We start from the raw sequence: 72,089 nt of genomic DNA on the forward strand, positions 1-72,089 counted from the left end.
GGCCTTATCCCTTTCTTTTAAAATCTGAGATAGCTAAATATCTTTTAAATAAGCAAGTTTTTTTAGCATCCATTCGCGTATCGGGAATTCAAGACATTGTGTCCTAACTTACTGGATATGATTCTTTTTCTCGATTCGCGTGAAATATGCCTCTTTTCCCAAAAAATTTTAACATTTTAATACAAGGATCGTATTTTTTAAAATTCTTCAAAGTTCTCAATTTTCGACATCAAGACATTAACTAATCAACTAGGTACCAATTTTTGGGCGTTACGAGGGTGCTAATCCTTCCTCGTACGTAACCGAATCTCGAACCCGTTTTCTGAATTTTGTGGACCAAAATCGTTGTTTTAATAAAATCAAATTGTTTATTAAAAATAACCACTTTTCAAGGTGATCCGATCACACCTTATCAAAAAGGATTGGTAGCGACTGCCGTTTTCGTTTTCGTTTTCAAAATCCAAGTCAACCCCATTTTGTCAAAAAAAATGGTGTCAACAGCTTGGAGACTCCACTGGGGACAAACACGAGAGTCAAGCCACGAGTTGATTACTTTTTGTCTTTTTATCGAAAACTTGGTTAAAATACATGATCCTTTTATTGCATTTTTATTCTTCTTTATTACGATCTTCATCATTGTGATTTATAATCGTTGTGTTAGCTTAAATTCAGATATATTTCTGCGCATTGCATTGCATGACTACTCGGTCATACCCTTCTAAGTGGGAGTGAGAAACTACGTCTTCGTGAGGTTGTCACCTCCGCATGGGATAGTGAATAGCTTTCCGGATACATCCGTACCTATGTCTTCGCGAGATTTTCATCTCTGCATGGCCATAGGGAAATGTATTCCCCTGAACTGAACTCAGTCCGTATGAGCCTATAATGGGTGAGGATTGAGGAATCTGCTGGTTCAGGTACCCTTACTTTAGAACCGAACCGCATATAATGAGCCTTAAGAACCTACCCTAGGTAGAACCACACCGAATGCCTAGAGGTCACCCAAAAACTTGGTTTAAATTTACGATCATTTTGTTGTATTTTTTCTATTTTGTTACGATTATCATTCCTTCGATTTGTAATTGCTCTATTGGTTTGAATTTTGATGTATTTCTGCATATTGCATTACATAACCGCTCAATTCTACCCTCTTAAGTGGGAGTGAGAAGTTATTTCCTTCGTGAGGTCTTCACCTCCGTGCAAGATAGCAGATCGCTTTCGGGATACATCCGTACCTATATCTTTGTGAGATTTTCATCTCCGTGTAGCCATAGGGAAATGTATTCCCCTGAACTGAACTCAATCCGTATGAACCTATAATGGGTGAGGAATCTGCCAGTTCGGGTACCCTTGCTTTAGAGCTGAACTGCATATAGTGAGCCGTAATTGCCCACTTTAGGAATAATTACACCAAACCCCAGTGATCTCCTGAGTAAGTGCTCTTGTTGTTTCTTTCTTGCTTACTTTTGCTTTATACTAACCCGTTTTGTTTTGTTTTGTTTTGTTTATAATTTCTTTGCATTTTCATCTTAGAAAAGAGCTGTTGATTCAAATTTGATTGCTAAATAGAAAATCTTGTCATGGAAAATGGGTTTATTGATAAAGTGGAAAATAATACGACTGTCTGAATATGTTCTGAGAAAACACAACAAGAGAAGGGTGATAGTTTAATGGAGGACTACACGACTTTGCTTCGTTGCTCGAGGATTCAAGTTGACAAAGATTATTCGAGAGTCATCAACATCCCGACCTTTTAAAAAGAAGCTAATGAGCATCACGAGGATGAATGAGCAATGAGCTGCAGCCCCGATCAAGAAGGAGCTAGTAGAGGCATCCATTAAAAGATTCGCGTGATTCATTTTAACATCCGGATGAAGAAAAAGATCGTTGTCTTCGCTTGGAATATGAGGGCAAAGCTACATATGTAATCCGTTTTGTGTAAAGAAATTTGTTTTCTAGAAAGGTTGTTCTAATGGAATTGAATTCAGAATCATTGTCTCTCTTTCTTTTTGCATTCATTCAATGCATTTGCATTACATTGCATCATATGTATTAGATTTTCACAAAAGGACCTTAATTAGGTAAAATTATTTCAGTTAACCTGGGAACCGAAAAAAGTCTATCGACGTAGCATCGTTACGGTACCCGAACAAAAAAACATGGACCAAAGATTGGAAAAACTTGAAAAACTCTAAAGGGGGAGGCAAGACCAACTACAACTGCAAAGACAAGAGCAGTTAGCTAAGGTCCAACAAGATAGAATTCTATGAAGTGGTCAAAAAAAACATTCACATCAATGCCGTATACGAAGAAACAACTGAAGAAGGGACCTTATTAGATATTCGCCCTTATAAACCTGGGAGTGTTCTAAATAATGGGACTGCAGAAGAGACCCTGTAGTATTTAGAGCTTACTCAAAGTAATATTCAGAACACACTTGTTGCTTTTCAGCCTAGAGGCAATAAGAACTCCTTTGTGAAATAGGCTCATGTCTGAACGTCATTATTTTAATGAAATATATCTTTGCGATCATTTTTGAGCCAATATCCTTTCATTCTTTATGAATAATTATTTTTATTCTTTCATTCTTTTTCTTCCAAATCAATCTTTCATTCATAATCATACTGTATAAATAATTATTTTTAAATTCATACATTCTTTGTATATTCTTTTGTACCTAGAATAGGTCCTTGGATATCAACGACATGAGTGACGTTGCTACAGACTCAAAATCTCTTTTTGAGCGAAACATGTGTTTAAAGGGATCTCATGACAGTGAAGGTGACATAGATTGTAGCCTATTTCTAGACTTGTTGAGGATGGTAGAACAAGATCCTACCTTACAAAGAATCAATGGAGTCCATGGCTTTTCTCTATGTGGGGCATGAAGGTCATTTGGTCGATCTCGCCAAAAGAGTTTGGCGGTCATCGATTTATCTTCATGGGTAGAAGCCGCTTCATGTGCCAATGTCACAAAGTTGACATTCAGTAAATTCTTGAAAAATACATATGTCGGTATGGAATGCCAAAAAGGATCATATCCAATAATGCACTAAATTTGAACAACAACAACACAATATCAAAAGTTTGCAGTCTGTTCAAGATTAATGCCATATCACCCAAAACAAAGATGTCACAAAAAAAAACTTTGCCGGGGTAACGCCTTTCTAGCTTATCGAGGTTTCATCCATTGAGGTCGAGATTTTATTTTCTCTAAGTTTTTGAATCCAATCCCGATTGAAGAGGAATGTTCAAAGCTATCCATCATGGTCAAATGTGCCAAAAACAAATGATGCGAGCTCACAAAAAGAAGAAGAAGAAGAAGAAGAGTTCGCCCTAGAGGATTTTACGAGAGGGACCTTGTATTGAAGAAGATCCTTCCCATGCAAAAAAAAACTTCATAAGAAAGTACATGTCAAACTGGGAAGGACCTTATGTAGAAGGCCTTATCTGGAAAAGCGTTAATTTTGATCAGAAGGGATAACAAGGACATGCCTAATCCTATGAGTTTGGATTCAATAAAAAAATATTTCAAAAATGAAGAAGAAAAGAAAAGAAAAAGAAGAAGAAAAGAAAAGAAAAGAAAAGAAAAAGAAAATAAGAAAAAAAGAAGAAAAAAAAAGAGAGGGTAAGGCGAAAACCCGCAAAGGGCGCCTTGAGACCAAAGGGGATTTGAGTTGAAAACCCGAAAAGGGCGGCTCAAATTTTGGATCAAAATGAGGCATGCGGTGATCAGAGCAACTCAAATTTTGATCAGATTAGGGCATGTGGTGATCTTGCTCTACCTGAACCAACAGGAAAGGGTAGGAGACATCTTGGGGCATCGACAGAGTACTGCAGATCTCCTAAACACATGTCAAACTCAGAATGGTCTTCAAAAACTTTGTACAGAGAAGTTCAAGCTGCGATATCTGGGGCACCTAGTCTTCATACTATTTATATTGAATTGGTTATTCTTGGAATACTTCATTTTTTTTCAAAATACGTATTCTCAATCCTTTCCTCTTTCATTTCCTTAGTAATTATTCATTTCGAGCCATTCTCCCAAATCAATTCTATATTTATCCATTGTTATGATCTTTTGCAAGCATGTTGCATTAGAATAATTATTAATGGACTAATAATACTTTCACAAGGGAAGTTTTGCGTATTACTATAGAAGTTTCTAAATAATACAGTAACCTGAAACAGGACTATTGTTTAGAACACACCAAGTTTAAAGGTTGAAATATCTAATAAGGAAAAGTCTAAATTAAGACCATCCTTTTGGATTTTTTCATCAAAACATTGATTGAACAAAATTACAAGATGCTAGAGCTTCAATGAACAAACAAACGATGTTCACCAAGCAATAAGAAGAGGTTTCCTGGGAGAAGAAAATTTTTCATTGGTGTATGAGCATTTGGTATGACACCTTAGGAATGGGGTAAAAGACCAAAGAGCTTCACATTCTGTATCCTTGATTAGCGATAGGAGAGGATTGAGAAAAAACTATATTTTTCTACTCTTGGGTTACAGTGGAAGAATGATGGTACAAATTTTGCGTCCCAGTGGATTGAACTTTGACGTTTACAGTGGGGGCAATCTGACTAAGTGCTTTTTCAAAAAAGCCAGCCGAGCAAGAAGGTGTTATAGCACGTCAGTGATAAAACCTTAATAAACTTTGAGTAATGATAATCTAAGTGATAAAGAAGGATCATTCTCGAAAAAATGACATTCTCCATTCATTCAAATGTCATTCATACACGTCTAGTTAGGAGCATTTGATTCCTTCTGATCATGTCATCCTAATCACTAGGCATAATTAGGTTCATAAAATAGATTATACAGGTCATGTTCCCCAGAGAACAGATCAGTGAAGATAGCAGCCTTGCCTTCCTGTACTGATAGCGGAGTAGACTGAAGATAGCAGATCTTGCCTTCCTATACTGACGGCGAAGTAGATCGAAGACACCAGCCTTGCCTTCCTGTACTGTCAGTGGAGAAGACTGAAGATAGCAGATCTTGCCTTCCTGTACTGACAGCGAAGCAGATCAAAAACACCAGCTTTGCCTTCCTGTACTGACAGCGGAGCAGACTGAATATAGCAGATCTTGCCTTCCTGTACTGACAGCGAAGCAGATCTAAGACACCAGCCTTGCCTTCCTATACTGACAGCGGAGCAAACTGAATATAGCAGATCTTACCTTCCTATACTGACAGCGAAGCAGATCGAAGACACCAGCCTTGCCTTCCTGTACTGACAGCGGAGCAGACTGAAGATAACAGATCTTACCTTCCTGTACTGACAGCGAAGCAGATTGAAGACACCAGCCTTGCCTTTTTATACTGACAGCGGAGCAGACTGAAGATAGCAGATCTTGCTTTTTTATGTACTGCCAGCGAAGCAGATCAAAAACACCATAGTTTGTAACAAAGCAGATTAAAGATAGCAAATCTTATTTCCCTGAAGTTGCAGTGAAACAGATTAAAACTATAAAAAAACAGATCTCATCTCTCTGAAGTTGCAGTAGAGCAGATCATATAAAACTTTATCTCTCTAAAGTTGCAGTAGAGCAGGTTGAAGTAGCAAACCTTATCCCCATGAAGTTGACGTGGGGCAAGTTGAAGATACAAATTCTATCTCCCTGAAGTTGCAGTGGAGCAGATTAAAACTATAAATCCTATACCTCTGAAGTTGCAGTAGGTCTAAATCTACCACAACAAGTCTTATCTCCCTGATGTTGCAGTGGAGCAGATTAAAACCACGAATCTCATCCCCCCTAAGGTTGCAGCATAGTGGATTGAAGCTACAAGTCATGTCTCTCTGAAGTGCAGTGAAGTGGATCGAAGCAACAAGACCCAGTGGACTGGAATGAAGCTACTTGGAGAATAGAAGCACCAAAAGAAGTCAAGACTCGGCGAGACCAGGCAAATTTGGTCTTTCTTGGTCTTTGCTCTATTCTCCTTACACGACCACAAGTAAAGAGGGGCAGCTGTACAAGCCAAAATTTGCTCGGGGCCCAAAACCCAAACACCAAAACCCAATTAACCCAATTACAGTTCAGACCCAAAAATAACTAAACCCAAACAGACGTAATTACAATACCTAGTGGCCCAAAATATTCAAACATTTTAGAAACCCTAAAAAACCCTAGCCCTAGTCTGCTGTCGACGCACCTAGTTGGCCTTCTGCCATCACCTACTCCATCGCTCCCATGCCACTTGCGCCACTTACACCTGCAAAATCAGAGAAAGAAGTGACAACAAAGATTAAAAATATGTAAAAAAAATCGGCTATATAAGCCGTTCGAATCATTGTAAAAAGGGGGGATCCCTTTTCTTTTCTTTTTTGGAGAAATAAAAAAGGAGATTCAAGCAAAAAAAAAAGTATGAGATTAGAAAGAAAACCCCCAGAGCAAGGTTTTTTTAAAAACCCTCTTTTTAGTGTTTTTATTTAAATTTTTTTACTGTGTTTCTTTTAAAAAATATCTATATATATACCAGTATATAGCAACAAAAAACTAAAAAATAAAAATAAAAAATACCTTTTGAATTTTTTGGCTACCGTGCAGGGTGGCCGGCGCGGCGGCGATCGGCGGTGACGGCAGACGGCCGGTGTCCATGGCCAGAATCTGGGCTACACCCAGAGAGAAAAAAACAAGAAAGGGTTTTTTTTATTTCATATGGTTTAAATGATTTTTTTTTGGTTAATCTATAACTTATATAACTAACATAAAACGACGCCGTTTCAAGGCATCCTAAAATGCCCTAAAATGACGTTATTTCGAGGCCGACCTGAGAACAGACCCGCTCCAGGCCAGGATCCGCGTGTTTCTATTTGGAAGGGCTAATTTCGCTTTCATCCATTCTGCTTTTTGTTGGTTTTACAATCAAGTATGTTTAGTTTTTAATTTTACCCCATAAATTTCTCGCATTTTCAATTTGATCCCTATTGAAGCTGTCCGTTTTGGAGGTCTGGATAAATTTCCTTTTTGGTTCCCCTCCTTTCGCGCGAGTCACGATTTAATCCGTTTCTTTTTTTTTTCATTTTTGATTTTGCCCCTGAGATTTTGTTTATTTTCAATTTAATCCTGTTTTTGTTATTTTAGCTATTTTATTATTAAATTAATTATTTTAATTTTATTACTACTATTATATTATATCATTAATCTTATTATTATTTACTCATTTATGCCTTTTTAATTTCAAATTTTGTTTTATATATATATGCATATATACATTCATATATACATTTTTATAATATATATACACATATGTACGTACATATTTTTTTTAATTTTTATAAATATATATGTATACACATACTTATATATTTTTATATTTTATAACTTATATACATATCTATATATCTACACACATTTTTTAATTTTTATGTATATAAATACATATTTATATGTTTTTATTATATCCTATAATTCATATATATATATATGTACATATACACATACATATTTTTAATTTATATCTATATACATACATATCTCTTTACATTTTTAGTTGTATTCATTTTCTTTATTGTTATTTACATGTTCATTATTATTTTGAAAGAATGTTTTAATTCTATTCGCTTATTTACTTGCAATTATATGATTGATTTGTCTTTTATATTTATTTATTTCATTTTTGTGATTGTTCATATTTTTCATACTCATATTATCGAATTCATTATTTTTTTGTTATGAGTATTAACGTCGTGTTTTATTCCTACTATTTCGTGATTTCATTTGATGCATAAATTATGATTTTTGAATAAATGACATTTCGTATGTTTAGATTCGAGAAGGTCGTACCCTAACTTACTGGGTTTCGATTTTCACGATGAATTTAAATACACGAGTCTTTTTTCAAACCTAAGCTTTAAACGATCTCGGAAATCAAGAAAAGATCAAGTCCTAACTTACTGGGCCTGATCCCTTTCTTTTAAAATCTGAAATAGCTAAATATCTTTTAATTAAGCAAGTTTTTTTAGCATCCATTCGCGTATCGGGAATTCGAGACATTGTTTCCTAACTTACTGGATATGATTCTTTTTTTCGATTAACGTGAAATATGCCTCTTTTCCCAAAAAATTCAACATTTTAATACAAGGATCGTATTTTTTTAAAATTCTTCAAAGTTCTCAATTTTCCACATCAAGACATTAGCTAATCAACTAGGTACCAATTTTGGGCGTTACGAGGGTGCTAATCCTTCCCCGTACATAACCGACTCCCGAACCCAGTTTCTAAATTTTGTGGACCAAAATCGTTGTTTTAATAATCAAATCGTTTATTAAAAATAACCACTTTTCAAGGTGATCCGATCACACCTTATCAAAAAGGATTGGTGGCGACTCCCGTTTTCATTTTCGTTTTCAAAATCCAAGTCAACCCCGTTTTGTCAAAAAAATGGTGTCAACAAATTATATCACACAAGGCACATACCGTAGCCACAAGCATTCCACTCCTTGGGAAGCAACAATTAAACTATGTTAGTATAAAATACATGCTTCAAACACCATGTTCTCAATCACCATATGAATTCTCATCAACATACCATAAACCACACAACAATTTAACATAAAAATCAAGCATTAAAGTAATTATAACATCACCAAAATAAATGTCCAAATAAATGTCCAATGTTTATTATAGTTGAATTAAATCTATTCCCAATAAATGCCACAATGCCCCCTATTGTTTCTAAAGAAGAATCTTTAAGCTACTACCGAGCCTTAATCTTGGATCGGCCTTGCTCTCACTCTTCAACTCCTCAAGCTGGAAAAGTATCTACACAAAGGTGTGAGGGTGTGAGCTTAAAAATCTCAGTGAATGATCGTAAAAACAATAAGTAAATCACACCCAGTTCATGTATAAATCTAGGCAAATTAAGCATTAAAATTTCAGTCACAATATCACATATTATAATTATAATAACATATGCTATTCCATGAATAAAATTCCAATTTAATATGGTATATGAAATCACAATTTAACGTATAAATATACACTTATATTGGCATAATACATCCATGGAAATATTTACATGTGTGATCAGACATTGGATAAACGGATCTCCAAACTCCAACATATCAGAACATGTCTGGATTAAATGGGCTGAAGCCATACGCTCCCTTATATCGCCTCACAATCCCTTTGAGTGGAGACATAAGCTCAACACTCCTTTATTGACTCCAAAAATCAGAACTTCTTGAGCCATATGCTCACAAATAACACATATAATGATAGGTACTCACAAATCCCATGGCATGCCAACTACATCCAATGGATCCACCATGTAATGTTGCCAATATAATCATAGATACAAGACATAAAATTCGATGTTTAAGCACTTAATTTAAGATGTAAAAATGCCATTAAAAGTATGTAGCTTAACAATTTCAACATCAATATAATTAGGCACAACAAATACCTTTGTCCATGAGTCTTAAACCAATCATAACACCAACATCAAGTGCTCAAAAATTCAGTAACTCATGCTCCAATTAACAATCCATTCAATACAAATTAATCATGCCAAAAGCTTAACACATAATTTTCCAAAAGCCAATTGCAATAATGCTCTTGTAAAATAAAATTAATTTTTGCAAATCCAACCAAATAAGATGCGATTAAGACATTAAAAACACTATTTAAAACTTCAATTTAACACATAACCAGGAAAATTTACCAATAGCCTTTAAAATCACTCACCTCCACATTTTGTTTTTCATACAAAAGTGTGTTCAAGTAGGTAAGTTTGAGCCTCAAATTCAGTTAGCATCATCCTCATCCCAATATGAAGCTTTAACAGAGACAAAATATTCATTATAAACTAACATTAACATCAAGAAAGTCGAAATTTCATAAACTATACGAATCTAAATCGTTTCTTTAATCTACCTTACCGAAATTGCACAGTTAAGCCGAAACATAAAATTCATCAACTAAACAACCTTCTCAACACCACAATTCACTTCTAAACTTCATTCCTAGTCCATTAACATAAAACCTAAGTGTTAATTTCATCTATTAAATCGTTTTAAAATTTTCCGGAAAATCAACTCATCTTCTTGATTAAAAACGAATTTATCAAAATTGATCACCAAACAAGTTTGATCTCTTGTTTTATGATTAAAAACCTTTTAATAAACATATTTTGAACTTAGATATCCATTAAAACAAGGTTTCCAACTCAAAATCATGGATTCACCATTGTTGAGTTCCATGTTCAAGAAAGAAATCAAAACTTAAATATCCATTTTAATCAATTTAAATAGCAAATAATGATTGAAAATAACTTAAAAATGAATTTAGAGTTGAGAATTACCTTCAATTGATCTTAAATAATCAATTTAGAAGATTGAATCATGTTCCTTCAAGAAATTTTGGATGACTTTTGCTCAACTTTGGAAAACTTTTAGAGAGATTTTGGAGAGAATTTTGAGAGAGTAAAAATTTAGATCTATTCTCTAATATGTGGTACATGAAAATGAGCAAAAAAACGAGAGAGAAAGCTCTTAATTCGAGTGAAAATAGTATTCAAAGTGAGGTAGTTGCAGTGTTTTTAAAACTGAAAACCCCACCTGATTTTCAAAAACTGAGGAAATTGCCATCTGGCCACTCTCACGTTTCTCTTGTTTTACAAAATACTCCTTTCTCTCCAAAATTCCAAAAATAAGGATAATTCGCTATAAAACCACTCTTGCATTTTCTTGTTTTTCAAAATGGTCCTATTTAGTTAATATTTTAAATTCTCTCAATTAAACCCCCATTTTATTTTATTTTTCAATTCTAATTAGACCCAAAATATTTAATTTACCCAAAAATTATTTAAAACCATAATATCAATTTTTTTAACAATATTTTTATTTTTTGGAATATTATTTACTGTTTTTTAAATGAAATTAAGCTCACTAAATTAAAAAAATACTAATAAACCCAATTAACTCCTAATTGTCACTCGGAACCTGGTAAACTTACCCGAAACTACTAGGCCTATTTTCAGGGTCTTACAGTCAAGTTGAGATTATGTAAATGTTGCAAACTACTTTTTGTTCAATCTCGAGTCAATCTTAGAGTTTACATAAGCTCGTATAAAACTCAGGAAAGGTTTTAAATTGTACCGAATGATTGTACTATTTAAAATTAATGGTTTTTGATTTGATTATCTGTTTAATGTCTATAACTGTTCCATTTTTTACTGTAGCATCCTGTAGCTCGGACTTGACGATTGGGTCGGGTGAGGGGTGTTACACTAGTGCCTCATTAGTATGTCCAAAGTATAATTTGCACTCTGCGCCTTATCAGTATAAACCAAAGTAATGTGTGCTTGTCACCTCATCAGACGTTCAAAGTATAAAATGCTCTCCTCACCTCATCGATATAAACCAAAGTATAATCTCGAACTTTAATCCAATGGCATGCTGACTGCCTCTCCCTCGGTCTCGCGAACGATGGGAGAGAGTAGAAAATCAACTCTTGAGAATTAAAATACAATATAAATATTGTAGCTTTACTACAAATGTGACAGGTCAGTTGTAATATTTGTAGCGTTACAATGGAACACTAAAGTATTCCAAGGATCGAACCCAAGAGAATCATAGACTAAAAAATTTCTAAATATCGTATGTATAAAATAACGAGTCTAATAAGCTAATCGCAAAAATTTATATTACGGCAAACCATAAAATTAGGAGAAACTAATCTACTTTACTATGTAGCTAGCAATGACTAAATTGTAAAACATGTAAAGTTGCAAAATTAACAATAAAATAAGAAACGGTGGTTGGTTGACATTGATGTGATTCACTAATCTTAGAATTAGGGATGCAAATCGCTTAAACTCCCAAAATGACTCCATTTTACCTCTCAGTCTCCATTTTACCAAGTTAAATAAATTAATTCGGATTATCTCTCGATCTTGCTGATTAACCTGGGACTAATGAATTGGTGCTCAACAAGATCTCCTTTCGGTCTCACTTGTCTAATTTTTCTCTTAGGGTCATCAATTCTAAGCTTTTAAGTTCATTCAAATTAGTCCAATTTATTACGATTTGGTCATTCATCCAAAAATTAGCTCACCACATCTCCATGAACCGACCCCCTTAAAAGTTTAGCTACTCATGCTGGAAATAAAACTAACAACCAAGAAAAGGAAAAGCAAAGAAGCCATTAAAGCAAAGTTTGAAAAAAAAATATAAAAGTTGGGATTTTTATGCAAAAAAAATTTAAAGGGCATGTAAAGTGAAGCATTTAACTAGAAAATCTGAAGCAATAAACATAAAAGGAACAAACTTTAACAGATGCAAAGTAAAAGAAATTGAAATACATTAAACTAAATCTGAAAATGTCTTACAACTAAGGTACAGGGACTAAAAGTGAAAATAAACCTAAGCTACAGTAATAACTAACTTAACTAATACTAAGAACAACTAAAACAAGAAGAAAAGTTGTTGGGAAATGTCTACAACTTAGGAAATGAAAATAAGGAACCTTAAAAAAAGAGGAAGAAAACCTAAGGAAAACTAATCCTAAACTAACGTAATGCTGCCTCCTTTTTTCTCTCAGCCAAATTTTGGTTGATATAGCATCTATTTTTACCCAATTTGTGTGCCCAAAATACCCTTAAATTGACCTTCATTGATTGATGCTTCGGGTGGACAAAGACTACCCTTTTTGTCTAATTTTATCACCTCATGATATCGGTATTGCGATACTAAGGAAGAGGATATCGTGATATCTCGGACAATTTCAAACTTGGTGGCCTTTTTGGAGGGTGGATATTGCAATACCACTGAAGGGTGGTCTCCAATCTTGATTCTTTCGGAGGTATCGTGATTCCAAGGTTTGGATATCGCAATACCCTCTCCTTTGGTGCCGCTTTCGCCTAATTTCGGCCTCCAACACATCCCTACATCACTTAACCATATGTTAGGGCCCCTAATGGCACTATTGGCCAATTTAGGAATCAAAATGAGTAAAAAAATAAGGCATTTACACTTATTAACTTAAAATCTAAAAATTACGAAAAACAAAGAAAAAGGCGCTGCTTTGTTTGAGAATAAGCTCCATAAGTATACTAAGAAAGCCTAAATTTCCAGGAAATATTCGTGAAGAGGAATCATGCATTCAACCGAAACATGTCTTTGATCGAGGAGTCCAGTTCGGACTTAGATTAGTTACATGTTTTCACAATTTATTTGTAATTATTAGTGCGGTATGTAAACTATTAAACTACACTACTTTTGGAACTTATCTTTTTGTTTTTAAATTTCGTATTTTGGTTTTTTTTTATTTTGTTTTTGTGTGTATGTTTTATGTGCATCGAGTTACCCTGAAAGGCTACACAACATTTGCGAGATTCAGCAAGGACATGGACCCTCGAGCTAGTTTGACACTCTATTCTATGGAAGTCCGGTAACCTCATATCTTTTTCGGGAACACATTAGGGATAATGTGTGGTCTAGGTGTAGGGGGATGCACATAGTTTTATGTATTTTATTTGTTTTTGCTTTTATGTTATTTTGTGTGTTTATTTTTATTTTTTCGTCTTTTTCAAAAATACAAAAAATATTTTTCATTTTTATTTAGTGCTATTGCATGGTGCTTGGACTACAATTAGGTAATAAGTCATTAGTTGTAAATATTAAATAAGTACATAAAATTACTAAACTTATAAATTTCGAATGATACTAGATAATTTGCTATTTTTAATTGTAGACTAATCAGTTCAATTAGTTAATGTGTATAATAGGGTAGAGACAATAACCTAAATGAAAATGTATAAAGTGTACCATAGGATGAATAAAGTATACGAACCCTTGTAGATAAATAATTTGAATTGTTAATTGTTCGTTTAAATAAATGTATGCTTGAAAGAATTGGTGTTATGTGAGTGATTCAGGAAAGACCTTAGGCATTGTTTGAAATAACCTAGAGCCTAAAAGATTACCTGTTACTATATACCCCTAGTTCCCATATCTTTGAGCCTCGAGTAACCTTTTCTTGTAAGCCCTAAGATCAAAGCCTTGAGCCTAAATGAGTCTAGTACTTGATCCTTCTTGGTCTCGTTCTTTAAAATGCACTATGTAATGGATGTTGGGCCATGAACATTGAGGGCTAGGTAGAAACATTACGGTGCCTTTGTGTGTGAAGAAAAAAAAAGAAAATAAAGGGATTACATGAGTTAGTACGTACTAATCTCACATAACTAATCTCACATAATACCTTGTAACATTTTGGAGAAATAAGGTAGGCGAGAGAAAGAGAAATAATGAGGTGAGCTTGTAAATAATTTAGGGATGAGTATGGAACAATGGCATGTGTCTAACAATTCTAGTGCTTGAACCCGTATTAGGTATCTATTTTTTGAATTCCAAACCGTCCTAAGCCTCAGAACGCTAGAAGCCTAAAAGAATTTTGGGACCCAAATAAGTCACCAACACAATAATTCGTAAATAGCTTGCATTTATTTCAATGAACATGACCAATTCTTTTTAAATATTTATGAGCGATCCGAATAATTTATTTTGATGCATAACACTCGTACATACATTCATTTCCATTGCCTCTATATCTATTAACATTTTAACTTAGTGACTTGATTATGTTTGCATTAGGAATAAACAAGTTAGCTAAATATCACTCTTAAGTTGCATGTGAAGTAGTTTTTATATGAGTTTGATGTTTTACCGCTATGTGACTTAATTGTTTGATTTAGTCCAAGAGTTGTCTTTCTTTTTGCATGTTTGGTGTGTTTGCTTGAGGACAAGCAAAGAGTTAAGTGTGAGGGAGTTTGATTTTCCATAATTTGATATGACAAATTAGGCTTTCTTGGTATACTTAAGGATCTTATCCTCGAGCAAAGTAGCATCTTTTGCATAGTTTTTCATAATTTTTAGATTTTATGTTATAAGTGAATATGTCTCTTTTTGCTAATTTTGTGACCTAATTTGGCCAATTTTTCCATTGGGGGTCCAACATGTGGATGATCGGTGTAGGGACATGTTGGAGGTTGAAAACGAGAGAGAATGGCACCAAAGGAAAATGTATCATAATATCCACACATTGGGATCTCGATACCTCTAACAATATGGAAGATTGGAGGCCACCTTTCAATGGTATCGTGATATCCACCCTTCCAAGAAGACCCTAAGTCTCGAAACTACCCGAGATATTATAATACCCTCTTTTGGATATTGCGACACTGGCATCGTGAAGGGATAAAATCTGACAGAAATGATAGTTTTTGTCCACTCAATCCACCAATCACTCAAGGCCTATGTAGGGGCAATTTTGGAAATAAAATTCCATCAGATTGTAGCCTAAAATAGCCAAATTTGGCTAATAAGGAGACACACACATTAGTTTAGTTTTAGCCTTAGTTTTCTCTAGGTTTTTTCTTAGTTTTTATGCACTTTTTCTAAGGTTTATATTTTCTCTTCTTCCTTCTTAGTTTTAGAGTTTATTTTTCTAAAATTTCTTCTTTGTTATTGATGTTCTTAGTGTTAGTTAAGTTAGTTATCACTGTAGCTTAGGTTTATTTACACTTTCTATCCCTGTCCCTTGGTTGTAAGACATCTTTAGCTTTAGTTTAATGTATTTCAATTTCTTTTACTTTCAATCAATTAAAGTTTGTTCCTTGTATGTTTATTGCTTTATATTTTCTTGTTAAATGCTTTTAGGTTCACGTTCTTGAAGATTTCTTTAATAAAAATCTAAAATTTTATATTTTTCACTTTAATGGCTTATTTACTATTCATTTTCATGTTCATTCTCTTTATTTTTTAGCATGAATAGCTAAATCTAAAAGGGGGTTGGCTGATGGAGATGTGGGTAAGTTGATTTCTAGATAAAGGACTAAGTTGTAATAAATTTAACTAAATCGAAAACACCTAAAAACTTAGAAAGTGACCCCCCTAAGGGAACATCTAGGCAAGTGAGGCTGAGAGGTAATCTTGTTATGCACCCATTCATTAGTCACAGATTAATCAGTGAGATTGAAAGGTAAATGAATTTATTCGTCTAAGTTAGTAAAATTGAGATCAAAAGATCAAATAGAGCCACTTAGTAATTTAAGTCCCTAGTTCGAGGACCAGTGAACCATACCAAAATCAACCAACCACCGTTATTCATTTATTTGGTTAATTTCTTTGTTTTATACTCTTTGCAATTTAGTCCCTAGATTAACATATTTCATTTTCTTGCAAAATTTCCTTGTTATGATTTAGCTTACTATAAAATCGTATTAGTAGTCAATCTCTTTTATCGCACTATATACTCTATCGTGTATGCTATTTATCGCTCAATCGCCATCTCTTTTGGATTCAATCCTTTGAAAACTCCGGTGTCCCATTGTAACACTACAAATTTTATAATTGACCTATACGTTTGTAGTAAAGCCACGCTTATAAATTTATTTTATAAAATCATTTGTTTTATGCACATGTGCGAACGAGGTCACTTGATTTGATACAAATTTTTCACTATTAAAATCGAGCGATTTGATGGATCAAAATTGGGATCTATTTTGACGATTAGGCATAACAAAATTTAATAATGACTGTTTCAAAAAAAAAGCATACAATGTATCAAGACAAATTATGGGAAACTTGAACTCTTTGTTAATGCTGAAGGAGAATACCTTTTTTTCTATGCTTCTTGCTTACTTGAGAGACCCCAAAGTAGAAGGAAGAGGAACTTGCCAATATAGGGAGAGAACAAACAAAATCTACACAATAATGTAAACTAGTGAGTTAAATGTAGCAAACAATTAATAGAAAAGTGTAAAAGGAGTGAGGGAAGAAGAATTGAGAAAATTTTAGGGATTTTTGGAGTATTCTTGAGTATTTAGGGGTTAAAATAGGGCTAAACACGTGGTTCACGATGTCAAAAATGAGTATTTTTCTCGACCTGACTCGAATATTGTGATACTCAAGAGTGGATATCGCGATATCCCCTATTTTTGGACCTTCAACCATTTCAATACTACTCGAGGTATTGTGATTTCAAAAGTCCAATATCACGATACTACTGTGGATGAACCAAATTTTTTATTTTTGAAATTTCAAGGATATCACGATATCAAGGGTCCGATATCCAGATACCTAAAAATTTTTGGTCCCTCAATTGAATCTGTTGAAGAAATCACGATATCCCTCACTTGGTATTACGATTTCACTGTGGCACACCCCCAAGAAATCCCAAAATTATCTCAAAACTTCCTCGAATTCTACAATTATCCTCAAGGTTCAAAAAATTAATCGGGCAACTAGTTACATTCAAAATAAACAAAAGAAATAATAGCAAATTGAAATTCAAATTACTCAACTACATATTTACACAATGTTAGATTAAAAATCCACAATAAAAATCTATAAGATAGTGCTAAACCTCAGTGAGACCTTGAAGCATCTTGTAACACCTTTTAGCTTGTCAGGAAGACCTGGCATAAATTGAACAGCCAAATCAACCGCCTGACAGACCGGGGCATTACTGACAAATTCAAATCCTTTGACTTGCTTTTAAACTTTGAGAAAGCAGTTATAAGGATTCCCCTTTTACGTTTAAATCATTATTCTTTGCTCAATTTTTATTTCATCTTTAAGGAGAGTAATAGGAATTAATAATCTACCCATCAATCAAGCTCCGCCATTAACAATGAATACACTTAGGAAAAGATAGTTTTGGAAACTACAAATCAAGGGAGTTTGGCGATCACAATTATAACCAAGGAAAATTACATTTTATAAGACAAAACAATACATTTGCGAAGTAAAAGCAAAAGTTAAACACAAAACGTATGTATACGCCTTTTGTCGAACATCCATACATGATACAAAATAGTCAAGTGGCTCATTTGCAAACGCAGCTCTGACGTAGTCCCCTTCTATTGATTCTTCTTCTACTAATCAATATCCTAAAAAGGAAAAGTAATGGACTAAGTTCATTTAAACTTAGTGAGATCCCAAAAGACACAACATGTTTATCGGATTATCCCTGATCGACTCAATGATAAAGACATTTTTTGAGACTCTGCCCTACAGTAACATTACGCCAAATCTGCCAGTACAGTTTACTGGCACACACATCACAATTATATCACATAGAATCCTCAGTGGGCACATACCAATAATTCATGCACACTTCTCTCAATCATGTATGTTTACCTGTGACTCAACCTTGTGCCAACCTCGTACCCATGCTTCAGAAATCAAAATCACATATTATTCATAATCATATATCATTATTTATACTCTTTGACAAATGAACACATGTTCTCTCACAAGGTTGGGTCATGATCTACCAGTTTGGTTTGGAATAAAGCTGCCCTACCGGAGGCATCACAAATAAAGCTTCTTTCCACATTTTCAAATATTGCAAGTACTATGGTACTGGGCTCACACACAAGGTGGGTATTAACCGTGACCATGGCCATGTACACACACAATACTGACTCGTTAATACACAACACATCGACATATATTCAGTATCGACAACTTACCTTACACGACTCCATATCATAGAGTTTTAAAACCCAAAGGAAGCATAAAGGAACTCACCAAACCTTCAAGATAGAATCTACTTTATTGGTCATTTGCCTCGACCACTCAGACCTTCTCTAGCTTCTTGAGCTAAATAAGAAACAATCATATTTATCAAACCATTTATCTACTATATATTGATCATGCATGTACTAATGCAAAGACGTAAATTCCCTCGACATCAACCTAAGGTTTTTTAGAAATCACCAGTCAGTTGGTACTATCAATGGCATTTTGACAAGCTCTTGGAAATCTTCCTCGTCTCATTTATAGAAGATAACTTAAAAAGAAATTTCTTAAGGACGTAGGAGAGAACACAGAGAGAAAGTAAAAGTGAAACATGTTAGTTATAGCCACCCTTTTTATAGCATAGACAATGAAAATAAGCTTAGTGGAAAGGTCAAAAACCCCACTATTGTCCTTGAATTCAAAGATTAAGCTTTCATAATAAGGTTTGAAATCTAATCTTTTACCAAACACAGATACTACCACTAGTTAGGGTGGTAAAACATTGCTTGTAAACTAAAGAGACCAACTAAACAGGTCATTCAATTACCTAAACATATCAAATTGTCATCTAGAATGCTCTAGTTCAATTCCAACTAGGTCTCAACTGAACTCTAACGATGCTCACCGAGCTATCTTTTCCACATAAAACAACTCTATCGCACCGCGAATTAACAAGTTCACCCAGAACATCTAGGGTTGGCAGATTGTGTCATAAAAGACTCTGCCAATCCCTAGAGTTTGCCAAATGGTGAATTCCAGCAAGGTGCCTCTCACAAGGGCGTACTGATAAATTCACGCAACACGTCATCCCAACACTTTAACAAAAAATTCACCCAATTACTACTCTGGCTTACTCAATTTTACGCCAACATATCGATATGATCTACGTCGGACGAGCTATTACACATCTCTTTAGGGTCCTCATTTTCAACTGTTGGCTCGTCCATGTTTTCAATGTGGGATTCACGCGCAAGGTAGTGAACTTCTTTAAACGTATTTGGCATCCTTCCAAAATATAATTTCAATCGGTGCCCGTTCACCAAGAATGATTGACCATTCTGAGTTATTAATTTAATAGCTCTGTTAATTAACACTCGATTGACTGTGTATGGTCTTGACCATCGTGATTTCAGTTTACCAGGAAACAATTTCAAACGAGATTCGAATAGCAAAACTTGTTGACCTGGTACGAAGCTATTGCGTCTAATCATAGCGTCATGGCGGAGTTTGCTTTTTTCTTTTTACAACTTACAACTTGGCATTTTCATATGCCAAAAATCAAAACTCCTCTAACTCATGCAATTGAAACAAACAAGCTTCATTTGCCAAGTCCAGATCCAGATTCAATTATTTGATAGCTCACTACACTCGTTTTTCCAACTCAATAGGTATCCGCCTACAAACGTGTTATCACTTATAATAAAAATAGCAGACGAAAAATATAAGAAATTAAATCAGTGGTGTCCGCAAGTAGGGGTGAGTGTTCGATCGAATCAAATCGAATGAAAAAATTTCGAGTCAATTAAGTTGACAAATCCTATTTTATCATCCTAACGTGCTTTGAAATTTTCTTGAATCGAGTCGAGAGAGATGGAATTTGAATCGAATCGAATATATTTTTTCGAGTTAAATTTAAAAAAAATGACTTTGGGTCCTTGTAACCACTATCACCCACCATAATCAAATTTGCCCACCATAATCAAATTTGTTATTAACTTTCATCCCCTTATAATTTATTTATTAATCTTTTATATACGAGTTAGCTTCTTTGTTTGCTTAATTGCTTCAATTATCTTCTCATTCTTGTCACTATATATTTTGAAATTAAAAAATACATTAAATGAAAAAATATGATTTTTTAATAAAATTTATCTTAAAGATAAAATGTGAAATTGATACCAACATAAAATTTTAATACGAATATTTTATGGCATCGTCAATAATTCAATTTTCACATAAATTTATAAAGATTTACTATGATTAAACAATTCAATAATATAAATAGTACAAAATGTGAAATTTAATTTAATAATATAAATAGTAGATATAAATAAAATTATTACTATTTAGGTTCAAGGATTTTTTTTTAGATAATTTTTTATTTGGAGGTAAATGGTGATAAGTAAAAGTTTAGGGGGGAATAAAAAGTTTTGAGGGTTGGGGAGTAAAATTTTGGGAGGAAAGTAAATGGGGGGTAAATTTTTTGGGGCAAAATATTAAAAAAAATTGGGGGGGGGGGGGAATGGGTTTGGGATAGAGAGGGTGGGATGGGAGTAAAAGTTTTGGGGTGAAAGTAAAAAGTTTGGGGGTTTGGGGTAAAAATGTAAAATATTATACTTTTGTATTCTGTTTATTCGAATTATTTGAGTTACTCGAATTCAAAAACTAAACTCGATTCGATACTAAAATTTGAAAAAAAAAATCAAGTTGACTCAAATAACTTGATTCGTTTAACTCAAAATTCAAAAAAAAATTGATTTTTTCAAGTCGAATCGAGTCTTGCTCACCCCTATCCGCAAGCGTAAAGGTCAAATTGTAATATAGTAAAGTTTACAATGAAACACTAGTAAGTATTTCGAGGATCGTACCCAAGGGATTGCAAATTGGAGAAATTATAATTAAATTAATTGCAAAAAATAATTACTAATTTAATCGAGTCACAAATTAGTAGTGTGAATCAAAATTAATATTTTAATTAAACTCATTAAATTAACTAACTTAAATTACCCTAATAGACTTTCCTATTCCTAGTGTTGACAATGCAAGTCTCTAGCATATGATCCATTAAAACCCTAATTATCTAATTAAATAATTAATTATCCTAGATTGAGTTATTTATCACCCTTAGCAAGAATACCCTTCTAGTCTCATTTACACTAAGGATTACCACTTAAGTCACTAACCGTGTTCACACGTGCACATAAAACAAATGATTTTATAAAACAATTTTAAAGCGCGGTTTTAAGTGCAAGTGTATAGTGCTAATTGTAATATTTGTAGTTCCGATGGAACACAGAGTGTTCCAAGGGGTCGAACCCAAAGGATTGTCAAGTAGGTATGTAACGACCCAAAATTTTAATTTTGGGTATTGTGAATATGTGACACAAAATATTTGTCTGGTTTAATGGTTATGTGTTCTAGGTGTGTTTAGGAGGTCCCAAGTTCAAGCTAGAACTTGGGCAAATTTTGGTATTTTTTTTAATAAGCCCTATCTTTGGTCAGTAGGGTTTTAAGTAAAAGTTGACAAATAATTAATAGAATGGGCATGCTGGTTTGGTGGATAAGTGGACTGTTGGTGTGAAGGAGGTCCTGTGTTCGTATCTTGGTGTGGGCATTATTTTTGCTTGTATGTCCAGGAGAGTTTGAGATGCACTAAAAATCTGAGTAGTGGATTTAGTAGGGAGATTGATGGAGAGAAAAAAGGGATTGGGGTGGTTATCAAATATTCTGTTCATCTTTTTTTTTTCCTTTTTTTACTTTTCCCAAAATCCCTCCACCCTTTTGCCATTTTTCTCTACATTGCTGCCGAATTTCTGCTCTCTTTCACCATTCATCTTCTTGATTTTTCTTTTCCCACTTTTCCTCGTGAGGTTCCACGTTTGTCTGCGATCATTTGGTAAGTTTTAGATAAGTGATTTGTCTCTGTTTGTTAACTTTCTTCTGAAGTGTTATGTTTATTCCAATTAGGGGAGGATTCAAGGGCTCATAATCACCAATCGGAGTCTTAGTTTGTGTGGGAATTAATGTTCATCGGTTGAAGGTAAGATTTAGTCGCTTATGGGTTAAAACATTGATACGAGTTCGATTTGGGATCACATTATGTAAGATTAAATTAGTGTTATTTGTTCAATTATAGACTTTTGAGTGCTCAAGGACTGTTTTAGCATCAAACAAAACTAGATGTGTACCCAAAACGCAGAAAATGAGATTCAGCGAAAAGCCGAAATTGCTTGCTATTTAAACAGCAGCAGTAGGCTAACTTTGAAAAATCACCATACATTGTTAAAATCAAATTAGAGGATGAAAAAATATGAAATTAAATCTTTTATTTTCTCATAGAAGAAATGGTGTAAGTAATAGAATTGTAAATCGTGAGATATAATAAATTTTGTGAGACAATGTCAGAATGAATTCGGGTTCCCCTATTCTGATTTTAGAAAATTATCAAAAATTGGAGAAAAATAATTAGGGGTTAAATTTTAAATGTTTAAATTTAAATTATTAACTAGTCTATTTTCAATAAAAACAAATGGAAACATCATCCAAGTTTTTTACTAAGAGATAATTAATTTTTAGCAAAGAAAGGTCAAAGCTGTCAGACAGCAGAACAAGGGTAAGATTGAAGATTTTACTGTACTTATTGGATGAACCAAAAATTCTGAAAATATTATGGTAGAAAGATATTTTAGTCTAGTTTCAAACACAGCAAACGGATCATAATTTAGAATTCTGTAGCTCAAGATATAAATAATTTAGTAACAGTGACTCAAGTTGACAGCTTTGAAGGAACATATAAGTAAATGGTGAAAACATATATGAATATTTAGCTAGCATGAGTTACATCAAATGGACCAAGTGGCCAAGGCCAATTTGGGCCGAGTGGGCCACATGGGTGTGTGGGCCCACACGGACAGACCAGATGGGCGTGTGAGCCCATTTTCACTGAATTGATTGTTAAGGCTGCACGGGTCACCCAAGTCGACTATGAACCTACTGTAGGGTCGGTAAGCATCACTTAGACCCCTAATTGTACGAACTGACTATTTGATTTATATATGTGTTGAGCATGATGATAGTATGCTTGTATACTGAACTGGTTTTATGTATTGATGTCCTAAGATAGCTTGTCATGACTTGTATGTTGCATTACATGGGGTTGGGTTAATTATATTTGGAGGAAGTGTACTGAAAGGCTCTTAAGCCTAACATACTGGCCGCATTTGATACTATCTGGAGTGTAGGGATAGGTGGGTTGATTTGATCCCCACATGGAGTGTAGGGTTGGACGGAGATGGTGTGTAGAGGCTGGTTGGGTAGGACTTTGTTACTAAATACTGCATGACTGCTACTGATACTGTGATATGCTAAGGCCCTACTGCATATTTGATACTGTACTGAGATGGGCTAAGGCCCAAACTGTTACTCATACTGAAAAAAGGCTTAGGCCCAGGACTGCTTTATCTGTACACTATGATTTGCTATTGTTTTTTTTCTGTGGGATTACACACTGAGTTTTTGTAAACTCACCCCTTTTGTTTAAATGTGCACAGGTAATCCCCAGATCTAGACGGATCAGTGCGGCGGAGGACTCGGCGATGACCACGATTTTGGCCTTTCATGGTTTTTAACCCATATTTTCGATAATTGGTTTTATTTCTATTCCAATTTTACTGGCTAAGTTTTTGGGTTGTAATTGGACTTTCGTACTTTGGTTTTGGGTTTTAATTTTCTTTACCTTATGGATTACAACTGCTAATAGTAGGAAACCTCAATTTTTAAAGGAACAAATGTTTTTCCTAAACGCACGATTGTTTAATCTGTTTTAAAAGCTTTCACAAGCAAATAACGTTTTGAAACTATCAATTAAATGAGCAACACAATTTTGGAACTAATAAGATATTAAGATAAGGAATTCAATGGAAATGGTTTTAACGCGACGACACGGTTTACAAACACCCTATCATATGACATCGCTAGATCCGGCCATAACATATCGGTCGGGTTTGGGGTGTTACAGGGTAAATGTTTATCAAGTTAATTACAAATTAAGCAATTACTATTCTAATCAAGTTGGATATTTTTAGTGCAACTCCAAATAAAATGATTTATAAACTAAAATCAAACTATTAACTAAACTAACTAAGCTAAACTTTCTTCCTAATGTTTTAGATACTGTAAATGATTAAATGATGGTCAATTGATTAGTTGAGTGCTAATTAAACTAATGAACCTACATCGATTACATTGGTTGCCACTCTTAGTTAGGAATCTCCTCTTGGTCTCATCCTAGACTGAAAGATACCACCTAAGATTACCTCTCGGTCTCACTACTCGGCACGATTATTTCGAACTATCTAAGGATAAACTCTCCTCTCTGTCTTGTTTATCTAGGTTTTTTGCTAGAGGCGTCAATTTTAACATATTAAGTATTTTGATATAATCGAGCAATCAATCAATAAAGAATAGACATTAAATTAAGCTAACAAACAACCAAATCCAACCATCCAACAATTAGCACATGATAAAGCTTAACATCTAAACAGACATTTTATCGAACAATTAATAAGCACAACATAGAGATAAGGATAAGATATGTTCATTTAGATATGTAACAAATGGCACCCAAAAGCTTCATCCATCTTCATTTACAAAGTCCTTTACAAGAAAGAAGAAAGAAAACTACAAGAATAAAATCTACTCTAAAAAAAACAGAAAACCTAAACTAAAAAATGATTAAAAAAACCTAACCTAAAAATTATAAACCCTAAAGAAACAATATAGCCACCAAAAATATAAATTTAAAGGCTTATAAATTTGTATTTATAGCCTACTAAAATTTGACCTAACAATGACCATTTTGGCCTTAAGTTAAAAGAAGACATAAGCTTATTTGGACACAAAACTGCCCTTACAGCTTTTTCACTTGTCAGGTAGTGATATCACAGTACCGAGGCTTAGGTGTTGTGATAACCAAAACAGTCTTGAGATTGAGAGTCTTGGGGGTCTTAGTATCATGATACCGATGGTTTGATATCGTGATACCACTGTAGATGGCCTCTATTCATCTAATTTTAGCACTGTCAAAGGTATTACGACTTTCATGCTTCAATATCGTGAAACACCATTCTAAGTGATTTTTTCTTCATGTTCAGGCCATTGTCGACTCCCTACAACACTCAATCAACTTGTTAGGTTCCCCATGGCACGATTGGTCAATTTGGATCTCAAAAATGGCTTAAAACTAATAAAAAATTTATTAACAAAACTAAAAATCGACAAAAACATATAAAAGACACTTAAATTGCTTGAAAATAAGCTTCTTAGGTGCAATGGAGAGCCTAATTTGACATATCAAATTTTGGCAAATCAATCACCCTTTCGATCTCTTCCTAGGCATACAAATACCCTCCCGGTCTCACCGCTTGGTACAAGTTATGCATGACAGGATATCTTTTTAGTTGCACCTATCTAGATATTCTATTAGGGTCGTCAGTCCCTAATATACTAAGTACTCTTGAATAAACAACCAATTTCAGATAAATAATTACTTAACAGATAAATTAGTTTAGTAATTGAATCACGCGAGATATGAAATAAGCATAATAATGTATTCAATTATTCATACAAACGCTAATTGATAAGGTTGATAAAAATTTAAACAAAATAACAAGATATATGAGAAAGCTCATGAATATATATTGAAGCGCGGTTTCAAGCAATCTCTGCTTACAATTGTCTTCACATTAGAATAGAAAAGTTCGAACTAAACAAGCATGAAAATAAAATAAAAAAAAAACTAGATAGGGAAAATCGTTTATCTAAAATTGTACACAATTCTGGTGACCCTAAGGTTGCTTGTATAGGGAACGGGCTACTTCGTGATCACTAAACCCTAGATACACTTAGATACCAATTAATGAAAAATTCTAATAAATTCAAGGGTCCAAATATCGATGTAACACCTTATACTCAACCTGGTCGTCAAGCTCAAATATCAGAATGTCACACCACCGTCTCATATCATATTCACAATAAATAGCCACATTATTAAGAAATCATGCTCTTTATCAGTTATCTTATAAAGTTTTACTCAAACATATAACGACCATCATTAAAACATGTCAAACATACTTTAAATAAACTTATAGTAATAATTAAACAAGCATTAGGGTCACCTAGCAAAATTTCCAAGACAATCCCGTAGGTATCAAAACTAGAACATGGGTATCAATATTTTCTTGGCATGGTATTGATACCATTTGCAAAATTGGTACCAAATCAGTATTATGTTTCTCGTCTAAAATCAAAGTCTCAAAAAATATCGGTACCTTTGCAAAAGTATCGATAACACTACCCCAAGTATCGATACTCTTGGTATCAATACCAATTTATGATTCTAACTTCCTGCATATTTCAAAATCACAGAGGTATCGTTTTTACAACATGAATATCAATAACCCTTCATAAAAATGATATCTCTACTCTAGACCAGAAAAATACAACATTTTAAAGCATATAAGTGATTCCAACATGTATCTATTCATCCTACTATCATATTATCATCAAATAAACATCAAAATGAGCATAATAGTAGTCTTAACATCAAAAATAAGTCCAAATGATAATCGGCATAGTACGACTCGATTCTCAAAATCCTAAGAGCAATTAAGCTATGGAACTTCCAAAACAACATTTCAAATATCATTAAAAGTCTCCCACATTTCCTTATTCTCAAAACGAAAACAAATAATGATAACACCTACGAAAACACGAAAATAGACTTGCTTAGATCACCCCTCGGCACCACACCGCTCACACTGGCACTTAACTACTCTGCAAGGGTTTAAAATGAGTGGGTGAGCTTAACAAGCTCAGTGAATGCCTAGAACTACTATCATGCAAACAATTCATCAAACATTAACAAAACAACCATATAGCACAACCTCAGTTGTTCCAACTCTAGTGTCATATTATACTCACTCATGCATCATTTACTAGTACATTTACATGGTAATCACATTCACTTTTAAGCATATATCACATTACACATATAATCACATAACATTTAAGCATATATCATAATACACATATGATCACATAACATTCAAGCATATATCACAATACTCATATAATCACATAACATTCAAGCATATATCACAATACTCTTATAATCACATAACATTCAAGCATATATCACAATACTCAAAAACATGTTTATAGACAAATTGGCACTTCAGCTATGAAACATAAAAGTGAATTTTATCATCACTCATCGAATACACGGATCTCCAACCCACCACATAGACTTATAGAGTCAAATATGTCCCAAAAATGAAGCATAAAGCTAACACTCTCCTTATTTCCCCTCACATGTCCCATTGAGTGGAACTTAGCTCACGTTCCCTTATCCCTCTAACATGTCTCAAGGCCTCAACGCCCAAAATCACTGTACGAATAGGTGAGTACTCACAATCCTATGGCATGCTAACTATATCCAACTGTTTCGAGATCACAAGGCCAAAATATCTGAAATCAAACACATATCACTTACCGATTATCTGTACACTATCACTACATGTTTGCATCTTTAGCAAAACACTGACACTAATATTTAACATATACATAACATGTACACATTTTCACTTTCACAACGATTATCATAACCACATATCACATGTTATAGCATCTCATCTCAATTCACATATTCACAAACACATAATCACATTATTCACAAGATAGCATAGTTATGAGAAAGCTTACATTCAGAATTTAGAGTAAGGGTTTACGATACTACCAAATTCCAAAATAACGCATTGAATCATGTCCATAAGAAATTATTCCAAACACTCACCAATTACGCTTTCACTGAAAAAGCCAAAAGCTCAAATTAGCTTTTCCTTGCCTTTATATCTACTCGTAGAAGGTCCTATCGATTCCAGCGCTACAACTAAGTAAATCACACAACAACACAATCAACATTCAGTCAAAGACTTACATCAAACAATTCAAAAACACAAGCCTAAACTAGGTTCTCTTTTGATCGAAACCTTCAACATAAGAAACTTAAAATTTGAATACCTCAATCTATACTTAATATTTTTTCCTAGAATTTATTTCATTCATCTATTTATTCACCTACGATTGATTCTCAACCTTTAAACTACATAAAACTACTCAATTCATGGTATTAACTTTTTTGACATTTTTTTGTTATTTTCTAAAAAATTATTAAAAAATTGGAAATTCTTAACGAAACTTCAAAGTAAATTTAGAAACCTTCTAATCATGTTAAACCAAGTTGAAAAACACTTTGAAACCACATTTTTACTCAAAACCCTAAAATCCACCATTAACAAGCCAATTTTTGGCTTTTATTCAAAACATGCAATTTAATGGGAAAAAAACTTAGTTTTAAAGACTAAATAACATGTAAAACTATTTAGGAGTTGAACAGTTACCTTAAATGGCAAAATATCAAGCTTTTGATCAACAACCTGAAAAACTTAGAAGCTTGGCAATAGAGGAATCAATGGTGATTTTGGGTGTTTTTCTTGGTATTTAATGGAGGTTTAAGGCTTGAATGTTGATGGAAATCAAGAGATTATAGTTTAGAAATCAAAAATCGATTGGAAGAGCAAGAGGAAACAAGGGACAGCATGTAAAATCTTTGGAGAGAAAACTATCGTGAATATGAAACTATAAATAGGGGTTTTTAGGTTGAATTTAAAAATTTGGTCTAATTGCCTCTTAAAAGCTCTAAGTTTTGACTCTTTTACAAATCAGTCCTATTTTTTAAATTAAAGGTATTTAAAACTCATTTTCAGAAATTGATTTAATTTTCTAAAAACCATAGTAAAAAAATTATCGATAAACCATATTGCAAAATTTCGAACACTCTGAAGCTAAAATCCCTAAAATAGCCCTAAAACTCTTAGGCCCTATTTGGGGTGTTACAATGGAAATATCCCAAAAGTGTCATCCAAGGAATCAACTTCAGTTTGGCCTGCCATCATCGTGTCGTCATAACGTGGGAATTCTCCTCGTCACGATGTCGCTATCGTGAAATCGCTCCTATAGTTGTCATGACGAGAGGAAGCTCCTCGTCATGACGTCAAGTGAATTTTGAGCCTTGGAAGCTTCATTGTGCTATCGGGCTCCCTTGTCTCGAGGCTCGATCATCATCCCTTGTATTCTTAGACCTGAATTGGAATTCTACACACTTAAATAACTCATTAGTCACTCACGAGGCCTGTGTCAACCTTACGAGTCACCGAAATAGAAAAAAATGTATAATAACACTTATTTTATTAATATTTAGTTCCTAACTTATTAATAAGAGCTCAAAGTGTCCTGAATCGTGAAAAAATTTTCTTTTGGAGGAATCAGATAACAAATTTCGTGTCATTTGTTGGAAGAGTAACAACCTCCACCCACTTTGACACGTAATCCACTACTAGCAAGATATATTGGTTCCCAAACGAGTTCAGGAACAGTCTCATGAAGTCAATCCCCCATACATCAAAAACTTCTGCTTCTAAGATTCCTTTCTAAAGCATTTCATTTCATTTGGAAATATTGCTCGTTCTTTGGCATCGATCACATCATTTCGCAAACTCATATGCATCATAAATCATAGTGGGCCAATAAAAGCAAGATTGAAGAATTTTTCCAATGATAGTTTTGCCCTCGAAGTGTCCCCCACAAGGAGAAGTATGTTAGCCTCTAAAAATATCCCCCATTTATTCTTCTACAACACACCTTCAGATGATCTGGTCAGCACACTCCCGAAACGCATAGGGTTCCTCCCAAATGTGTTCCCTAGCATCATGAGCAATCTTTTTCTTCTGTTGACTAGATGCTCCTACAAGGAAACTCTTTGTACCAAATAATTAACAATATTCACGTACCAAGGCATGGATTCAATTTTGTCCTTTACATGATAACATTGGGTGATGAATAGTTGCTCATCTATAAAATATTTGTTTATGGCACCAGTTTCCCCTTCGCCATATTTGATCTCTAACCGCCATAAGTGATCAACCACTTGATTTTTTGTTCCTTTTTTGTTCAAAACCTTCAGATCAAATTCTTGCAAAAGTATAACCCAATTCATCTGTCAAGATTTAGTATCTTTCTTTTTCATCACATATTTCAACGTCGAATGATTTGTATATACATAAACCTGATTAGCCATCAAATATGATCGAAACTTTTCACAAGTGAACACCACAGCTAACATTTCCTTCTCAATGGTTGTGTAATTACATTGAGTAGAATTCAGTGTTTTACTCATGCAATAGATGACATGAAAGATCTTGTCTCTTTTCTGTCCTATCACTGCCCCGGCTGTGTAATCACTAGCATCATATATGATCACAAAGGGCTTATTCCAATTTGGACATGTTATGATCGGAGTCGTAACTAGTTTCTGTTTCAGCACCTCGAAGTCTTCATGGCATGTTGTGCCAAAGACAAAAGGAATATCCTTCTGGAGGAGATGAGTCAAAGGTTTAGCTATTTGGGAGAAATCCTTAATGAATCATTAGTAAAATCCCATATGTCCAAGGAAATCCCTAATTTCGCAGACTGTCCTCTGAGAAGGGAGTTTTTCAATAACTTCAATCTTAGCCTAGTCGACTTCCAACCCTTTCTTAGAAATATGGTGCCCCAAAAAAATCCCTTCATTGACCATAAAATGACACTTTTCTTAATTCAAAACTAGATATGTGTCTTCACATCCTTCTAGAACTCGTTCTAAATTCGCTAAGCAATTAGTAAAGGAATCCTTGTACATAGAAAAGTCATCCATGAACACATCCAACCCGTCTTCTATCATGTCAGTGAAGATTGTTAACATGTAAAACATGAAGGTAGCTGGGGCATTACACAACCCAAAGGGAATTCTTCGAAAGGTATAGGTCCCAAAGGGACATGTAATGTGGTCTTCTCCCGATCATCAGGGTGAAACGGGATTTGATGGTATCCAAAGCAGCCATCAAGAAAACAATAGTACTCTTTCCCAGTAAAGGAAAGTGGTCCTTCCAAGTAGCATCATTGAGTTTCCTAAAGTCAATGCAAACACGCCATCCAATTATGGTGAGGGTCAGGACTAACTCATTCCTTTCATTAGGGACCGCAGTTAAACCACCCTTTCTTGGAACACACTGAGTAGAGCTAACCCACTCACTATCGTAAATCACATAAATAAAATAGAAATATTGAAACTGTACTACATTTTCAACCCCGTTTCCGATTAATTTTCATAGTATTCTCTTGGATCTCTCCCAAGTCTGCCCTAGAGTCTCTATACTCCCCTGCTTGAGTTCGAGTAACTTCTCATAAGTGGCTACCACTTCAGTCATAAGACTATTTCGCTTCAAGAACAATTGCAGAAATTCTTCCCACGAAGTAATAGTATCCGGGGGTAACATATCTAACCACTCCCTAGCTTTACCACCTAGGGCAAAAGGTATTAACAATAGTCAAATCATATCCTTTGGAATCCCTGCATAGTTGACAGTGCTACAAACATGCTCAAATCTTCGAAGAAAAACCATATGATTTTCCCCTTTATTCACACTAAATTGAAGATTTATCATAATCCATGTTGTCAATGATAGATTAAACTAAAAATGTGGCACGTTAGTATTAGGAGTCGTAATAATAGGTCGTAACCAATTACGGTCATACAACATGGTGCTTAGCAATGAGGCCATGATCAATGAACAGTAGATGCCTTACTCCGCAAGAAAGCTCAAATTCCTATAATCAGTGAAAGAATAAATCAAGTACAAAAATTTTATTATCCAGTTAACCAAAACAATTAATATTTGAGGTTGTATCTATAACCTTGACTTTCGTCGATTATCTCTTTAAGTACACATAATGAAAATAAAAATAGTTCAATCAAACGACGATTCCCTAGAAATAGTGCCAATAACTTAATCGCCTCTCTCTTTCGATCTCATGAACGATGGGAGAGAGTAGAAAATCAACACTTAAGAATTAAAATACAATATAAAATTTACAGCTTTACTACAAATTTGACAAGTCAATTGTAATATTTGTAGTGTTACAATGGAACACTAGAGTATTACAAGGATCAAATCTAAGAGAATTGTGGGTTGAACAATTTCTAAATAATGTGCGTGTAAAATAAGAGTCTAACCAACTAATCGTAAAAATTTATATTACGAAAAATCATAAAATCAAGAGAAATTAATATGCTTTACTATCTAACTAGCAAGAACTAAATTGTAAAACATGCAAAGTTACGAAATTAATAATTAAATAACACACTGTGGTTGGTTGACATTGATGTGATTCACTAATCTTTGAATTAGGGATCCAAATCACTTAAACTCCCAAAATGGCTTCATTTTTACCTCTCGGTCTCCATTTTACCAAATTAGACAAATTAATCCAGATTATCTCTCAATCTCACTAGTTAACTTGGGACTAATGAATTGGTGCTCAATAAGATCTCCTCTCGATCTCAATTGCCTAAATGTTTCCTTAGGGTCCTTCATCCAAAAATCAACTCACCACATCTCCATCAACCAACCCCTTAAAAGTTTAGCTACTCATGCTAGAAATAAAACTAGCAACCATGAAAATCAAAAACAAAGAAGCCATTACAGCAAAGCTTGAGAAAAATATAAAAGTTGGGATTTTTATGCAAGAAAATTTTAAGGGCATGTAAAAAGAAGCATTTAACAAGAAAATCTGAAGCAATAAACATAAAATGAACAAATTTTAATAGATGAAAAGTAAAAGAAACTGAAATACATCAAATGAAATCTAAAAATATCTTACAACCAAGGTACAGGGACTAAAAGTACAAATAAACCTAAGCTATAGTGATAACTAACTTAACTAACACTAAGAACAACTAAAACAATAAGAAAAGTTGCTTGGAAATGTAAAATCTACAACTAAGAAAATGAAAATAAGAAACTTTAGAAAAAGAAAAAGAAAAGCTAAGAGAAAACCTAAGGAAAACTAAGCCTAAACTAAGGTAATGTGGCCTCCGTTTTTTCTCTCAGCCAAATTTTGGTTGATATAACAGCTATTTTGATCCAATTTGTGTGCCCAAAATACCCTTGAATAGGCATTCATTGATTGGTGCTTTGAATGGACAAAGACTACCCTTTTTGTCCAATTTTATCCCCTCACGATATCAATATCACAATACCAAGGAAGAGGATATCGCGATACCTTAGATAGTTTCGAACTTTGGGGTCTTCTTGAAAGGTGGATATCGCGATACCCAAAGTGGATATCGCGATGCTACTGAAAGGTGGTCTCCAATCTCCAGTCTGTTAAAGGTATCACGATTCCAAGGTTTGGATATTGCAATACGTCCCTACATCACTCAACCATACATTAGGGCCCCAAAATGGCATTATTGGCCAATTTGGGTCTCAAAATGAGTAAAAAAAAAGAGGCATTTACACTTATTAACTTATAATCTAAAAATTACAAAAAGCTACGAAAAATGCGTTACTTTGCTTAAGAATAAACTCCTCAAGTATACTGGGAAAACTTAAATTATCATATCAAATTACGACAAATCACATGCCAACTATACTCGACTTTGGTCGAAACCATTAATAGGGTAACCAACAATTCAACTATATTTACATGATTCACATATCAAAGTTCAATACATAGCCAACTCATTTCATGCTCAACTCAATTCATACCATGACACATCACCACTATGTTTCAATTTCTTATATGACCTATATGGCAATCTTACATATCAAATACATGTCAGATTTCATGCTTTTTCTTATCTTCTGCATGTCATTTACATATGAGTTCATATTTTCAATTTTACATATTCATACCAAATCATCACATTCATATCATCATTTATACTATAATCACATCTTTCATCAATTAACGATTTCAATTAAATATCAAAGTCATAGGTAAAACTAACCTTTCATGAGACAAAGCACCAATGTTACCTTACTGAATTTAACATTTAGTTAAACTATGAATTTAAACAAGCCATGAAAGCACAAACCATATTAACTACCCATTTATGACTCTCATCTTTTCTTTCTCTTGAGACGCCCTGATATTATCTAAAATAATATAAAATGTTATATTAATAAGATTAAAATTAAAATAAATAAATAATCTCTTGAAAATAAATATTTATTTTTATCAAACAACATTATTATATTCTATACTTATATTTACTAATTTACCAAATAATTTTCTAATATAAATTCATTTAGTAGAAAATTTTTAATACTTAAATTTTCCCTTTAATCATGCCTTAATTTGGATAGTCGAGGTTGAGTGTTGGGTAAAATAAATTTTAATTTGGAGCAGTTGAGTAGTACAAATTACATTTTGAATAAAAATAATATTTTTATTTAAATTTAATTAAAAATAAATATAAAGACGTCCATCATCCAAGTCGTACCCCAAAAAAAAAAGTCCAAATGAGCGCGTACCTGGATTTACGGGAATAATTATTCAAAAGAAATAGAATAATTAACAAACTTGTCATTCCCTAAAGTTGTTTAAATTTAATCATCCCTAAATAATGGAGCTTCTTGCAAATCGTGTTAACCCCGAATCCAATATCAAAATTCACAATTTATAACTCCTCCAAAAACCATTTCTTACTTGTATGTTTCACGTGGACCGTCATTTTTTTGTCTAACAATCAGACTCAGCTCTGAAAGTACTGCAGATGTGCCCATCAACACTTATGGAATGTAAAAAAATGCCATGAATCTAAAATCCCAATTGGCCGTTTATTAGAATCCATCTACCTACTTGCAATATGGACTCTGGATAAACCCCTTACGGAAAAAGATGGTATTATCATTGACATAAAAGAAAAGAAAGAAAGCAAAAGGAAGAGCAGGCTTTTCTCGAACCCAAAAACATGGGAGATTTGATTGGATAACAACTGCTCCTTGCCAGCGGACATGATAAATGGCCAGAGTTGGAGTTTAAAGCACCCACTACAAAATGTTGTCTGCAAGTATTACGGAATCTCAAATATATATGCCCATTTCTCATGAAAATTTACTATGGGGAAGAAGATATAACCAGGTTGGTAGGCGATGAGAGATATGCGAACACATGCAGCAAAGACAGAGATAGGTAGAAATCTTCAAACCATACCAACCAACCAACAGTGAAACTACAAAAGGATTTACTGCCGCTCTATCTGAATTGTTACGTGACTGATATTGTATTCTCTCCTGATGTAATCTATAACCTTGTTCAATACCATGTCAGCATTAGCTTCACGCTTAATTAAGACGTGGCAAGCTAATAACACCTTACCAACAGTTATGGCCCAAATGTGCAGTTCATGTATGGCAACAACCTCGTCCATCTCACATAAACCCTTCTCCAGCCTCGTGGCATCAATTTCTCGGGGCGTGCTCTCCATCAGAACTTCCAAAATGTTTCGCAGCATCCTGATGGTTGTTGCCAATACAATAATGGAGAATATGAGGGTGCATATCAAATCAATTATTTTCCACTCAGGTTTGTACCAAATTATTGCTCCACCAATCATCACTCCGACGCTCTGAATGGAATCCCCTAGTACGTGAAGATAAGCCCCTTGTATATTGATGTTTCTTTCCTTCTTCTGAGATGCTCCACTTTCTGGGTTCTTTTCACAATCTGAGTATGTCTTAAGAAGAGGCACCTGGTGGTCAGCTTCAGCTTCGTGAGCATGATGGTGCTCATCATGTAGTTTACTATTCCCACCATGATGATGGTGATGGTGATGGTGATGGTGATGGTGATGGTGAGAAGTTATACTGAACCCATGACTATGTGGTTCAGTGTCATGGCTATGACTGTGACCATGGTGGTCATGATCGTTCCCACCATGGCCATGGTGATGCCCATGATCATGACCCAGCAAGATAGCCATAGCTATATTAACCACTAAACCAAATGCAGAAACCACGAACATGAGAAAGCCTTGAACTTCCCCTGTATCATGGATAAGTCTAGCTATGGCTTCATAAACAAGGATGCCAGCTAGAAGCCATATCATCTGGATGGAAACAAGGGCACCAAGAATTTCAATCCTGAAGAATCCATATGTTTGACGAGGAGTTGCCTCCCACCCTGATGCCCAGAGAGAAAACAAGGAAATTGCAAATGCTGCAACATCTGACAAGAGATGAGCTGCATCAGTTAAGATTGCAAGACTGTTGGCTTTAATTCCTCCGGCTACTTCAACACTCATAAAGACAATGCACAGCACTACTGCTGTTAACAATTTCCGCATAGAGGCTGCACGTTCGTTTGCATCTTTAGAAATGGTTTGAGCATCAGAAAACCCACATGCTGCGCCTCCACAAATCGTACTTCCACCTAGGCTTGTCTCTGCAGCTGGCACATCTCCACGTATTTCAATTATCTGCCCTTGTTCAGAATTTTGCACTTCCATCTGAAAACTGTATAAACAACGAGTTGAGAAATTTATTTATTCACAAACTGTAGAACAAAAAAACAAAATGAGGTCAAGTCAACAATGTTATCAAGATTAGAAGGACTTGTATCAACAAAAAAACAGCTTATTTTCAATATCTCTCATCAACCCCGGCATTTCTCTTAGCCTTCTCCTTTGCCTCTCTTTCTCATCATATGGTGCCTTTACCTAATAAAAATTTCACCATGTTACCAACTTCTCAACCAAAATCTGCCAATAAACCATAGATATCTTCAATCCTTTATTATGATTCGCAAGTGGTTTTAACGTATGAATTTCCAACACGCATCTCAAAACAATTTATCTAAAAAAGTGGAAAAAATTTGCAATCCAGAACTACTGACATCCTTATCAGCATCAAGTCATAGTAAATACAAAAGTAGGCAGGGAAAATAGCAGAGAGACCACGATAGGAGAGTGGCATGTAGCAATGCAGGATAACTTTTTTCTTGGAGATTATTTTTAACGACAGTGGCCTCCGTGCTTATTTTCCTTTAAAAGTATCCGATTCGATACACATTGCATTGATATTTCTCCTTTCACTTAAAAAGGACAGCGATATATATATATTTAGCCTTAAAACTCTAATACTAAAACAGGGGACACACAAAAGACGAGGAATGAAAGGTTTTCTTTATGTCCAAGATTCATGAAGACTAAAGAATCAAATACAAACTTAGGAGCAAATATCACAATTGCAGCCCATGTATTGGATCAGGAAAAGCGTCACACGTTTTAATATGTATATACATATATATTGATACATGTATACAAGATTGTATCAGTTTTAAATCTAGAGTCAAAAAAAAAAGGAAATTCCAAAGGTGGTTATTCAGAATCATTTTCAACGAATAAACGGACTTAAAGGAATTAGTGGAGTAATAAAATAAAAGAAATAGAATTACCTTCTGTAGTGGCTCTTCGTTCTCGCTTTTGATTACTCCAGCCTTCTCCGAAGAATAAATCCCAATTTCTTTTGCATATTACAGAGGTATGATAATGATGAGAATAAAAAATAAGAAACCAGCAAAAAAATAAATTATACAATTAAATATTGGTGTTGTAAGAGAAACCCAATTTCTGGAGATTTAGAAAAACTTTTAAAAAGTATATATTTTTCTTATTTCTCAGGATCTGGGAAAAGCAGAGAAAGAGAAGGAAAGAAAACCCAGATTCCAGACATATTGAATGGGATAAGAACAAACTTTGAAAAAGAATAAATAAGAAAGAACGGAAAAAAGCACCTTTACTTGAAGTAATGGTGGCTCCACCAGATTGAGAGGTTTGATGCAGTAAAAGCAAGAGCATATATTCATACAAATCGAAAGATTGAAGGTAGAGTTTGGAATGGGAGTGGGTGGGTATAAATCTTAAGTTAAGCTAAGCTTAAATTTAAGAACAGAAAAAATATAAAAATTTCCTTCATTTTCCACCCTAGGATTTCGACTGACGATTCAATCCTTTTCCATCCTTTTTCTCCAAGTCCTTTTTGGTAATATAAAGTGAAAAATAATAATAATAATAATAATAATAAACTACCTCTTAGATATTAAAGTAAGAGTAAATTTTTATTCTGATCACTTAATTAAAAAAAATTATAATTTAGTTATTAAATTATTTGAAAGTTTTTATTTAAGTTATTAGATTGTTAAAATTAATGCTATATGGTTTTCTTTATTCGCATTGTCTACACTAATCAAAAGACTTTTTTCCTTCTCTTCTACAGTTCAGTTTTTTTTTCATAAAACAACTTTTGATGTCACAAGTCTACAAACCAAAATTCAAACAATTTTCTTCTCCAAACTCCGACATTGACCTTTAGATCAACTTAGATCTAAGATATGTTCTTTTACTCATTGATGGGTACCAATCCACCAAACTGATTGTCGAATCGTCACTTGGAATTTATAGTTAAAACTTAAAAAAAAAAAACTTAACAACCTAGTATTTTAAATAAAAATTTTGAATAGTTTATTGATTTAAATAAAAACTTTTGAATAGTTTAATAGCTTAAATTGAAAATTTTTAAATAACTCAATAGCCAAATTATAATTTTTTTAAATTAAATAACCGAAAATAAAAAAAATACCCGGTTAATGATGGAAAAAACTTGGATTTGAATTCACTTTTAAATTAGGCTTTTAGCCACCAAACTATAACATTTTCTTCATTTAAGTAGTTAACACTTTTTTTTGGTTAAAAATAATACCTAAATTAGCAATTTGGTGTTCTTTTTTTATTGATTGATATCATATTTTGATATAAAAATATATATACTTAAATGAAAAATACGATATAATTTGAAGGAAAAGTATTCAAGCTCACGGTTTGATAAAATTTACACATATCTCTACGTTTTGGAAAATAACCATTAACCTCTTTAGGGCTTGGTAAAAATCTACTAACCCTCTCTGTTATTGTTCTATTTATTTTTGTTATTTTTAATTTTGATATTTAATATTTTCTATTTAAAATAATAAAAATCTAATTAATTATAAAATGTATTTATTATTAAATTAAATTATAAATTGTATTATACTCTTTTAATTTTTGTTTTTAGTAGTTTTTTTATAGTTAATATTTAAATCTTAATTTATTTATAATAACTACCGGACAATAGTCAATTTCTCAACTTTATGGGATTTTCGATAATGTTTATAATATATTAGTATGGTTCAACCATGCTTCGTGTTGGGTTAATTATTTATTTGTGCCAAATTATAAAGTAAAAATCTGAAGATTAAAATATACTCTAAGTAAGATTTGTAAAACCAACCAGTGGTTGAACTAGTCAGGCCACTGGTTCATACAGTTTTGATTAAATAAATCATTAAAAATTCGTAAAAATAATTTTAAAAAATTGATTCAACTAGTACGAACTGATTCACAGGTCAACCAATCCGATGCCTCTCACTAGACTGACATCCCAGTCAATTCTCGGTCAAGTATGGTTCAAACAATCATTACTCTAAGTCTTCTATATACTTCATACATTTAGAATTTAGTCTTACTACCTTTATTTTCAAGAATTTAATCACTCTACTTTTTTTATTTAAAAATATGCTTTCACATTATATATAACATGCAACATTTTAATAAAAAAGTTAACGATATTAACTATTTTAATTAATTAATAATATTATATAAATATAGAGACCAAATTATATTAGAAAATAAAGTATAAGAATTAAATATTAAATTTAAGCATAATAGAGAGACCAAAACTAAAATTTAACCATTTATTTATAATGTAAAAAAAAAGAACATTTTGAACCACGTGTCTGTGTATTAGTAGTCATCCAACTATTAGTAAATTGTTTTTTTTTTGTCATCCAACTATGAAAAGTTACAAAATGGTAAGTCTTTTTTAGTCACCCAAGTATCTTGGATTTTTTGGTGTTTTCATTTTTATGTTAGTCAGCTAGTGACCAAAAAAGACAATATTGAATAGTTGAGTGACCATTTTGTAACTTTTTATAGTTTTGTAACCATTTTGTAATTTTTCATAGTTAGGTGACCAAAAAAGAAATTTACTTATAATTGAGTGACTACTAGTGTAGTTTCCCATAGAGTTATATAGATATACATGTCATCCATTCAAAATGGTAACTTAACTATTCAATTTTTTCTTTTTTTAATTATCTAACTATCTTGGATTTTTGGATGTTTTCATTTTTATGACCAAAAAAGGCAAATTTAAATAGTTGAGTAACTATTTTGTAACTTTTCATAATTTAATGACCAAAAAAGAAATTTACTAATAATTAGTGACTATTTTATAAATTTTCATAATTAAATAGCCAAAAAATGTTTTACTAATAATTGAGAAAGTGTAGCTTACCCATAGAGTTATATAAATATACATATAATCAATTCAAATTTTATTGTGACGTTGATACGTTTTCTTTTAAGATTTCTTGCATTTTCTATTTTACCATTTATCATGTAATTGAAAATTTTTATAAATAACAAATAAATGCTAGATATAATGGTAAGATATTGTATTGTCAAGAGAAGATTTGGATTCAAATTTTGGAGACAATATTATTAAAAAGCATAAATATAAACTCTAAAAGATTAATATTCATAAATTTTTTAAAAATTTTAAATCAATATAAAATCTAATTCGATAAAAATTTTCAAGTGAAAAGTTTTTAAAATTAGAAATTCAAATTTTAAAGGGAAAAATTCAATGTAAAACCAAATCTTTTCCATGTTTATTTAATCATTCTAACTTTTATTTACAAAAAAAAAATGATACATTCCGATATAAAATGAAATAATATAGGTGAAAGTATCATAAAACCCCTTGAATTGAGTGTTTAATTATATATTTTTTTCTTTACTCAAAAATTAGATAAAATAATAATTAAAAATTCCAAATTTAAAAAATCAACGTAAGACCGAATCTTTTCCATATTTATTTTTCATAACTTACATTTAAAATAAAAGGGTAGAATGATGCATGCCAATATAAAATGAAAATGTAGCTAAAAACATCATAAATATTTTTGTATTAAGAATTGAATTGCATTTTTCCCTCCTTATTCATACAATAGGCAAAATAATTTTGAAAATTCCAATTTTAAAAGGGAAAAAGGTAATTTAATAGAAAACCTTTTCCATTTTTATTTCCTCTAATTTCTATTTACAAAAAATAAAGAAGGTAAAATGACATATTCTGATATAAAATGAACCAGTGGTAAGTAAAGGTATTATAGAGACCATTATATTAGGAGCCGGATTGTATTTCATTTCTTAGATTAAAAAAGTGGATAAATAATTTATGTGGGTTAGATTAAAGAGTAAACTGATATTTTTGTTGAAAATTTTATTGATTTATAATGTTAAAAACTAACTTATCAATGTACTTTAATATGAGGTATATAGTACGTCATATATAACTATTTAATTATTCCGTCATTAATATCAATTTTTAACAATAAAAATAAAGAAAACAAAACATAGGCAATGTAGGGTTAGAATAGAAATATAAAAGATGATTATCAAGAGAAGATAAAATGAGAAAATTGAAAGTGGTGGCTGCCCTGCAAAGTCCAAAGTGACGCCCATCACTCGCACTCCCTCCTGCTCCTTTTCTTTTTCCACATCTCCCACGCGTCTATTGCTCCTCTTTACCTTGCACATTGCTTCTATTTACACATGTTTAGATAATAATGGATTTCATTCGATTCAGTATAATATCAAAATCCATAGGGCAGTTAAAATGCTAATTCCAGCGTCCAACATGTTTGAAAAGATAATGGTGGAAATGTAAAAGGAATTACAAGTTTCACACCTACAAACTGAGGTATGGTGATTTATGTATTGGTTGTTTTAAGATACACGTAATAGATCTGGTTGGATTTTGTTTGTTTCGGCCTAGAGACAAGCTCCCCCAAATTGGGCATCAACATCTGGAAAAGATTAACCAACACCACACTCCTTCCCCCCAAAATAGCAAAATTGTATCAATAAAACAATAGATTTTCAATATGAATGTAAATCCCTCAGAAATCTAGCTCAAGGAATGATGACATATAACATCACTGCTATTATAGAAAATGTTTCTGTGCAGTGACTTCAATGTCAAAGAACTCAAATGTTTTAATTATTTTATCCCCCCATGACTGATTTCAATTTGCAGATCATAAACAGTCACTATTGTTCTACCAATTGTATTATCTATGAATGAATACCATCACTATTTGACTTCCCAAGATACTCCACCTCCGCAATCATACTTACCACCTTCCTATACATGTTTAAGTTTCCACACCATTCATAATAACCTCCTCAATCAGAAAAATTGACAACAAGAGCTTAAATTCAAGCATGACACAATGCTAAATTAGAAAACATGGAATCACCCCTCATATCAAACAAGAAGTTTGATAATTCATTAGTGAGTGGTGCCAAAAAAGTATACCTACTGCCCAGGGATTTAAATTGCGGTTGCGACTACGTTTTCGGTTGCATTACATTTATCGTGGTTGCGGACATAACGGATACTATTGCGGTTACTGTGGGTATCGCGATCGAGAATTTTTTTTAAAATTCATAAACTTATTGTAAAATATAATAATTATAATTATAATTATTATTACTTTTAATGATTTTTAGAGCGTTTTCTAACACTTATGAACTTTTATTAATATGAGAACACAATTTTTATAATCATTAATTTTTCTTATATTTATTTACAAATTTTCTAAGAATTTTATATTAACTAATAACAAAGTAAAAAAAAGGAAATATTAAACATTCATCATATTTAATAAGTTTGAAAGTTTTTATAGATAAATAATTGAAAATTCATACATGAGAGAGATCTTCAATATTTTTTAACAGCTTTGAAGATGCTGAAGATAACAAATCATTCCATGCTGAAAAAGGAAAAGATGAATGTATAAATTCTCATTAATTATTCCTATTTCCTACCACTTATTCTCACTCTCATTCTACTTTCATATATAGTTTAACATGCTTCGATTCTTAATTATCTTTTCATAAAATATATTACATTCATTTATCTAAAGATATATTTTAAATGTCTTAATATCATTAAAATTAAAAACATTAACAAAAGTTTTCTTTAAAAAAATACCTTACAAATAGTGGTAGTGGTACGATTTAGTTTTCACCAATTAGTGGAATGATGAGGAGGATTAGATCCTTCACCTTCACTTTGAGAGCGTTCTTGACTTGATTCTCTTAGCCTTTGTCCAAAAATATATCCAAAAAAAGTAACATTTTCACCTTGGTTTTCATATAATTGATATGGAGGATATATTTGAGAAGGAGGATACATGAGAGGTGGAGGTGGGTGATACATTGGTGGTGGTGGATGCATTTGAGGCTAGTATGGCACACCATAATTAGGAAATGTTGGATAATAACCATATGGTTTTGGATAACCATGTGAAGGTTGAAAATATGGAGGTTGTTATGGTGGATAAAAACCTTAAGTGCTAGTAGATGAATCACTATACCCAAGGTTACTAGAATTCAATCTCCTACAAGATGAAGAGCCAATAGAAGTATGCTTCTTGTCTTTTCCTTTTGATGGAGCTTTAGGTTCACTTCTATCTCTTCTAGGTTCAGGAAACATATTTCCATCAAATTTTGATCTATCAGGGAAATGTCCACTAGTGGTACCAACCCCATATTCTCCTCTATACCGACTAGAAGACCTAATTTCACCTCTATCTCCACTATATCCATCATCATCATCAATTGGACTTAAACCACCACCATCGGGTCCATCACCATTCTAACTTGGAGTTGCACTAGAACTTGATTGAGACAAATTTTTTTCTTGAGATTGATCAACATTCATTTCATCATTAGAGGTATCCACAAGCAACACAGCGACATTTTCACCATCTAACAACAGATTCTCTTTCTCATGAAGCCATTCTGATAGTGGATCAACATCTTCAAAGATATGAAGGCTGATAGGATTAAAACTAGCTTTTATATCATCAATGCTCATTATTTTTTGATGCATTATCTGAAGCCTCATATTATAATAGGTAAACACTAGTTTCTTAAGTTTTTTATACTTCAACCTATTTCTTGCCTTGGTGTGAATATAACTAAATGTGCTCCAATTTCGTTCGCAATTTGATGCAGAAGTTATTTGACTAAGCACTTTAATTGCTAATTTTTGTAACTCAGGAACACATGTGCCGTATATTATCCACCACTCAACTACATAATATTATTTAAATTTCAAAATAACTTTGAAATGTACAATATAATTAAATAATATAAATTAGATTAAATAATTTAATTAACTATTTACCCGAATTCATTTGCTTCCAAGCTCTTTGGGCTTGTAGAGTACCGAATGTCTCATGTTTATCTCTAAATAGTAACAACTGCATAAATAAAAGATAAAGTAAAAATAAAAAAAATTCTATTTCAAATTATGTAACTAAGTTACAAATAATAGTACTTGAATCTAACCTGATTAACCATTCTGACTTGAGTATCAAGAGAAGGTTCTAATCTTTCAATTACTGATCTTGTACCTTCTAATGTTTCTATTAGTACATTCTCATAATGCTCCACTCCAAATTGAAATTGAGGATTGAGAAAATAACCTAAGCATAATTTATAAGAATATCATCAAATAATATTCTAAAGCTTAAAATAATAAAATATAAAAATAGTTCTTAGTTATATGAAACATTTTATCTTACCAGCTGAATGTAAACTGAAATGCATAAAATTCCATGTATTGTCAATAATATTTTCGTACTCGGTGAAATATCGACAATCTTGTTGAATTGCTCATTTAGCTCTATCAACAACCTCATAAATAAAGTCCATTGTTGGTTTTTCATCACCATCCACAAGTCTCAATTCTTTTACTAGGGGCTTGTAAACTTTTATGAGGTCGTTGGCTTTTTTCCAAAAATCTTTTCCCAAAACAATTTTTTTTGGCTTCATAAGCAAGCTCTGACTTTTACTGTCCCCATTTTTGATTCTTTAAATTCCTATATATTCATAAGAAAATTTAATTCACGCTTAGTGCACTTTGTGCAAAAGTGTTTTGGGATTCAAAGTTTAATTCATATACCTAAAAATAGAATAAATTTACGGACAAGAAAGTATAATCAGATTCCATAGAAACGAGATAAAAAGAACTAAATTTACAGAAATTAGTGTGGTCACTATTAAGTAATCTATGATGAAAATAAAAAAATAAGGGGGTTTAATTAGTCTGAAAGAAAGAAAATAAATTTAAATAAGAGAAAATAGAATGATGTGTTGGAAAATAATTATTGAGTGATGAATGATAAATTGATACTCAAATTAAACAATTGTATCTCTTGGTTTAATATTGTATTTTTTTCATACAGTTGTATCTTTTGAAAAAATGTATCTATTGGTTTAATATTGAATTTTTTTCATTTATTGTCTCTATTCACTCATATCTATTAATTTTTCAACAAATCTCTTCATTCATTTCCTCTCCTCTATATAAAGTCAAGTTAGGAGATTTCAAAAACGTATCATCAAAAAACTATCAATATTTTAAATTCCTTATAAATTCATTTCTCCTGGTAATAGAGAAAGGCAAGAGTGCTCAATTGATTATTGTTGTTGTGCTACTACTGTGATTGTTGGTTGTTGTATCTTGGGAGACAGACGTCCAACATTACTCAAAGCACAGAGGAGAGGTCGAATTTGTCTTAAGGAAACTGTTTATATAGGCCTCAACAAAATTCTTCTTCTAATTTTTAACTTTGTCCAATTACAAGTATTCTATTGTGTTACTGCTACTACATTGTATTGCATTATTATTTTTATTGACATATTAATACTACATATGATATCAAATTTTCGTACAATCTTAAGACAGATTAATTGTTGTAGTTTTAATCTAAAGCGTACAGATTACCATCATAACTTATTTAAGATTGGTTTATACTTCTGTTTTGGATTTTAATTTATTTATAAATTCTAGTTCTTTATTCCGATTATAAAAAAATGTCTCACACGTCAAACAACTCATCCAATTTAAAGGCTGAGGCAATTGTCGTTGCTCAAGTTCAGGATGCAAGCCAAACGTTACCTGTGGCTATGAGTCACAATGAAAAGCCTGCGAAATTCACTAGAGAGAATTTTAAAACATGGCAACAGAAAATGTTGTTCTATTTGACCATGTTGAATATGACAAAATTTTTGAAGGATGATCCTTCTATTTTTAGAGAAGATGAGGAAGATGCTATTACCGCCTTCAACATTGTCGAAGCACGGAACAACTTTGATTTCCTATGTCGTAACTATATTTTGAACAATTTATCTGATGAACTTTACGAAGTATACAGTATTAAGAAAATAACTAAGGAATTATGGGAATCGCTGGACCATAAATACAAAACTGAAGATGTTAGTGCTAATAAATTCTTAGTTGAAGTTCTTAAACTTTGTAATGGTTGATTCTAAAGCTGTTGTAAATCAGGTGCAGAAATTCCAACTGATCATTCATGGTATTCTCGTAGAAGGGATGGAGATAAGTGAATCCTTTTAGGTGGCAACCATTATTGAAAAACTTCCCCCTGTTTGGAATGACTTCAAGAACTATTTTAAGTATAAGAGAAAAGAAATGACGGTGGAAGATCTGATTGTCAGACTTCGAATTGAAGAAGAAAATCGACGTGCGACTAAAAGGCTAAAAAAAGCAACCAATCCTAACATTACCAAAGTAAACGTAGTGGAAGTTAATAAGGACTCCAAGAAAAGAAAACATTCTCAGACTGGGTCTAGACTAGGACTAAAAGGCGGTGTTTTCAAGAAACCAAAATTCTAAGGAAAATACTTTAATTGTAATAAGATGGGGCACAAGTCATCTGGTTGTAGGCTTCTAAAAGGGTCAGAACAAACGATGCCAATGCTGTGGAAAATATTTCTAAAGAAGTATCTGATCTTAACCTTTACGCTGTGATTTCTAAAGCCAACTTGGTTGATTTAAATCAAGAGAATGGTGGCTTGATACTGGTGTCACACATCATATTTGCTGTGACAAGGACTCTTTTGTTGAGTTGGTTCCTTGTGAGAAATGGGAGAAAATCTATATGGGCAATGCTACAACTTCCAAGATTAAGGGGAAAGGCACTGTAATTTTGAAGTTTTGGCAAATAGTTGAAACTGTAAAATGTGTCGTATGTGCTCGACATATGCAAGAATCTTATCTCTGGTGTTTTCAGACTGGGTCTAGACTAGGACTAAAATGCGGTGTTTTCAAGAAACCAAAATTCTAAGGAAAATGCTTTAATTGTAATAAGATGGGGCACAAGTCATCTGGTTGTAGGCTTCTAAAAAGGGTCAGAACAAACGATGCCAATGCTGTGGAAAATATTTCTAAAGAAGTATCTGATCTTAACCTTTACGCTGTGATTTCTAAAGTCAACTTGGTTGATTTAAATCAAGAGAATGGTGGCTTGATACTGGTGTCACACATCATATTTGCTGTGACAAGGACTCTTTTGTTGAGTTGGTTCCTTGTGAGAAATGGGAGAAAATCTATATGGGCAATGCTACAACTTCCAAGATTAAGGGGAAAGGCACTGTAATTTTGAAGTTTTGGCAAATAGTTGAAACTGTAAAATGTGTCGTATGTGTTCGACATATGCAAGAATCTTATCTCTAGTGTTTTCAGACTGGGTCTAGACTAGGACTAAAATGCGGTGTTTTCAAGAAACCAAAATTCTAAGGAAAATGCTTTAATTGTAATAAGATGGGGCACAAGTCATCTGGTTGTAGGCTTCTAAAAAGGGTCAGAACAAACGAGGCCAACGCTGTGGAAAATATTTCTAAAGAAGTATCTGATCTTAACCTTTACACTGTGATTTCTAAAGTCAACTTGGTTGATTTAAATCAAGAGAATGGTGGCTTGATACTGGTGTCACACATCATATTTGCTGTGACAAGGACTCTTTTGTTGAGTTGGTTCCTTGTGAGATATGGGAGAAAATCTATATGGGCAATGCTACAACTTCCAAGATTAAGGGGAAAGGCACTGTAATTTTGAAGTTTTGGCAAATAGTTAAACTGTAAAATGTGTCGTATGTGCTCAACATATGCAAGAATCTTATCTCTGGTGTTTTCAGACTGGGTCTAGACTAGGACTAAAATGCGGTGTTTTCAAGAAACCAAAATTCTAAGGAAAATGCTTTAATTGTAATAAGATGGGGCACAAGTCATCTGGTTGTAGGCTTCTAAAAAGGGTCAGAACAAACGAGGCCAACGCTGTGGAAAATATTTCTAAAGAAGTATCTGATCTTAACCTTTACGCTGTGATTTCTAAAGTCAACTTGGTTGATTTAAATCAAGAGAATGGTGGCTTGATACTGGTGTCACACATCATATTTGCTGTGACAAGGACTCTTTTGTTGAGTTGGTTCCTTGTGAGATATGGGAGAAAATCTATATGGGCAATGCTACAACTTCCAAGATTAAGGGGAAAGGCACTGTAATTTTGAAGTTTTGGCAAATAGTTGAAACTGTAAAATGTGTCGTATGTGCTCGACATATGCAAGAATCTTATCTCTGGGACCCTCCTAAGTATGCATAGCTTTAAGATGATATTTGAATCCCAAAAGTTAGTTTTGTCAAAAGGGGGAACATTTGTGAGAAGGGGAGATGTATTAAATGATATGTGGAAACTCAATGCTATATCTGTAAAAGCTAATAGTATGAATAAGAATAATGATTCTTCTTTTGTTTATATGTTTGAGTTATTTGATTTATGGAATGGTCGACTCGGACATGTTAATTATAATACTTTACATAGATTAATTAACTTAGAGCACATTCCTTCATTTCACATTAATCATAATCATAAATGTGAAACATATGTTGAGGCAAAACTAACAAGGCCTTCATTTCAATCTATTGAAAGAAATACTGAATCACTTGATCTAATACATAGTTATATTTGTGACTTAAAATTTATTCAAACTAGAGAAGGGAATAAATATTTTATTACATTCATTGATGATAGCACAAAATATTTCTATGTATATTTGCTTAAAAACAAAGATAAAACTGTAGAGAAATTTGTTCTCTATAAGTGGTGTAATAGCCTAAATTTGCCCGACCCACATACATTTCAAAAATAAATAAATAAATAAGGTCCAAATGTCCATTACATTGACCCAATTTAAAAAACCCGAAATTACATACCCAAAGTCCAATTAACAGAAACCCAATACCTAAAGCCTGACACGGCCCAACCTAGCCCAAAACATTCCCTAAACGCAAACCCTAGCAGCAATGGCTCCCAGCGCCGCAGCAGCAGCACCTCTCGGCCTTCCCTCGCACGTGCACCACCGCCATGTGCCACGCCTCCACGTCCACTGCTCCGTACGGCCATACCTGCAACAAACAAAGGTAGACAAAACAACAAAAGCAAGAAAATACAGGGATAGGAGATTTTTTCTATAATTTTCTATTTTATTTTTCTGTCGTTTCTCGGCTATAAGGCCATCTTCAAGAATTTGTAAACGGGGGAATATCAACACAGACGCGCATATTGTATAGAAAAAAATATTCAGAGAAATAAAAAAAAAGAGGTTTCGAAAGGTGATCGGAATTTTTCTTCTGACTATCCCTTTTTCAATTTTTTTTATGTTTAGATTACTGTTTTAAAAAAGGGGAAAACCATTTCAAAAGGAAAGGAATGAAAATATCGCGGTGAGTTTTAGGTTTTTTCTTCTTTCAATTTCATTATTTTCCTTTTATTATTTTATTGTTTATTCGTCAAAAAATGATTTAGAAGAAAGAAGATTACCTGAAATACTAAGTCTCCGCTTGCTCCGTCGTGATCAGAACCTTGGGGAGGTTCACGAAGCCTCAAAACAACCCGAATGTTCGAGCGGCGCATGTAAGAGGAGATGGTTTAGGTTTTTTTAGTTTGATTTGTGAATGGAGACGGCGGGGTAGCATTTAGGTTTTTTTTGAGGTTTTATAATAGTTCTAAAATGGCACCGTTTAGAGTCTGTCACAGTGACTCCAAAACAACACCGTTTAGTGGCCATACCCGATGACCCGACCCGAGCGTGGCCAGACCCGTTTAGAGTCTTGGAGGGGACATTTGCGCCATCAGCCCTTCTGATTTGTTTCAGGGGTTTAAATCTGATCTTTCTTAATTTTCTAAATCGGCCTTGAATGTTTGATGTGGTTTCATTTTAACCAGCAAAAAAACGCAGCGTTTTGGACGGCTAAGAGTATTTTCGGATTAACCCTCTATGTTATTCGCGCTTTGTATTTTGATCCTTACCTTCTTATTAATTTCGGATTTACCCCTAAATTTTTGTTTTAATTCAAAATTAGCCCATTGTTTTATTAATTAGTTTAATATTAATTTTTTATTATTATTTGTTATTGATATTAGCATTATTATTATAGTTGGTTACATATTCAGTTACCCTTTTTTTTCTTATATATATACGTTACTTTATTATGCATTATTATTTTAAATTTTTTTGTGTTTTATTATTATCATATATTATTTTTCTAACTTTATGATGAATTATTTTTCTTAAATCTAATATAATATATTTTTAACTTTTATTTTGTAATATGCTTTTAAAAACCCTATTTTATATATTTTGTTGATTTCAAATTCTTTATATATATTATTACGTATGTATTATCATCTTTATTATTATCATTATTATTTTTTCTTCTCATATATTACTTATTTAAATTAATATATGTATATAACTTTATGTATTTTTATATAATATTTATCTTTAAATTTATTGGGGCACTATTATTTTATGAAGTACTTGTGTTTAATTGTATTTTTATTTATTTCAAACTTTCATGTATATATGTATACTACTTATTTTAAGCTTTTTTTAATATATGATTTCCCCTCTTTCGTGTTTCTTAAGTTAGTTAAAAAAAAGGGCTTGTACGGTTTCATGTGTGTTAATTTGTTTGGTGCTCTGATTGATTTTATATTCATTAGCCTTTGAATGTTAATATAATGTGTAATATAAGATGGTTGCCCTTATGTATGCAGTATTGCTTATACGCATTCTATTGGTTCTTTGTTGTTCATTAGCTTGCACTTAGCTTACGATTTTTTCTTTCACGATACATATTGTCATCTTATTGCGTTTTATTAAAATGACTATATACTATTTTAAGCATCAAAATCGATTTATCTACAAAATAACGCAATATTCGAAATTTGGAATCCTCGAGAGAATTGAGCCCTAACGTATTGGGTTCTAATTTTTCTCATTGAATCTAAATAATCAAAAACTTTCTTTAATCAAAATTCATAAATTAAAACTCATTCTCGGGAATTCGATACGTCATGTCCTAACGTATTGGATGTGACATGTCATTTCCTCGAAATGCAGATTTAAAAAAATAATAAGGGCAATATTCAATGCTCGAAATTTTGAGAAAACGTACCCTAACGTATTGGGTTTTGAATTTTCATCTGACTTAAAGCAATTAAATATCCTTTTTAAATTTCACCACACAAGTTTTGAAAATCAAAAGATAAACTTATTCTCGAGCACTAAAAATGTCATGCCCTAATGTATTGGGTGTGCCATTTTATTACTCTGAGACAAGGAGGTCTTTGGTATCGCATCGATTTATCCAATCATCTTTTATAATATTAACATTAATAAAAAGGGAAGGATCGTATTATAAAATCTTTTCGAATTCTCGACACTAAGACATAAAACAATCAATTCAGTACCAATTTTGGGCGTTACGAGGGTGTTAACCCTTCCTCGTGTGTAACCGACTCCTGAACCTATTTTCTCAAAATTTGAAGACCTAAAATTATTTTCAAGGTGATCTGATCACACCTCAATAAAAGATCGATGGCGATTCCCATTTCCATTTTTAAAGTCGATCCCCATTTTTTCAAACCTTAAAAATGGTTTCGACACCTTGGCGACTCCGTTGGGGACTTTAGAGAGTCAAGCCGTAAAATTGATTGTTTTTTGTCTTATTGTCGAAAACTGAAAAATTGATTTGAAAAATTACGATTTTTTCTTTGTGCTTGTTTGCATGATTATTGTAAATTGAGTGGTATACCTTGGCATCATATTGCATAAAGACTGTTAGTCTTTCCCTTTTAAGTGGGAGTGAGAAGCTACTCCTTCGTGAGGCTTTCACCTCCGTGCAGGATAGTGAATCACTTTCGGGGTACATCCGTACCTATGTCTTCGTGAGATTTTCATCTCCGTGCAGCCATAGGGAAATGTATTCCCCTGAACCGAACTCAATCTGTATAAGCCTATAATGGGTGAAGATCGAGGAATCTGCTGGTTTGGGTACCTTATCTTTAGAACCAAATCTCATATAGTGGACTTAGGAACTTAACCTAGGTAGAGCCACTCCAAATCCCTAGTGGTTACCTGATTAGGTACTTTATGTTTTCCTTGTTTACTTCTGTTTTGTACTAACCTCTTTGTTGTGTTATGATTGCATTGCATTGCATTTGCATCTTAAGAAAGAGATATTGATTCAAATCCGATTGCTAAATTAGAAAGCTTGTCATGGAATACGAATTCCTTGATAAAGTGGAAAACAATATGACTTCCCGAATATATTCTGAGAAACACAAGAATGGTGATGGAAGAGTTCGTGACCTTGCTTGGTGGCCTGAGGATTCAAGGCGATTGTCTAAGAGCCTTCGACGTTTCAACTCCCTTAAAGAAGCTGACGTGCCTTATGAAGATGGGCAGATGTTGGATCGCGCCCAAGATCGAGAAAAGGAGCTAGCAGTGGTATCTATTGGCGAGATTATCTCCAAAATACGGATGAAGGAAAAGATAGATGTTGTTTCTTGGAATGTGAGGGTGAGGCCGTACATGTATCCATTTTATGTAAAGGAATTTGCTTTCTAAGAAAAGTTTCCTAAATGTAATTGAATCAAAATCAATGTCTCTCTAGGCATTCATTTCATGTATTTGCATTACGTTGCATTACGTGTATTAAAATCCATTGAAAGAGTCTAAACGAGTAAATTTATTTCAGCTAATCTGGAAAACCAACCAACCAAACACCCTTACGGTATCCAAGCTAGAGAAATGGAACAAAGGTTGGAAAAATTAGAGCGAATGCAGATACGGATGCAGGAGCAATTGACCGAATTTCAATAGGAGATGAGAAATCAGATGTTAGAATTACAGAGAACCATGATGAGCCAGTTCAACCGACTGCTAGCTGGAGAGTTAAAAAAAGGGAAAGACTCGGCGACCCACTACGGGGTTGATAACGAGGATCTTGCCCATTCCCTAGATTATACTCCAACGAGTGTCCAAGTCCAGCCAGATGGGCGTCCACAAGGGGCACTCTTTACTATCAGATCATAACAGTATCAGACTAGTACAGCAACACCAGTGGGATGCTTGACAGGCCCAAGGTCCCATTTGAGGAACAGTTTTCCTGTTGCTCTTGATAACCCAGCTGAAACCAAGCAGGAGAGGGTGGAGTACCTAGCTACTACAAAGGCCCCAAAGAAAATGGGGAATAAGGAGGATAATAGAAGGTCAGTCCCAAAGAAAAATGAGAATGAAGTGAACCATGTGAGTACGTACAACAAGTCAATTACAGTGAACCAGCCAAGAAAAGTGGTCGCTAGTCAACAAGGTTCATCAAGACAAGAATCTTATGTGAAACAAGGCTCTGAGAACCTCCAGTTCACGCCAATTTCGATGTCGTATAAGGAGCTGTATCAAAGCTTATTCAACGCGCGCATTGTTGCCCCTCTGTACGCAAAGCCTCCATAGTCTCCGTACCCCAGATGGCACGACGCAAATGCACAATGCGAATATCATGCGGGAAATACGGGGCATTCCATTAAAAATTGCATTGCCTTTAAAAAACTGATTGAAAGGCTTATCGGTATGGGCGTCGTTAAATTTGATGATTCCTCCAGTGTGGTAAATCCATTACCCAATCATAATTGATAAATGGAGTGAATGCAATGCACAAGCAACTGAAAAAGGGACCTTGTTAGATATTCGCCCTTATAAATTTGGGAGCGTTCTAAGTAATTAGCTTGCGGAAGAAATCCCTATAGTTTTTAGAGCTTATCTAGAGTAATGTTAAAAATATTTTTGTTGTTTTTAGCCTAAAAATGATAGAAATTCCTTTGTGAAATAGGCTCATGTCTGAGCATTATTATTTTAATGAAATACATCTTTGCAATCATTGTTGAGCCAATATTTTCATTATTTACAAATAATTCTGAATTCTTTCATTCTTTTGGATTTTCGTCCAAATTATTATTCATTCATTCATAATTATATGGTACAAATAATTATTCATGAATTTACACATTCTCTTGTATATTCTTTGGTACTTGCTATGGGTCCCCGGATATCAATTACGTGAATGACTCTGCTACAAACCCAGATTTTCCTTTTGAGGGATCTCAGGGCTTTGAAAATGACAAAGATTGTAGTTTATCTCCTGACTTGTTGAGGATGGTTGAACAAGAGGATAGACAGATCCTACCTCACAAGGAATCATCAGAAATTGTGAGCTTGGTGAAGATTAGAATTGACCTGACCGCAAAAATGAAGTGAGACCTCATCAAGTTACCTCTAGAGTTCGAAGATATCTTTGAAGGATCATACCAGGATATGCCCGGGTTAAGCACTGGTAATGAAATCTGCACAACAACACGATGTCAAAATTTGTATGAATGATGTAATTCTTTACCGGGGCAATGCCTTTCTTGTTGACTCATCATAGCTTGGCCCGTTTGAAGTCGAGATTCCATCTCTTCAAGTTTATGTTGGGTCTATCCTGATTAAATAGGAAGATCCAAAGCTTTCTGTCGTAGTTGCGCCCCAAAAGGATTAGATCAATAAAATGAGAGAAAAAAAAGAAAAATCAAAATCAAAGTCAAAATAAAAATAAAAATGAAAAAAGAGAGAAGAAAAAGAAAAGGAGAGGCTAAGGCGAAAACCCGCAAAGGGCGCTTTGTGATCAAAGGTGGTTTTGGGTTGAAAACCCGAGAAGGGCGACTCAAATTTCGAGCACAATGGGGCATGGACATCACCATTATCGAAGACTTCTAATGGGTATTGCTTCATTTTGAGAGGCTACTTCATGGGCCAAAGTCATCGTATACCGATACAGAATTTCAGAGAAGAGGGTATTGGAGAATGCATTGAGCTTAAACAATAGCACGATAGCTGAGGTCTGAAATCAACTCAGAAGCAGACACCACGATTCGTCACCAAATTGACTAAAGATGAACATCAAGAAAATTAAAAAATGACTGAGACTGGCAAAATTACCATTTGCACTCCTTGTTTGCTGAACATCTATCAAGATTTATACCAGAGCAACGTTGTTCTCTTTGGTTTACGGGGTTGAGGTATTTTTACCTATTGAAATCCCCTCCCTCCGAGTATTAGAGCCGGAAGGATCCAATCGCGATGTGATTAGTTGGACCTAGGAAAATGGGTTAAAAGCTATTCAGTACAGTCAGATGTACCAAAGGCAAATAATGTGAGCCCACAATTAAAAGGTTTGCCTCAGATAATTCCATAAGAGGAACCTAATTTGGAGAAAGATTCTTCCTACACAAAAGGATCTTAGAGGAAAATGGATGCCAAAGGCCTTTTCCGGAGAAGCTCTGATCTTGAGTAGGGTAGATGGTAAAACTCGCTGAATCCTATGAACTCGGATCCAGTCAAGAAATACTTCGTTCAAAGAAGAAGAAAAGGACCAAGGTGAAAACCCGCAAAGGGCACTCTGAGTCAAAAAAATGAAAATGAAAAATGAAAAAATGAGAATGAAAAATGAAAATTGAAAAGTAATGATGGAGAGGCTAAGGGGAAAACCCGCAAAGGGCACTTTAGGTCAAATGAGATTTGAGTTGAAGACCCAAAAAGGGCAGCTCAAATATTGTTTGGAATAGGGGCATGAAGTGATCAGAGCGATTTGAATTTTGATCATATTGGGGCATGTGGTGATCTTGCTATGCCTAAATCAATAGGAAAGGATAGGCGACATCTTGGGGCATCGACAAAGCACTGTAGATCTCCTAAACACATGTCAAACTCAAAATGGTCTTCAGAAAGTTTGTACAGAGAAGTTTAAGCTGCGATATCTGGGGCACCCAATTCTCATATTATTTTTTGTTCTTGGAATACCTTTTTCTTTTCCAAGATATTACATTCCCAATTAATTCCTTTGTCATCATTCTTTACTATTTTCGATAATTTGTTCTTTCGAGCTATGCTCAGAACCAACTTTATTCTTATCCATTGTTATGACCCTTTTTTGCAAACATGTTGTATTGGAATAATGATTAATGGACTAATAAAACTTTCACAAAGGAAGTTTTGCATATTACTCTGAAAAGTTTCTAAATAATATAGGAACCTGAAACAAGACTATTGTTTAGAACATACCGAATTTAAAGGTTGGAAATTTGAGAAGGAATAGTCTAAATTTAGACTCTCTTTGGATTTTTGTCAAATGCGTTGATTGACAAGACGCCATGTTGGTGATTAAGCTTAAATAAACAGGCAAGCGATGATCATCAAGCAATAGGAGGAGGTTACCTCGGAGAAGAGAGCCTCTATTTGCGTATGAGTCTTTGGTACGACACCCTGGGAATGGTGTAAGGAACCAGAACGATGTAGATCCTGTATCCTTGAATTGTGATAAGGAAGGATTGAGGAAAAGCCACATATTTCTACCCTTGGATTACAGTGGGAGAGTGATGGTATAAATTCTTGTGCCCCAGTGGATTAAACTTTAAGGTTTACAGTAGGGGGCAACCTGACTAATTGTTTCTTCAGAAAACCCAGTCAAGCGAGAAGGCGTTGTAGCACGTCAGTCGCAAAGCTTTAATAAACTTCGAGTAATGACAACTTAAGCGGGATCATTCTCAAAAAAAAAATCTACATTCATGCAAACACCATTCACACATGTCTAGTTAGGAGCATTTGATACATTTTGATCATGCCATCCTAATCATTAGGCATAATTAAGTTCATAAACGAATTATACAGGTCATGTTCCCCAGAGAACAGATCGATGAAACCACAAGTCCTATGTCCCTGGTCAGCAATGGGATAGGGTGAAGATCTTATCTTCCCTAGGAGTAGGGAAACAGATCTAAGCGGCAAATCTTATCTTCAAATGTAAGGAAGCAGATTTAAGCAACAAATCCTTTCTTCCTGAGGTTGTAGTGGAGCAGGCTAAGCATCAGGTCTTATACCCCTGAAGTTGCAATAGCGGGACAAATCGATTAAGTTGGAGCAGATTGAAGCCAGAAATCTTATCTTCCTCAGATTACAGCGGAGCAGATTGAAGCTAGTAATCACATCTCCCTGAGATTACAGTGGAACGGATTAAAATAAAGGATCTTATCTCTCTAAAGTTACAATAGAGTAGATCACATCAGATTGAAGCCAGAGATCTTATCTCCCTGAGATTACAGCGGAGCATATTGAAGCTAGTAATCCTATCTCCTTGAGATTACAGTGGAGCGGATTAAAATAAAGGATCTTATCTCCCTGAAGTTACAGTAGAGTAGATCACATCAGATTGAAGCCAGAAATCCTATTTCCTTGAGATTAAAGCGGAGCAGATTGAAGCTAGTAATCCTATCTCCCTGAGATTACAGTGGAGCGGATTAAAATAAAGGATCTTATCTCTCTGAAGTTACAGTAGAGTAGATCGCATCAGTTTGAAGCTAGAAATCTTATCTCCCTGAGATTACAGAGGAACAGATTGAAGCTAGTAATTCTATCTCCCTGAGATTACAGTGGAACGGATTAAAATAAAGGATCTTATCTCTCTAAAGTTACAGTAGAGTAGATCGCATCAGGTCTTATCTCCCTGAGATTATAGTGGAATAGACTGAAGAATTACAGATCTTATCTCCCAAGTGATGTAGCAGAACAAATTAAAGCCACATCGATGAATCTTGCTTCCCCGACATTGCAGATTAAAGCCATAGCGTGAATCCTACTTCCTTTGTGATGCCGTGGAATAGATTAAAACCACATCAGTGAATCTTGCTTCCTCGACATTGCAGTTCAAAAGATTAAAGCTACAACAGCGAACTTACCTCCCAGGTGATGCAACGGAACAGATTAAAGCCACAACAGCGAATCATGCTTCCCCGACATTGTAGTTAAAAAGATTAAAGCCACAATGGCGAATCTTACTTCCAAAAGTTACGAGTTAGAAATCCTATCTCCCTAATATTACAGTGGAGTGGATCGAAGTACCAATTCCTATACCTCTGAAGATGCAGTAGGATGGAATGAGGGTACTTGAAGAAGAAGAGTACCAAGGTTCAGCACGACCGGGCAAAATTAGCCATTTGGAAATCTTTACCCTATTCCCGTTACACGACAATGAGCAAAGAGTGGCAGCTGTAATGGCCTAAATTTGCCCGGCCTACATACATTTCAAAAATAAATAAATAAGTAAATAAGGTCCAAATGTCCATTACATTGACCCAATTTAAAAAACCTGAAATTACATACCCAAAGTCCAATTAACAGAAACCCAATACCTAAAGCCTGACACGGCCCAACCTAGCCCAAAACATTCCCTAAACGCAAACCCTAGCAGCAATGGCTCCCAGCGCCGCAGCAGCAGCACCTCTCGGCCTTCCCTCGCACGTGCGCCACCTCCATGTGCCACGCCTCCACGTCCACTGCTCTGTACGGCCGTACCTGCAACAAACAGAAGCAGACAAAACAACAAAAGCAAGAAAATACAGGGATAGGAGATTTTTTTCTGTAATTTTCTATTTTATTTTTCTGTCGTTTCTCGGTTATAAGGCCATATTCAAGAATTTGTAAACGGGGGAATATCAACACAGACGCACATATTGTGTAGAAAAAAAATATTCAGAGAAATAAAAAAAAGAGGTTTCGAAAGGTGATCGGAGTTTTTCTTCTGACTATTCCTTTTTCAATTTTTTTTTATGTTTAGATTGCTGTTTTAAAAAAGGGGAAAACCATTTCAAAAGGAAAGGAATGAAAATATCGCAGTGAGTTTTAGGTTTTTTCTTCTTTCGATTTCATTATTTTCCTTTTATTATTTTATTATTTATTCGTCAAAAAATGATTTAGAAGATAGAAGATTACCTGAAATACTAAGTCTCCGCTTGTTCTGTCGTGATCGGAACCCTGGGGAGGTTCGCGAAGCCTCAAAACAACCCGAATGTCCGAGCGGCGCATGCAGGAAGAGATGGTTTAGGTTTTTTTAGTTTGATTTGTGAATGGAGACGGTGGGGTAGCATTTAGGTTTTTTTGAGGTTTTATAATAGTTCTAAAACGGCACCGTTTAGAGTCTGTCACGGTGACTCCAAAATGACACCGTTTAGTGGCCATACCCGATGACCCGACCCGAGCGTGGCCAGACCCGCGCGTTTTGGTCTTGGAGGGGACATTTGTGCCATTAGCCCTTCTGATTTGTTTCGGGGGTTTAAATCTGATCTTTCTTAATTTTCTAAATCGGCCCTGAATGTTTGATGTGGTTTCATTTTAACCAGCAAAAAAATGCAGCGTTTTGGACGGCTGGGAGTATTTTCGGATTAACCCTTTATGTTATTCGTGCTTTGTATTTTGATCCTTACCTTCTTATTAATTTCGGATTTACCCCTAAATTTTTGTTTTAATTCAAAATTAGCCCATTGTTTTATTAATTAGTTTAATATTAATTTTTTATTATTATTATTTGTTATTGATATTAGCATTATTATTATAGTTGGTTACATATTCAGTTACCCTTTTTTCTTATATATATATATACGTTACTTTATTATGCATTATTATTTTAAATTTTTTTGTGTTTTATTATTATCATATATTATTTTTCTAACTTTATGATGAATTATTTTTCTTAAATCTAATATAATATATTTTTAACTTTTATTTTGTAATATGCTTTTAAAAACCCTATTTTATATATTTTGTTGATTTCAAATTCTTTATATATATATTATTACGTATGTATTATCATCTTTATTATTATCATTATTATTTTTTCTTCTCATATATTACTTATTTAAATTAATATATGTATATAACTTTATGTATTTTTATATAATATTTATCTTTAAATTTATTGGGACACTATTATTTTATGAAGTACTTGTGTTTAATTGTATTTTTATTTATTTCAAACTTTCATGTATATATGTATACTACTTATTTTAAGCTTTTTTTAATATATGCTTTCCCCTCTTTCGTGTTTCTTAAGTTAGTTAAAAAAAAGGGCTCGTACGGTTTCATGTGTGTTAATTTGTTTGGTGCTCTGATTGATTTTATATTCATTAGCCTTTGAATGTTAATATAATGTGTAATATAATATGGTTGCCCTTATGTATGCAGTATTGCTTATACGCATTCTATTGATTCTTTGTTGTTCATTAGCTTACACTTAGCTTACGAATTTTTCTTTCGTGATACATATTGTCATCTTATTGTGTTTTATTAAAATGACTATATACTATTTTAAGCATCAAAATCGATTTATCTACAAAATAACGCAATATTCGAAATTTGGAATCCTTGAGAGAATTGAGCCCTAACGTATTGAGTTCTAATTTTTCTCGTTGAATCTAAATAATCGAAAACTTTCTTTAATCAAAATTCATAAATTAAAACTCATTCTCGGGAATTCGATACGTCATGTCCTAACGTATTGGATGTGACATGTCATTTCCTCGAAATGAAGATTTAAAAAATAATAAGGGCAATATTCAATGCTCGAAATTTTGAGAAAACGTACCCTAATGTATTGGGTTTCGAATTTTCATCTAACTTAAAGCAATTGAATATCCTTTTTAAATTTCACCACACAAGTTTTGAAAATCAAAAGACAAACTTATTCTCAAGCACTAAAAATGTCGTGCCTTAATGTATTGGGTGTGTCATTTTATTACTTTGAGACAATGAGTCTTTAGTATCTGTATCGATTTATCCAAGCATCTTTTATAATATTAACATTAATAAAAAGAAAGGATCGTATTTTAAAATCTTTTCGAATTCTCGACACTAAGACATAAAACAATCAATTCGGTACCAATTTTGGGCGTTACGAGGGTGTTAACCCTTCCTCGTGCGTAACCGACTCCCGAACCTATTTTCTCAAAATTCACAGACCTAAAATTATTTTCAAGGTGATCTGATCACACCTCAATAAAAGATCGGTGGCGACTCCCATTTCCATTTTTAAAGTCGATCCCTATTTTTTCAAACCTTAAAAATGGTTTCGACAAGTAGGAAGTTGAAACCCAACTTAATAAAAAAATTAGGAGGGTGAGAAGTGACTGTGGTTGTGAATATGCTGAACCATTTGGTAAATTTTATGCACAATATGGTATTATTCATGAAGTGACATCACTATACCCTCCTCAATTCAATGGAGTAGCAGAGCGTAAAAATCGAACCCTAAAGGAAATGATGAACGCAATGCTTGGAAGTTCTAGGTTGTCACAAAACATGTAGTGGGAAGCTATTTTATCGGTAAATTACCTTTTAAATAAAGTACCCCGTAAGAAAAAGAAGAAAACACCATATGAGTTATGGAAGGGCAGGAAACCTTCCTACAACTACTTGAAAGTGTGGGGGTGTCTTGCAAAGGTAATGGTTCCTTTGCCGAAGTAAATGAAAATATGTTCTAAAACGGTAGATTGTATTTTCATTGGTTATGCACGCCACAACAATGCATATCGGCTTCTTGTACATGAATCAAAGAATCTTGAAATTCACAAGAATATGATATTAGAATCTAAAAATGTCTCATTCTTTGAAAATATATTCCCTTGTAAGACTAAGGAAGACGGGTCAAGTTCAACAAAATGAACTTCAGAAACTATTGATAGTCAAGAATTTCAACAAGAAGTTGAAGTCAAGGCAGAACTAAGAAGAAGTAAAAGGGCAAGAGTGGAAAAGTCCTTTGGATCAGATTTTCTAACCTACATGCTAGATACTGAACCTCAAACTTATAGTGAAGTTATATGCTCATTTGAAAGCATTTTTTGGAAAGATGTTATCAAGAGTGAAATTGATTCCATCATGAAAAATCATACGTGGGAATTAGTGGATTTAGCTCAGGGAATTAATCCACTAAATTCTAAATGAATTTTCAAACAAAAAATGAAAGCAGATGGAACAATTGATAAGTACAATGCCAGATTGGTTATAAAAGATTATAAATAAAAGAAAGGCATTGATTACTTTGATACATTTTCTCCTATATCAAGAATAACTTCTATAAGGATGATACCTGCTATTGCTGCTTTGCAGAATCTAGAAGTTCGTCAAATGGATGTTAAAACAACTTTTCTAAATAGATATCTTGATGAAGAGATTTACATGGAACAACCTGAGGGTCATGTAGCTCTAGGGCAAGAAAGAAAAGTCTGTAGATTGGTAAAATCTTTGTATGGACTTAAGCAAGCGCCAAAGTAGTGGCATGAAAAGTTTGACAGTGTCATGATATCAAATGGATTTAAAATTAATGAGTGTGACAAATGTGTGTATTTCAAAACCACCGTTGATGGATATGTAATTATGACATACTCATTGTCGGAAGTAACAATGAAATGATAAAACGCACCAAAATTTTGTTAAATTCAAGATTTGACAAGAAAGATATGGGACTTCGGACAAGTGGTTTGCAATATGTAATTAATGCACGAATTAATTGCAACAACAACTCTAATTCACTCCTAATGTTTCCAAATGACTCCTAAGTTGTTAGAAGGCATAAATACAAGTCAATAACTCCACATTGAAGACAAGAAACAATCTTGTAAAGTCAATTGCACAAAATTTCAATCTTTTCATTAATATTCTCTTTGTTCTTCATACACACACTTGAGTAACCATATTTCTTATTCTTTTGAAGTGTTGTATTTTTATTGAGTGAGCTTTATCATTATAATATATTCCATTAAGTGATGTCTTTAATCCTTATTCTTATATCTCATCTTTGTAAGGAATTGCTTAATATTTTTGGGTAGAAAATCTTAAAGGAAGTGGCTCTATCTTGCCTAGTGAAAAGGTAGTGTTTTGTAAAGGTTAAACCTTGTCATTGAAAGGTTCAAATATAGTGAATTTGTGAAATTCTTAATAATGGTAATTTAAGGTAATGAAAATAGGCAATTAAGGTCAGAGCACTATAAATTCTTGAGGCTTCTTTGTTTGCTATATTTCTTTAAAGTTTTCAAAACACCAATTCATCACCCTCTTGGTTATTATTGAGCTTAACAATTAACTTCAAAATAATAATAACTTGATATTTTATAAAAAAAATTAAAAACATATAAACTTACTAACATATACATCTAGAATGAATCTGGATAAATGACTGTTCAGATTCAAATATATTTAGACAACCATATGTCCAGAGTCATTCTTGATGTGAGAAAAAAATATTATATTTTTAAATAATTTTTAAATTTTTTTTAGTTTATGTTTGCCATGTGGCAATAGAGGCTGTTACGTGTCACCAATGAGTTGATTATTAGTACCATGTCAACACAAATTAGTGTAAAGATACTAACTTGATAACAAAATATAAGTTTAAGTATCAATTACCAAATAAATACTTTGACACAAATTCATGACAAATTATATATTAATAAAAGAATAAAAGTTAAAGTAGTAAGCATATAGGACAGAGAACTAGATATGCTAATAACAAGAAGCTTGCAAATGTTTGAAAATATGAACATCAAATATATAATAAAAGTAATTACATGCTATTATTTACTATCATAAAAAGGTTAGCCCACATTAAAAATGATCTAATTTGGTTAAGTTTTATTGGGCTTTAGTTATTAATGAAGTATGGGTCAAATATGTGTAAATACTCTAGTAATTAATTTTTAATTGATGATAGACTAATTAAAAATTAGAGTTAATGTGCAGAAGTTATATATATTAGGTTAGGGTCTCCAAATTATACATAACATTACTTTTCTAATATCACATCTTTAGAAAAGATAAAGTCATCTTCTCTAGATTATTTGTGTGCTAATTTGGAAAATCAAAATACCAAGATCCATAAATTTCAAAATATTGATAAAATTTAGGTACGCTTCCATATATAATTTTATTCTTAATTTATTCTTGATAATTTTACATAATAAATTTTAATTTACAATTTTAAGTTTAAATCTGAAATGATATTTATATGTACAAGTTGCAGAGCATAGCGATCCTAGATTCCCTTCTGTCACTTCAATCTGAATTTTCATGGAAAATTTAGCCGTATATTTCTTCAAGCCTGTGATGATTATCCCTCCCTCATACCTCATACCTCATACCTCATGGGCTTCCCAATATACTCAGCCGCATGCTTATTTGTACGATAAATTATATAAATAATTATATAATTATTAGCTTTAAAATTTTTTAGTGACTAATATTATTGAATTTTAATATACCTCGCTTTAATAGAGGTGATTATAAGCTAGGTCGGGTTGGATTCGCGCTGGGTTTAAATAAAATTTTAGGCCCGTTTTTTAGGCCCAGTTCGAAATATGAGCATAAAAAATTGTCCAAGCCTGGCCCGAAAAAAATTATTAAGCCCGAGCTCGGTCTGGCCTGACCCATATTAAATTTTACAACACTAAAAAAGTATATATTTAATATATATTTGATTAAAAAATGTATTTGATTAAAAATAAAATATATATATTTAATATATAATTCGGGCCAGGCAGGGCCCGGGCCAAAAAAATTTTACCCGAAGCCTGGCCCATTTTATAAACGGGCCTCATTTTTTTCCCAAACTCATATTTCGGGCCTATATTTTTACCCGAACCCTCCTATTTTTCGGGCGAGACGTCGGGCCAGGCTGGGTAGCCCAACCCATGATCACTTCTAGTCCTTTATTCGTTAAATTATTATATTGTGATATACTTATTTTTTATTATATAATAATAAAATTAGTCTTATAATATTTATAAATTCTAATAATTTGGTCTTAATTTTAAAAAATTCAATAAATTTAACTTTCAATTTTACACATTATGTCAATAATTATTAAAAGTTCAAAATTTAAAATTAAAAATTTTAAAAAATAAAAAATTATTTAAAATCTATTTTTTTATAAAAATACATAAAAATACATAAAATATTTATAAATAAATAATAAATGAATATATATTTTTTTCTCATTTTCTAACATGTTATTTATTAATTAAAGTAATAATTTTATAATAAAACAATTTAAAGAGAAAAAATCATGAAGAAGTTTCAAGTAGATTGAGCTTTTCTTTTTTCTTTTCAATATTAACTATTACCATATTCAAGTTTGATAAAAAATTATAACCCGAGGTCGAAAAGGGTAAGGATTGATATTTTCAAGTCATTGCTTAAAATGAGTTTTTTGCATTTGAGATTATGCTTGTGGGCATACATGATTGAGGGTCATATAGGTTGAAATGATATCTTGGAAATCTATTAGGTGGAAGGTTATGTCTGTAACTCCACAGTCAATTCCTAATTCGTTGGCACAACGATAAAAGATGTAAAAATTGAAGGATTTGAAGTAAATATTATTAGTATCGATGGTTGTGGGTAAAGTTGATGTCTAGTGCGTGGTAAGTTTGACAATGACTAAAGAACGAGGTTAGATATATAATAAATAAATTATTATATATAAAATAAAACTAAAAAAAAGAGAGAAAAGTTTGAATCTAATTTATATCTTAATTGTAGGGTTTTTTAAAAAATATTTTATTTTAGAAATTATTATTTTAATAAACAGTTTTCATTAGAGGTGCTCATGGGCCGGGTGGCCCGGCTCGGCCCGACTGTCCGCTCGAAATATGGGAGGGTTTGGGTAAAAATATAGGCCCGAAATATGGGCTTGGGCAAAAAAATGAGGCCCATTTAGAAAACGGGCCGGGCCTCGGGCACCACTTTTTTGGCTCGGGCTCAGCCCGATATAATAAATATATTTATTTTTTTAATTTTTTAATTTTAAAATATTTTTAAAATACTTTTTTTAATTTTTAAAATAAATTTTTGGTATTTATTAAAAAATGGGCCGGGCTGGGGCCGGGCTGGGCCCGGGCTTATGATTTTTTTTCCGGGCCGGGCCTGGGCAAAATTTTAGGCCCATATTTTGGGCCGGGCCTAGGACCAGAGCCAAAATTTTTTATGGGCATGGCCCAAACTCGGCCTGGCCCGGCCCATGAGTACCTCTAGTTTTCATGTAAAAAAATGAGTATTTATTTATTTATTTATAATTTTGTATATATTTTTAAAATATAATTTTATCGAAAAATAAAATTTTAAATACATTTTATTTGTAAAGTTCTAAAATTTTCACTTTTAATTTTAAAATTCAAGATTAATTTGACATAAGATATAAGCAAAGAATTAAATTTGTTGAATTTTTCAGGATTAAAACTAAATTGTTAGAATTTACAAATATCAAATAGCTAAATTTATTATTATTATTATTTTGATAATGAAAACTAAATTTATTATTATATTGAATGACTAAAATATTAAATTTCTGATAATATTAATGAAAAATATTTTAAAATTAAATGAACAAAGTAAAAATACTGGTGATTATTTATATAATTTACTGCAGCATAACCGACTTCTGATCAGCTGAGCACCCTGGGAGTCTCCAACCCAGTGACTCACTGCCCCCTTATCACGAGGAAAAAGGCAGATCCATTCTTCCTATCTCAACCATTAAAATATCCCTCCAATTCTCTCAGACCGACTCTACCACTACACGAATCAAAAGCTTGTATCAACAAAAATACTTATTTCCAGAACTCATAAATAATGCCCAAGTTTGCACGAACAAGTTCTTGAACCTTTCTCCAAAATCCTTGTTCGCTACTATTTGAACCCAAACATGGTCAATTGCTTCCATCAAACTAAAGCTGACCAAAAATTTTAAAGAATTTTGTAAAAACTCTCTGCTGGGAATTTAAACCATAAAGCTAGAAAGAAAGGCGATTTCAAATAAAGAATTTCAATTAATCCCAAATTTTTACATATGCAGTAAGAATTTCTAGCTTCTGCTATTAAAAAGAAAAAAGAATCAATCTTGTTGAATAACTTCAACCTCATGAAGGAAAGAATCTAGTAGGAAACAAGGGTCTCAAAGCAGTGAAGGCCGTCGAGCTCAGGAGCGAAACGGGGAGCCCTCTGTTGCTTCTTCTCAACGTTTCCTTGTTGCTTGTTCTTCATGTCTTCTTCTGTTGTCACCTTAACTCTGCCACTAAACAACCTAACACCATCTTTATTAGTTGTAGAAGCAAAGGAAGACCTGACTGCCTGTCCCAACAACTCACCCCACAGAGCATCAAAGGAACTAAAGATTGAGTTCATGATGATGATAATTGCTAACTACCTGGAAGAGCGTTTTAGTTTTGGTTGCTGCTGGCTGGGAGAACAAAGGGCAGGGGTATATATAGGGGGGGGGAATGGGCAGTCTTTGATTCGGGGAAGATCGATTGTCCTTGACTTGCCTTCCAAGTTGTTTCACTTGCTTTTCCTTGGTAGTGTAGAATTAGCAGATTGTGACTTTCGGGGTAACCTACAATACATACAAGACTCGGTTCAAAAACGTGTAAGCCGGGTCTTAGTGGGACCCGGGAATCTCTGCTAACCCCAACTAAATTCTAACGAAATCAGAGCCGTCCATCCGTTTACGGTCAATGCTGGAGGGAGTCTTGTGTATTTAGACCCGACAACTCCACGTTCCTGCATTCCTACTGCCGCCCCCGCATAGTGAATGGAGAAGGGTAAATAAGTAAATAGACGTCGGGGTCCGTGATTGCTTGGGAGTTGCGTTAGGAAGGTTCCAGATTTGCCTTCAATGATATGAATGGAGAGGTTAAGTGAACCTGGCAGCCAATTGGCAAACACTCTCCAATTGGCCAACTTGTGAATTGATCAAATTTCAATGTTTTATATATCACGAAGTATCACACTTGAGAGGTTCACTATTTTTTTTTTAATTTTAAACCATTATTTAGTAATAGAGCGTTAGAAAATTTTGTCTAGAATTTGTTCCAATCTTGTATAATTACATGAATGTCTTTATTGCTTGAAAGTGTGGTTTTTTTCTTTTCCATTTTTTCCTTTTTATTATGTAATTAATATAAACATAATTTTTATAATATAATTAATATAAATACAATACAATGTAACTAATGTAAAAATGATTTGTCATAATTTTGGCATCGTCCCTCCTGGTGTAGACTCACATTGTCTTACCTAAAATACAATACACACAAGATAAGCTCATAAGAACTTAGTGAGGGAAACATCTTTTACCTGAGTAATACTTGCACATTGTAACTGATGAGTCATATCATTTTAACCTTTAACTTTGTCACTAACGAGTACTTCCTCTAATTCTATTCAATTTATTATTTTCAATCGAGTCACCATCTTATATAATACTTTACCGTGTGAACCATAGAGACATTATACCTTGCTGGTTTTACTGACTATACTTAAGAACCAAACTAATTACGCCAATCAACTTACTACAAAATCCACCACAAAGAACATTTCTTTAGGGTATGCCGCGAAAGCCATTCCTTCAGAGTGCGCCACAGAGGTGTTTCTTTCAGTTTATCACCACAAAAGGCTATCCTTTCATAATTCACCATAAAGGTTATTCTTTCATAATTCACCACAAAGGCTATCCTTTACTGTTGTGTTTACGATATGGATTTGCCTAAACTCATAGTACGTGAGGTTTGCCTATCATCATCCAGGGACATGCAAAGAACCCATTGGGTAATTACCATCCTTTAATTCCTTTTAGAGGGTGTCATGGCCATGAGATTTTCCTTCAGAGGTTCATATCAGTGTTCGTGTTTTTAGTCCCGATTGACCCTTTTAGACTCTACCACGGTGAATAGATACAAACTCACTTGACAGGCTCTTCATGCATTGTCATCATTTAAGACTTAACAATTTAATTCACTAACATACACCTAAACTAACACTCAACTCATAGCACACAATTTAGGCATAAACATACAACCATACTTTGACATCAGTACTCATACACCATCCATTTCACATTTATGTATACAAAACTCAGCATAACAATTACCCATGCACCAAACATCATGCATTCAGACTTATCTAATCATTTTGTCAAATGCACAAACAACCTTCATCACCAATCATCTATATACCTCAATTAGATTACCATATCATAACTCAAAACACATTTACCTAGAAGAATTATAGATGTTCGTCTTAAGGATTCGCTTGGAAAGTTTATATCTTTCAGCACTCAGACTATACTTGCATACTCATCAATCTACTTTTAAGTCATGAAATTTTCGTATATACTATCCTTGCTCTTGTATCATTTTTCCTATGTTTTACTCGTCCACTAAACACTCTAGGTCTCTAATTGTTCAGTAAATCTTACGCATGCAATTCACAAATAGGAGCCAGAGTAGAGACTCACCTGATAGCCACTTACAGTAGTTTGCGCTAGATCCAAGCATCTGACTTGAAACCAGCAACCATCAATGCTCAAAGAACATAGAAGCATTATTAAAACCCATTCATATACATTTTACCATCTTTTCAAACATTGACAACCCCAATACAAAGCCCATTTTTCCTTTAATCTGACTATTCACCAAAGTTAATACACTTACTCTTTAGGATTCCACATGCATAACTGAAATACTTACCCAGGATATGATGAAATCTCCTACTTCAGATCTGATCTTTAGTTCCAGCTCAAAGATAACAAATTGTATTCAACTTCTAGAGGAAGCCTACAACAACATCCTAATAAGAGGAAAAAGAAAAACACATTTTCTCAGTCCCATTTAACTAATATATATTTATAGATAAGACTTATGCTCCTATAGTGAAACTTGACACATGTCACGCTTTTTCAAAAATATCTTCATTAATGGTCTATAGCTGTAAATGCGATTATAAATAAGATTCCTGTAATGGCCCAATATTGCCCGGCCCATACACAAATAAATACCAAATAAAATAGCCCAAAACCGAATCGGCCTAACGCAAAAGCTGAAACCCTAGCAGCTCCTAGCGCCGTTCTCCCCTGCCACGCCTCTGGTTTCGCATGCGCGCCACTGCCACTCGCGCGAGCCTATGTGACACGTCCGCGCCTCCGTACACCTACAACGAATGCACACAAACAAGCAACAGAGCACAAGCAAACAAAAATACGGGCGAAAATCGAGAGCAAATCAAAGAAAGAGAGAAAATAAGAAAAAGAGAGGATTTTTTTATTTTTCTTTTGATTTTTCTGTAATTCGGGTTATAAAGAACCCAATACAAACGTTGTAAAGGGATTTTTTTACGCACAAAAAAAGAAGACATACTGAATACAAAAAGAACACGAAAGGTTTTCTTTTTTCCATTTTTTCTGTTTTCCGATTCTTTTTCTTTCTTTTTGTTTACCATTAGAATATACGAGCAGATAGATAAAGTAAAAGAGCAGAGAGGACAAGGGGTACCTTGTCGTCGGAGCCGCAGGGAATCCGAATCGTCTGAACGGCGCAGAGGGGAGAGCATTCGGGCTCTCTGTTTCTCTTTATGTTTCTTTTGTTATTATTTTTTTCATTTAAAAAATGACATGGAGGCTATCAGATTAGGGTTTTATTTTTGGCCCTTATCTGATTTATGAAACGACGCCGTTTGGAGTCTGATCAGTGGCTCCAAATCGGCGCCGTATTGAGCTCGACCCGCGTGTGTGACCCGAGTCGGGGAGGATCCGCGCATTCCGACCTTTTGGTTTATTTGCGTTGAGGGTCCCTTTATGTTTGCTCAGTTTCAATCGGTTTCCTTTCCATTTTTTCTTGATTTGTATCGCGAGTTTAGCCTTATTTTCATTTAGATCCATGGTTAGACGATGTCGTTTACGCTGGTGGGAATTAAATTTCCAGATCTGTGCGTCTAATTGCTACATTGGTCCCTTTGTTTTCAAATAAGTTTCAAATCAAGTTGGTTTTATTTTATTCATTTTCAATTTTACCACAAATAGTTACTTTAGGACTAATTTAATCCCTTTTATATACGTTTTTAAAGAGGGGAAATTAGTTTTATTATTAGTAGTAATAGTAATATTATTTCTTATTATAGTTTAGAATATAATACTATTTTGTATACTTATGCGTATATAATTTATTTTATATATATGTTGTTAACTTCATATTATTGCAATTTTTATTTATTTTAATGCATGGGTAATTTATTTCATTAAAAACACATACTCTTTTATTTATTTTTGTTCATATACATATATATACATAACCAACTTCAAAATTTTTAGTAATAACACTTTTTTTTATATATGCACTTGGTATATTTTTTATCATACGTACATATAGTAATATAGCATTAATTTCAAATGATACTCTTTTATGCGTAAACACCCTTTTTTTTCGTTGTTTTTTATATTTATTTAACATTTATGTATATTATCACTAGGTATATACTATTAATTCTACTAAGTTTTATTTATATAGATTAGAATGTATATATTAATTTCAAGACTGTTTGCTGTTATTTTGCTACGTTTTTATTTCTTTGGGTTTTTAAAATCCTTCATTAAAACTTAGTCAAACCCTTTATTTGATTTTTTTTATATATACATCCTTATCAAATTGTATTAAATATTTGTATCGTTCGTTGTTATCACTCTTTTCATTGTCTCGTTTTTATCGGTTATGAATTTGCGGGTTGCTTAATTTAATGTGAATGTTTGTATAATGATCAAGTCGATGTTCATATTTGCCTATTATTAGTTTAATTGTTGTTAGCTTAAATTTAGATTGTTATTTATCTTTCA

The 72,089-nt window shown here is 33.4% G+C and overlaps 1 protein-coding gene across 3 annotated transcripts; it reads right to left on the bottom strand.

The window, feature by feature from the left end:
• Positions 1–35,015: 35,015 nt before the first annotated feature.
• LOC107911830 (metal tolerance protein 1) lies at positions 35,016–38,217 on the bottom strand. Of its 3 annotated transcripts, XM_016839782.2 has the most exons (4): positions 37,991–38,217; positions 37,652–37,719; positions 36,856–36,914; positions 35,016–36,711 (listed from the first exon to the last, which is right to left on the bottom strand). In XM_016839782.2, exons 1-4 carry the CDS (start codon positions 38,052–38,054, stop codon positions 35,442–35,444), a joined length of 1,461 nt encoding a protein of 486 aa, XP_016695271.1. In that variant the 5' UTR covers positions 38,055–38,217; the 3' UTR covers positions 35,016–35,441. The 3 variants fall into 3 exon arrangements, with proteins under 3 accessions (XP_016695271.1, XP_016695279.1, XP_016695285.1); XM_016839790.2 differs by lacking the exon at positions 36,856–36,914 and having other exon boundaries at positions 37,991–38,138; XM_016839796.2 differs by lacking the exons at positions 36,856–36,914; positions 37,652–37,719 and having other exon boundaries at positions 37,991–38,115.
• Between the last annotated feature and the right edge of the window lie 33,872 nt (positions 38,218–72,089).

This window comes from Gossypium hirsutum, chromosome D08 (assembly GCF_007990345.1).
Source record: "Gossypium hirsutum isolate 1008001.06 chromosome D08, Gossypium_hirsutum_v2.1, whole genome shotgun sequence".
NCBI lineage: Eukaryota > Viridiplantae > Streptophyta > Magnoliopsida > Malvales > Malvaceae > Gossypium > Gossypium hirsutum.

Excerpts from the sequence above, each read along its gene's own strand:
- LOC107911830 (XM_016839782.2), bottom strand. The coding sequence starts at position 38,054 with ATGCTCTTGCTTTTACTGCATCAAACCTCTCAATCTGGTGGAGCCACC. Across the intron at positions 37,720-37,990 it reads CACCATTACTTCAAGTAAAG|AAATTGGGATTTATTCTTCG; the intron begins GTGCTTTTTTCC and ends AATATGCAAAAG. Across the intron at positions 36,712-36,855 it reads AGGCTAAGAGAAATGCCGGG|TTTTCAGATGGAAGTGCAAA; the intron begins GTTGATGAGAGA and ends TTGTTTATACAG.